Raw genomic sequence first — 69,227 nt, forward strand, 5'->3', positions numbered from 1 at the left:
ATTGTGTGGCGCAGTAATATCTTCACTCTTGCACTTTCAGTTTCACTTTGGAGTGAGGATATTACTGCGCAGAGTCTAAGAGCTCCCAATATTATTCCGCCACACAATATACTGTAGTTATCCCTTTTACCTGCTTAGAAATGCACCACGTTTTATTTTGTCTCACCATACTTGGTCGTGTGACTACTCGTGTAACTGTATTTTAATAGGGAAACCATGGAGGTGTTTGGTCATTTCTAACTTCATCTCTGTTTGGATTAGTGCCCTAATGAATGCATTGGGCTAGCTAAGTGCTATTAAAGACGCGCCGCGCGCCAGAGCCAGTGAGTGCACGCATTGAAACGAGAGGTGTGTATCAACTTAATTAAGCGAATAACATAGTTTAATATGAAAAAAGGGTGAGGTGTTCCTTTAAAGTTAAATATAAAATCATCTTTTGGAAATTGATCAATGCCCTACATGACAAAATGAGGAAACATTCAACCTTTAAGGACATCAATTTTCTTTGTGAATGAATAATGTGTGGTAAATAAATAAATGTTTTCCTTAAAATACAGGGGTCATAAGTATTGCAACGCCCATGTTAAATTCCCATAGAGGATTTTTATTTTTATTTTTATTTTTAAAGGTCAGTTATTTCATGACACTATGCACCCTGATAAAGTCCCCATCAACACAGATTGGCATGATTTTATGTAAGTTATTAGCTGTTAGGTAATTAGCTGGTTTCATTCTCATTGAGCTCAATGCAATTCAAACCAGCTAATGCATGCATAACATCACACTCCACCTCTCACCTTTGGTCAGGGTCCATTTCAATTTTTAACGGCACTTTATATAGTGTGCTGAGCTGGATCTGAGCAGCCACAAAACAAAAATGGGATGCTTCCATCATGCCCCTAGAGCCTGATGAAAGAAGTGACTCAAGGTTAGTCATTAATGTGTCTGATGCTAGAATGTAGAATGTGTGTTTAAGAATTTGTATTTAAAAAAAAGAAAGGAACAGTAATTGTTCATATTTACTCAAGCTTTCTCCCATCATTTTTGCTGTAGTGATCTGTAGATCTTTTGGACACACCGCAGTCAAAACAGAGGCCAGATGAGTGTACCAGTTTTCACCACAACGCTGGAAGAGGAACCATTTGGCATTGTGTAAGAGTCAGAATTATGCTTCTCACACCATACATTCAGAACCAGCACAAATAGAGAATACATACCGTGGCAACATCTGGTATTCTTCCAGACTCTATCTGATATGAAGTCCTCAGGGGATCACCCCCCTCCATAGAATCAGCAAATCTAAGAGTTGAGAATATGGAATATCATTTACAGGTCTGTATACAGTTTTGGAAAAAAAACACTATTCTCCTTTAACCCCCATTGAAACCCCATCAGTTCAGCATGGTCTGACCCCTGCCTCAGCACGGCCTCCATTGCCCTGCTCGTTGTCTCTGTATATAGCGCATGTTCTCCTGGGATGTGTAATTCTGTTCCCTTAATCTAATCAATATTTCACAGTGTAGTTTGGATTTGTGTGGAATTATTTTAATGGTGGAGTCTCATGTAGTGTGTTCAAAGATGCCTACAATTATAATGTATTATAGAAAGGAAACTGATTATATTGAAGTTACAGTTGTATGTTGTACAATAACATATACAGATATGAATATTAATTGGCTTATTTTACAACCCATTTTACATTAATTAAACATTACAGAACCAGTTTAAGAAATGAATTCTTAATTCTGAGGTAATACATTGTGCCCCCCTTAATAATGGTGTCAGGGTTGCAGGGAAAGTGTACATCACAGTTGTGCACATGTGTACATACTGTACATGACATAGAAGTGTACAACATGTAAATATGAAAAAATAAGAATAATGATAATGGAAGTAGTAATGTAGTAATATAATGCATAACTTTTAGTTAATAGCTGTTTATACATACAATGACAAGTAAATAATGCTAAAACAAATAGTAGATCATTTGAGGATCATTTTTCCCACCTTGTCCTTTTAGTGGTAGCCCAATGCTTTAATTTGCTGTCCACGTCTACCAAATCAAAGACAGTTATCTCCTCCTCCTGCCTTAGTTTGGTTGTTTCCTTGCAGAGAAGGAGCTCTGCTATATCGTTGCCCATCACATTCTGTAGAAAACAAATTAAATGTAAGCTATCTATCATTCAGTATATAACAGATGTGTGTGTTCATACAACCTAATGCACCTCTGTCTTCATTACACATTTCTCTGTTTTAGGTAGAAAAGCATGAAGGACACAAGATGTATTCTTATAGCATAGCAACCACTATGATTACCCACTCTAGCAACCATCTCAGTTACCATAGAAATACCCTAGCCTAGCAACCACTAGCAGTATGATAACCTAGCAACTACCATAGCAACCAGAATAGTAACCACTTTATAATCAAGTGAAGGCCCTTTTTATTAATTTAGCACATTTATATAGCACAGTAACCACTCTAGCAACACCCTAGCAACCATCTTAATTACTCTAGCAACACCATCAACTTCAACATAATGTAAACCTCACAACTACCATAGTAACCACTATGATTACGCTAACAGCACCCTAGCAACCATCTCAATTACCCTTGCAACCACTAGCATGATGTCAACCTAGCAACCAGCATAACAACCACCAACTGTACTGACGCAACAACCTGACAACCACCCAAAGATCATTAAGGGCGGAGCAAGATACTTCATGAGAAGCCACTTCCTGGAACCCGAATCGCAAGAGGGGGGGTCAAAATCCCCTTTATGCAGAGCAGAGGCAGCAACTGTTCCACTGAAGTCTATGGACATAGATCAGAATTTCATGTATATGCTAAGATCTTGGTTCTCTAGAGTTAGGAATGTTACATTTGGGCACGGTTTCATGACCCTCAACCCCTTCTGACCACTTCAGGTACATTTTTAGCATTTTTGAGCATTCCAGTCTGGAGAAAATCGACTTTATATCAGGTGTGCCCCTCTTGTTTATACTGCTGATGTTGGCCGGTTGCTACGTACGCTCTACCTTGACAACACAATAGCCCGCCAGCTGAACCAAATCCTGATTTGTGCTAACGACGATCAGACGGCGCTGGGGTAACTTAATGAGAGCAGAGACATATTTCCATTATTCCATTGATGTTTTTATTCAATTCCTTGAAAGTGTACATGCTTTGTGTGTGTTATTTTCCATATTAGAATTAATAAATGTAGAAGGCTTGAAAGAGCAGCCAGATTATTTTGGAACATCATCAAGCAACTGATAGGAATTGCATTGATAATCGAGTGCTTGATTTTATACACCTGTGGAAAGGGACCTGATGAAACCCATGAATACGGCAATGACACGCAATGACACGCCTCTTTATGCAGAGGAAGTGATCCCCATTTTGCGCCCATAGACATGGGGTGCCTCTCATTATGCCTCCTCGATCCTCGATGCTCGATCCTCGAGGGGCGTTCCCACTGATCTATAACTAACACTGGACTAGACTATCCCATTGTTTCCCCCCCATCATTCTTTACGTAGATCAGTGAGGATCGAGGAGCGAGGGAGGACGTATAAACGCTGCATGAAACGCACCCATGAACTACGTCGACGTATCTTGCTCCGCCTTAAGGATCTTTGAACCACCTCAGTTACCCTAGCAACAATCTAACAAATCAAACCACTACCATAGTGTCAATCTAGCAATCACCATAGCATCCACAATTACTATCCTTACAACACCCGAGCAACCACACGAAAATGTGTTATTACAAAAGAATGTGATTTATTACTAGCCTAGAAATCTAGACGCCCCTAGGGGCAGCAAATATAATTTGGCTGGCGGGGCAGTCTAGGCACGATCCATAGAGCTTAGGAGCTGAGAGCTGGAAAATCAAGCGATCCAATCACAGCGTGTATAAAGTCGGTGGGCGGGCTTAGCATAATGGTGACTGACATGCGATCAGAAGTTGCGACGGTAACGCATCCTGCTATTTGAAAACAAGCAGATGATTCGTTCAGCGTTATCCTATTGCGTGGAGAGGGAAGGTTAGGCAGCCTGCTACTTGAAAACAAGAAGATGATTCGTTTAGCATTATCCTATTGCGGAGATGGAATTTGAAAGACAACTGCTTATCCCACCCCTCCGATTGAGCCCTGACTACGGTGAGTTCCCAGACCCTACATCTTGATGTGGGTCTGGCTCGTCAGGCTAATTTATTACATATTGAAGGGAAAATTTGAAGGGAGTATTACATTTTGACAAGTAATAACCGGTAGCTTAATAACATGTTTCTGGCCATGGGTGTATGTCATGTTCTCTGAAACTCACTCCATTCATTTGGCAGAGCAGAGCCGTGAGCTGCCAACAGAGGTATGCTGAACAGTGGTCCTCCACACTGAGGTCACGGAGGCACTCCAAGGACTTCCCTTTTAAGAAGGCCATGACCTCACTTTTAGGAGGGTCATTGCTGTCGTTCATTAACAAAATACAAATTAAACAAGCCATTTCTGTCAATGTAAGTAATAATGTACTGATAAATGCTGTCATAGCCTGGCTATCTATAACAAAATGTGCAAACGTTAACAAATGTGGCCGTATCTTTTCAAATTATTAGAGTGGATGTCTATGAATGTGTATAGAGTTTAAATCATGGCGTCATGGTAGTCTATGTCTGACTTACTTGTCCGGAAGTCCCAGAAAGCCTCTGTATTCTTTGGGGTTCACCTATAGTACAGTACAGTACAGTGAGTGATCCTCATTATGTAAGCAGATGCAGCTGCTCAACCACAAGCACACCAACAACATACTATATGTGATGCCAGATATCCCTTAAGAGGCATCCATGTGTCTTCTGACAATGTTTGTGCCCATAGGAGCTTACCTTGTAGTAACGAGGAGATCCACAGTCGCCCTGATGCCACTGGCCTGGACTGCAACAACTGATTTCCAGTTGTCAGGATATGCAGTGACCTGGCAAGCCATGGTCTAAGGACTAATGTTAGCCCTTTTGGATAGAAATAAAGGATGGAACTCAATATTTCCTGTTATAGTTATATTTTATATTAATTTATATTGCCTGTTGAGCGCTGTTTGACACTGACTGTCTATATTAGCCTATATAGAGTCAGAGGACAAGGTTAGGCCTACTAATATTATAGTTAAATAGCCTTGAGTAGATGAAATGTTCATGAAATTATTTTTCACCATGCTCATGATTTTTCGTTTCCCAATTTATAAGAACATGCAGAACGTGATCTGAAGAAGTAGGACTACTTGGGACAAACAAAATAGCCTAAGCAACTTTTTTTCTTTTCTTTTCTTTCCTACTGTAGGCCTATCTAGATGTAATTTTGTTTAAAGCAACATTTCGAGAAAACAAACATTACATAGCCTAGACACAAAATATGTAGGCCTATGAATAGATATTACCTGATATTACCAGAATTTGTCTGGAATTCGAAAAAAATCGCTGAGGAAAAATAGAAAATGTGTCTGCTTGCTCTTGTCAAACGCTATTATGAACTTTTGCTGCAGTCAGGATAGTTAAGGACGTGTAAGCATGGTGATTGATTGTGACGTAATTTCAGTGTATGCTGACGCCACAGAGCAGAGAAGACAGAAAAAAAATTAGACCGGCACATCCGGGAACTTGACTCGCGACGAACGTTCCCGCCCCTTTTTGGGGGAAACAAACTACGTCTCCCATTAACTCCAATGCAAATTAGGCTCAATAAACGTAATTCGTACTGAAAACGTAGGAGTAAATGATAACAGAAAACACAACGAATCAATAGGACCACTCAATATATTACCACTTTGCCGGTCGTTGACCGTGAAAAATACGTTCAAAAGCTTAATTCAATCAAAGTAAAAACATGTCCCTTCGGTCTCCAAAAAATATCGCCTCCCGAGTAGCCTGCTAGCAGTAGCAGTGGCCAGTGTCATACCCGGACATACTCTTATCTCATTGAATCTCCAGTTAAATAACTAAATTGTTTTCCTGTATTTTTGGCCTCTTATTTTAATTGTAATGTTGTGTAGTTGACTGACAGGCTTGGATGTAAAGTATGTTCGTTAGATAATTCCAACATATGATAATTTCTGTCATAGCCGATAGCCTAGCTGCTAGTGTTAGCCAAGTGTTAGCCTAGATTTCCGTTTTCGTTGGTCTGATTTATTTTTGGTGTAGCCTAATGTTAGGGGTTCTTAGCTTTGTGTTTGGTACACCCAACCACACAGCAACTTCTCGGCATGTCTGTCTACCGCGAACACTGATCTATAAATAATAAGTTATTCGTTATAGATCAGTGGCCGTGAACAACACCCGTTCACTTTGGCTTGTTTCAGGCTTGTTCTGAGGGCTTGTTTCCCCAAAAAAGGGGCGTGGAGCAAACAACCTGCTCTGTGTGACGCGACGCCGGTCGAACGTATAGGCCTACCATTCGAACATTTCGGCCACCGAGGCTGCTGGTTGAAAACAAGAATAGGCTATGATTATTGCTATTTGGCAGAAGCCTTTGTCCAAAGCGACATACCACTAAAACCAATACAATAAACACACAATCATTAATTAATAGTGAACAATTTCAAAACGTTGGTAGACCTACAATAATATTATAGCCTAAACAATAAACAATATAAATTCATGCAATAATAATGCAAATAAACAATGAATTTATAGGAGAATAGAAAATAAACATAAAGTCATTCAATCAATCATATGACAATAACTATGGCATGGTAATTAAGGCTACATTAAGGAGAATAGCAATAAGAAAATAACTGTCAATTCAATCAATGGCCTATTGAAAACAAAAACAATACACACCAAGAAGCGCTAAATAGACTAAGATATTGAACAGATATAAGACCCTTATTGAGAGATCCCGAACTATTGCCGGGCTGGAGTAGGCTACTGATCAACATCACCAACTTGGAACCACTGATAAAAAAAAAAAAAAAAAGTCTTGAGGTAAAAAAAGAGCCTGAAATAATTGCTGTTATTTTGAGCGTAGGCCTACAAGCATTTGCTCCATAGAAGCTACGTGAGTCAGGGTTAACCCCCAACTCATATAGGTTCTGTGTGTCCATTGCATAGGCCTATTAATTCATGTTTGCGCATGATGATCTGCATGAGGTAGAGGCAGAGGCCTGTATTTTTGTAAGACTCACAGCGCGCGTAGGCCATCTTCCTCTAAAGACAGCGGAACACTCCAGCTTAGTTGATTAATCGGGGAAAATACAACGATTTTCGACGTAGCTATTCTAATACACACCACAAGCCACAAACGACAATTCCTACGGAACTATTCACTTATTAATGCACGATTGTTAAGCAGCCAAACAAAACACGGTAATGTCTGGGGGATTTGTTAACAGCGAAACATATTGCATTTGTTAATGTTACTGTAACTTACTGTGGCCTAACGTATAGGCTACATTACAATATATAGGCTACCCTCAGCCTGGAGTCCGTATAGGCCTACTACCCCTTAACACAACGGAAATGACAACGAAGCCTCCCCTTAGGTTTTAGTTTAGTAATAATTAGGCACTCACACACAACAGTAGACTTTTCAGTGGCACCAATCTCAATATCAAAATTTAATAGACAGAAATAATTATTCATAAATCCTATACAGACATGTTCATTATGCAATCCTTCATTTAGACAAATAAATAATAAAGCCTTCCCTTTGATAAATGGCACATTGTCTTTCCATGTATGAAATGACAGAAACTAGCAACATGCTGCATTGCACAATACAATTTGGTTCCTGCGGCTGTACATATATTAAAAGTACTGCTTCCAAAATAACAAAATGCCATCCAGAAAATAATACGTCAATTCAATTCCAGAGAGTAGGCCTACTCCTACTTCTGCAAAAGGCAAAATATGATTGGTTTGTTGATTTTTGAAATCCACGGAAAGAAAACAAAGTGAAACAGAGGCCTTCGGTTTAATTGAGGTTGATTTAGCCATGTCTTCAAGAAAGCCACTTTCACTGTATTGTTCCCAGTAATGCATTCCATGAAGGGAGACTGTTGTAGCACTACGACAAGTTCGACAACTGAAGATAAATGATGGCGTGAAGCAGGGGAAAACAATTAGTAGAACAGAATTAGGTTTCAATAATTGCTATTACTGGTATTTATTATTCATATATTTGTGCCAAAGGATTGGATGACAACAGGGCAATGGTCCTGTAATGTGCATTTACCATACTCACTGTTATGTAAGAAACGGCAGTATTTCGCTCCAGCGATCCATAGTGCATTTGGGCTAACTCCATTTGGGGCTGGAAAATGCATCATTGTTCTTTTGAATTACCAAAACATACTAATGACATCTGCTGTTGAACAACTCTACAGTCCCATCACCATAGAATCTTGTCATCCCGCCAAAGTAACAGCTGGTGTTATTTAGTTACAAGATGTTTCAGAGGTATTGTTAGTATTCATCATTAAGCAGAGGAAATATCTACACTACCAGTACAAATCTTTGGGAGCCCCTACTCATACATTATCTACTCTACTATTTTTAAAGCATGTTTAAATACCGTAGGCCTTTCAAATTTCACAATTTTTGGCATTTTCTCAGCCACAGTCCTGAAGGAGTTCCTATACATGTTGAGCACTTCTCGGCTGATTCCTGTTCATGTTTTTCGAGAAGCATTCCAGATAATCATCTCATGAAGCTGGTTATGATTAGTCATGAAAGTATTGCCTTGCTTTAGTTATTATTATTATTATATATAATTAACTGAGTGACTTATTTGATTGCTATTCTCATTTCACTGTTTTTATTTCTCATTAGGTTAGTGCTTAAAATTATTGTTTTACTGATAATATTACTATTCTCCCTATTGTAATTGTTCACTGTTAATTTAATTTGTACTGTTATTTATTTGTATGTCGCTTTGGACAAAGGCATCTGCTAAATAACCATAACCATAACCATAATTGGAGGCTACTTTGAAGAAATTGATTCATGAAACATACTTTGTTTTATTTCATGCATTACATTCTTCATAATAGCCTCCGCCCCGTCCATGGTCCTTATTGACTGCTTTGCCCACTATCAACGTCATCATAATCAGCTTCATTGAAATTGTCACTTGGAATACATTTCGATTAACATGAGTGAACAGAAAGCATCCAAGAAGAGCTCAACATAACCCTTTCAGGATTTAAAAAAACAAAAAACATTCCCAGTGTCTAACTTGTGGATGGTTATGAGAATGCAAAGAATGTGAAAAGCTGTAGAAATGGTCACATTTAAACAATCTGAGGAAGGGCAGTGTGTCCCGAAATGTCACGTGGTGAATAAAAACAAAAAAAGAATATTGGACCTTTAGTGTGCGGACTTTTCTGTCCTTTTTACTGTTGCTTTTTGAGTCCAGCACCTACTTTTTTAAATATTCAGATGTGCGCACCCGCTTCTAAACATTTAAACCCATAAATAAGTAGGTGTGTCCAAACTTCAAGTGGTCAAGTACCTGTTCTACCACCCAACTGCATTCCAGAGACTAAATATTTTAATTGTCCATTTTCTTCTTTCTTTGCAAGCTGGAATACAATACTGATGTAGCTTGGAAAACTACAATATATTAAAAGTATATGATCTATAGTTTTTCAATGTATCTCTCTTTCCAGGATTGAACATTATTTTAAATCACAACACATATTCAAATAACGAAATAATTTCACTATTTTATAACATATGCTATACCGATCAACAGCATAGATCTTTACAGTATAAACTTGTCTGAAAAGCAAGGGCCATCAAACTTACTGAAGCTATATGAACAAAAGTGCAGATTCTCTGCAGTGCATGCAGAGGAAAGGTAGTCAAAGTGAATGCAGTTTCACAGTCACCCAGTCACCCCTACTGGTCCAAGGCTCCCCCGACCCTCACCCCGGAAACAGAAATGAAGGAGAAAAGAGTGACAGCCAGTGTCCCCACTCCTTAGGGCAACTCTTCATCAGACACTTCATTTTCAGACTGATAGCTGCCGTCGTTTACCCTGATGTATTGTCTGAGGGAGGGGCCAGAGTTCCCACAGGTGCACAGCTGATCTGCAAACAGGGCCTCCATGTCCTCCAGCCGCTGGCCTTTGGTCTCGGGCACGCAGCTGAAGATGAAGAGGAAGCCCAGCAGAGCCAGGCCCGAGTACAGGAAGAAGGCACCTGACGCAGCACATAGAGAACCACTTCAGAACGCACCCCACACAGCACATACTGTACAACACCACCTCAGCACTCCCACCAACACACAACCGCAGAGGGCTACTTCTCTAGCAGAAGAGATGCAACAGGATCCTTTTTTAATTCTATGCCATTAAATGAACCCAACAGACATCACTCTGAACATGATTGTAATCATTTTGTGGTCATATTAGATAAGCAATCCCACCGTAGTAAGTGAGGTACTCTGCCACATGCAGGAATGTCAGAGACACCAAGACGTTGCAGATCCAGTTGACACCAGCTGAACAAGCATTTCCTGTGCTCCTTGCCCACAGAGGATAGATCTCAGAGTTGATAGTCCAGGGCATGGGTCCCATACCTACAGAGGGGTCAACCACCACAGACATTCAGCTGATGCAGTTTTAGAGCAAATGCACAGATATGGAAGGAACATGCCTTCATGAGTTCTTACCAGGAGCAAAGAAGACCAAGTAAAGAATAAGTCCCAGCAGGACAACCCATGAGTAGGGAGTAGGACAATAATTATAAGCCCAGAATATCCCAGAACTTTCCTGAGAGGAATTGGAGCACCTACAAATCAAACAAAAATAATTCATGACATCCAGCTACAGAATTATAGGTCATGTAGACCACAACACGACTTGAAGAGAAGCGAAGATGTGATATGCTGAGGAGATAAAAATGGCCTCTCCCAGTTCCCCACCTGCCCGATGAGGCCTCCTCGGTGTTGGCTTCATTGACAGAGACACATGATGTGTCAAACCAAGACGTGCCATTCTCACGGTAGCAGAAACCACAATCTGGATCAAGCATGCAGGGCTCACAGAATCTTCAACAAAAATGTCAGATTATTACTTTGTTCACTATTCCACTCAAAAATATTTTAAGGGGAAAAAAACTAATGAAATAACAATATAATAATGCAGTCTTAAAGAATACAGTAGTTGATGCCCTATTATGCCCGTCTTCACTGTACATTTTTTGGGGAACTACTTGAGTAGATTTAGATGCTTCAGAATTCTAATAACAGAAAAAAGTACAGGGCCTCTGTAACAAAACACGTGTGTGCTGTCCTGAGTGTGTAGCTGATTAATGTGAGAGGTTGAACACAAGCATTCCTACCTATACTGTGTGCAGGAGGAGTTAAGAACAGGGTCGACGGGATGGAAACTGACTGGGGGAGAAGTCTGAGCGGATAACAGAAACCCAACAGCCAGCACAGCCAAACTCAGAGCTGTACCTGTACACACACACACACACACACACACACACACACGTCTGATGAAAACATATCTGCCTCTACATTAACACTGTAACACCATGTTATGCAGGTTATAAAATATGCCAATTGATTGTTTGGCAAGTCAGCATTTGCCTTACCAACAATACTGGCCAGAGTCAATTTCCGGCGCCCAACCCTTTCCACAAGCCACACCCCCACCAGAGTAAAGAGGAAGTTGGTGGCAGCAGTGCCCGCTGCTAGCCAAATGGCCAATTTGTCATCCCGCACACCTGCCATCTGCAATATGGTCGCACTATAATACCTGAGAAGAGACTAAAGGTGGTTAGTCTCCTTGAGAATTCAATGAACTATAAACCAGCTACTACTTAATCAATAATCTTCCTCAGAGTCAAGGAAGACGCAGTGTGTCGAATCGTCAGTCTTTTGTGCACCACAATAAAAAGTTATTAAGTAATCCGAGTGCTCCGGTCATCTCTGGGTTAGTCTATTTGAAGAAGCCCAGCCAGCGATTCTGATCCTGTGGTCCTGGACTGTGAGCACCGACAAGGCTTGAGCGCAAGTGACACCCTTACTACAACTTACATCACTGTGTTGATCCCAGAGAGCTGTTGGAACATCTGGAGCCCACATCCAACCAGCAGGGCGCGTCGTGCTGGGGCACTGGCCAGCATGCGCCAGATCACTGGACCATCTGCAGGACAGGGGCAGTTCATTTGCGTTACCTGGAAGTAACAGTACTGACTGTCTGACATTTACTGACAATATTGCTGATGCTCAACGCATTTAAAGAACAGTATTTTGAAAAGTGTGTCAAATGTTTTTTGCCACTAATTAACTAAACTGATAAGCCATATGGTGCGTCACTTAATATGTTTGGATTTCCCATTTGCAACAACCGCACGCAAAAAAGTCTACTGAAAAACCCATCCATGAAGGGGTTAAAAGTTTGAAAAGTACATTGGCATTCACTAGGATGTATGCAATGTTAAGAATAATAAATAGACAAATAAATAAGTGCTGCAGCAGTCATACATCTCCTGTCTAGACACACACACACACACACACACACACACACACACACACACACACACACACACACACACACACACACACACACACACAGAACAGAACAGAACAGAACAGAACAGAACAGAGCAGAACAGAGCAGCGGGTGGAAGAACCAGTATTGCTGTAGCCATGTGTATTCTTTTAACAGTCTTACATGATGTTCATTTAACAGTCTAATAGCAGAGGGAATAATTGAGTTTGCATAGTGGTTAGTTTTACGTACTGGCACATGATACCGCTGACCTGACTGCATGATAACCAATCCATGACTTAACACATGATTTGGTTGGCACAATATTCTCTCTGCTTTCTGAACCACCCAGGTTTTCCAGAGAGAACAGAGATCTTCTAGCTGGGTACGAGTGATTTTGAGCATACCTTAACAATGTCGCTCAAGCTCTTTTTGTCTTTCACAGATAGTCCATTAAAGTTAAACCAACATATGAAAGAAAATGTTAATAGACTTTCAATGAAGGCTTGATAGAATGTTCATAGAATTTGTTTACAGACACCAAAGAGTTAAGCTTCCTCATTTAAGACTGCAACTTGGGACACATCTGAATAGAACCTAACATCATGTACCTAAACAGTCCGGTACGAATATGTGGACCTTTACAGCTCTAGTGTTTTCCATCATTCCTCAAGTCGTGAGGCTTTTTCCTTTTTGATGCCAAAAAAGAAAAAAAATCAACATTTTAAAGCAGCATTTTGTAGAGATCTCAGAGATCAAATCCTATTAACTTGACCCATCTTCTGCATGATGGAAGGCCATCGGTGAGAATGTAATACAATCGATACGTCTAGGTGACATTATATAATTCTACAAATGTTTATAGGCCATATGAATGGTGTCATAGATACATATTTGTTTGTTCACCTCCCCTAGAATCCCTCTCGTCTTCAATGCTGGTCTTAATGGCATCATATTCTTCATCCACGTGTGTGGTTCCTCGGATCTTGCTGAGCTCCTGGCGGGCCTTCTGGACGAGTCCCTTCTGGAGGAGCCAGCGTGGACTCTCAGGGAGCCAGAGGAAGCCGAGGAACTGGAGCAGAGCTGGTACCACCGAGAGGCCCAACATGTACCTGGGATGATCACAACACGGCTCCTTAAGACCACTACAACGCCCTTATATATATGTTACAACCAAGAACATTATATCAAGGTTCCTCCCTGAAATGAGGGGAAGAAGGCCTCCACATAACTACTATATGAGAGAAGACATTAGTATGGAGTACAGCCAGTAGCCTATTCAGGGAAGTGTGTATGGCCCAGATGTGGAATATGTTCAAATGACAAGAGATATTGCCCACAAGTTAATGTAGTTTTACCATGATATAGGGCCTACCATGGTATCTGGTATTAATAGACCAGTTCTAAAGATATTCAACTAAAAAGAGATAGTCTTCATACTCTATTGTTGGGTGTTTGCTAACTACTGATTACGTTGGAAATAGCCTACCTCCAGCCATCATGGTGCAGATAGCTGAAAGCTCCATCAACAATACTGGCAATAAATTGGCCACCAGTGATGAACAGGGTGTTGAGGGTGACCAGCTGTCCCCTGACGTGGGGCGGAGAAACCTCGGCAATATAAACAGGCACTGTCATAGAGGCAATACCTGTGAAAACAGAGGCAGCTCATGAACCTCATACAGACCATATGTGTATCACATGTGCAGGAGTGATGCATGTTACTCAGAAAAGTTAAAATCTGAGGAACAGATCAGCAGGGTAAATATAACTATTATTCTTTAATGAGTTTTGTATTAGGCCTAAGATAAGATAAGATAAGATAAGATCACTATAATACATGAATCATCATCAGGCTGTCAGATTCACCATGAGAAACAATGAACAACTCATCAGAAATGAACTTACCTATCCCAAGACCAACTATTAGTCTCCCAAGAAGTAGAACCTCTTTGTTCGGAGCTAAACTTAACGTAAGGCCACCGACAGTGAAAATAGAGCTTGCCAGCAAGATACAAACTCGTCGCCCATACTGTCCATTTAAGTACCCGCCAGCCAGAGCAGATAGCGCCGCAGCGCCCACCGTGCTGGAGACCAGTAACTCCTGCCATAGCGCACTCAAGTTCATCTCCTTCTTGAGCAAGAGCATGGCCCCAGACACCACTCCAGTGTCATATCCGAACAGAAAGCCACCAAGGGCGGAGAAGAATGCCAAGACGTAGACGAACGAATGAGTAGCATCCTTGGAGCCCGCGGCATGTGCAGAGCCTTGGCTTTGGTCGACGGAACTCCTGATGAGACTTTGCTCATCATATGTCTTCCCCTCTGACTCCATGGGCTTGGTCATATTAATCAGCTTGTGTCCATTATTGTCACCTTAAGAAAACACAGGAAGAAGAGTTGTCAGACGGACAACCTAGCCGAACCTAACAGTCTAGCCAGCCAAACACAATCTAGCCTGCCTCGGCTACTTTTCAATGAGAACATGGTTCCCCAGCCAGCCAGAGCGGTAGATAAAACATCTCTCTCTACGGCTCTGTCCCCAGCATGCTGTGAAACATATTGCTACAGACAACGACTGGTCTACAATAAAGCAGCTGTGGCTGACTGATATCATAGACCTAAAAGAAAGACCGATGTCCTTTTTTTCCTCTGTCGTGGTCGCTCGATCGCTTGCCATATGACAGTTCTTACGTCGTGAGGGGCGTGTCTGTTAAGTTACGGAAGTTAATGGAGCAAACCAGCAAAATACATCCAGAGAATTTTTATACATCTCTTAGCCAATTGCCAAATGTCTCCCATATATTCATATGAAATGACAGCGCCTAAGTGATGTTTTTAATGTTGTCATCAAGGACACGAAGTATTTGCATCAACATTTCCAGCAGATCTGCATTATTTCTCTTATTCACTTCTACGCTTGATTAGCCTAAGTCTACTGTAGGTTACTTTGCATGTCAAATTTGAATTGGTTATGAACATGCATAGCTCCGATTCTACCTAACCCAGACTGGTTCGTTCGTTCCCCGTAGACTGATTTAGGTTAAATCAGTAGGAATTTAGCCTAATATGCACCAGCGGTGGATTGCCATACAGGTCTAGTAAAGTGACGTGCCAAAACGCAATTAAATGTAGCTTCATTGACAACAGAACGAATAATAACTTTCTAAAAACGCACCCTGTTGATTGAAGCAGATCTTACCTCCCGGTGTTCCCAAACAGGAAGTTCCGAAGTTACAGGAGTCATATGACTCATTTGGCGAGAGTTGGGCACGCCTGTGGTCCCTTACAGCAGTGATTTTCAAATCGAAAGCCCCTGCGTTCAGGTTTAAGACGCCAACCAGGAACTATGACTTCACAGATTCCGTTAAGTTTTTTCTTACCATAACGTTGTTTACATTTGTAGGGAAGCCCTTCGCTATCTGGAGTAATGGAGCGTGCTGTAGCCAAATGTTGTCGCGTGTTGTGGAATGTTTTCAACATCTGTCTGTCTGTACATTCTGGAACAGTTTAGCATCGCTCCAACATTTTTGCAAAGCCACGTGATTTTAACTCAACACAAGGATTTTATGTATTCAAAAGCAAGATAGCACTAATAACACGAAGAGGAACATGGTGAATAAAGAGGAGTTGGAGGAGCGACTCAAAAAGTTACTCGTGCGACTCAGTAATCTCCAGGAGGGGAAACAATTAAGCACCGTGGTGCAGATCATGGAGGATCTGCTCTCACTGGCACACACGGATGGTTGTGGTAAGACCCTTTTTTGTTTGAACAGTTGTCACATTTTGCATAACATTAATTTCAGTCTATGTGTGCGTCAGGCAGTGCGCCTATGCAAGAAGTAGCCTGTCGTGAAGCCTGGGTTACAGTGGCGCAGCAGAAATATTCCATTTAGATTAAATTGTGATCTATTTTTATCGAAGGAACGTTTGGTGATGTAGCCTATGTACTTATTTTCAGCTGCTGAACTCTTTGAAGGCAAAGATGCACACGTGCCACTGCTTGTTGTGTTGTTATCGTACACCAGCAGTAAAGGAGTGCAGCAGGTAAGCAGTTCAAACTGAACGCAGTTAAAGCAGTTCCTAGTGAAAAGCTACTCTTTGAAAGATTGTGGTTGTCTGTTTTACAGGCAGGGTGGCTACTGCTTTGCAAGCTGGTAGAAATATGTCCTACAACTCTGGAGAAGTTGGCCCAACCTTTGGCTTTATCAAAGGATTGGGAGGCTTTGGGAGTTCACCAGTAAGTAGCCTAATATAAGTGGTACAACGCTTGTTAATGTCTGCGAGTGAGTGAGAGCAGTACTTGTTTCATCCATTTAATATTGCTAACTGTGGTTTGGTTATGAGGAGATATTAAAATATGATAAAATACTGTATTTGAAGGATGTATGTTTCTATGCGGATGAAAGCAACCCACTGTACATATGTGTGTTTCTCTGTGTGTGGACAGACAGATTCTTAAGGTACTAGCCATGCATATCACAGACTGTGGGGTCGTTACGGCAACATTGCGAGCCTTGGCACACCTTCTCAGATCACGTAAGCACCCTATTGTTGCCTTGATGCCCCTAGAACCTCAGAGGAAAGCAGTTCAAAGCTATTCACAACATGCTTCACATGTGGAATCAGTGCAGGAGATCTGGTACTACGTTTTGCCAGATGTGTCATATCAAAACATTTAATTATACTGACTTTTTTAATCAAGGCACATGTCGGGGTATGGACAATGTCTTGAAAATGTTGCTGTTGCTTATGGTGGTTCTTGCAGGTCATTTGCAAAACTACTTGCTTGCATTGTTGTCTAATATTGAGTGTATGGCTGTAAGCCAACATAGGAAGTCCGTAGTAGTCTTATGTAGGTCAGATTGTGATCTAGGATATAATTAATCAACTTAAACTATTAGACGGACTAAACTCACAGGGGATGCATACAGTTCAAGTATTACGTAAAACTGCCCAGCACAAACTGCAGCTATTCACTACACTATTCATTGTACACTTCAGCTGAGCTCTAGACTGACTGTAAAGTGCCATACCACCCAGACAATGAATGAGCTTGAGGACCATCCACACTAGACACTGCATACATGCAGCAGAGAACATTTCGGCCTTTACTAGGATGGTACCAGTGATGTTTTTCTCTTTTGCCAGATGAGATACTGCTGCAGGTTCTGGAAGAAGACGTGGATGTGTTTGACTTGATTGTGGAAGGGATGAAGTCTTTTCCAGGCAGTGAAGAGCTGCAGTTGCAGGGCTGTAGGGCATTGCAAGTGCTTTTTGAAAGAGGTTTGTTTGGCATGCTCTTATATGTTCAGGGTGTCTCTGTGGCTGACAAATGTACTCAGTATTTTCTTCCACTCTCTGTACAAACTAGACATGCACATGCTGCAAAATGACCACTGAGGATTGTGACACCTCTAGCAGAGATGCACGCTCTGTAATATCTGATATGTATACTGTAGTCTGGTGGGAATTGGTGAAATAACATATTTCCTATTCCAAGAACGGTGTTACTTTAAATTAAAACATTTCAGGCAAAAATAGACTAAAACATTTGGTGTACACATCTTATTCTGACTGAAAGTGTAAGGAACTATAGTTGGTGGCAGAAGTGAGTATACACTAATAGAGTGTTGAACAGAACCTGTTCTATTCTAGTGCTATTCTGTGGTTTTACGATAAGTTATGTCTAGTGGACATGAGGAGGTGTTACTAGTAGATATGTTCTTGTGGTTCATTTGCACCTCTTGTGACATGTGAAGGGCAATAGTGGATCTTATGTGTGATTAAATAAATAGTAATGTATTATAAAACCTAAAATGTGCAAGACACATTTACCTGGCCGTCGTCATTCACGTGTTTTGATTTCATTGTGGGATGATGCAACATCTTCCATCCCATGTCCAGTTTCAGATGAGCACCTGGTGGACTTTGTGGACAGACAGGATCACAGTGTGGTGGTGAGAGCAGCTCACGTGTTCCGGGACAATGAGGACCTGCTCCTGCACGCCCTGAGAGTGCTGCTGCCCCTGGCTGACCCCCGTGAGTCGTGCCTCTTCCAGCGCGGGTATCTGCCCCCATCTGTCTCGCCCTCTGTTCTCTGGAGCTCCACTCAAGTTTTTGTTTGTGTGTTTGTTTTGTGCAGCCAGTAATGTGGAGATCCTCATGTCCAAGAAGGAGAGGTGCTACTCCCTCGTCAGTCACGCCATGCTCTCCTTTCCGCACGCTGAAGTCTTGCAGGAGGTCGGCTGCTGCCTGCTTCAAAAGTTCACCTCAGGTGGGCCCCCTCTACTAACATTGCAGGCCACTGAGGGCTCTTTGATAGGTTTTCTCCTGCTGGAATATCACAAGTGTGTGGAGCTTCCAGTATCATTTTCAGTGCCATGGACTTTGAGGTCTGGTCTGACTTAAAGGGAAACTATGCAGGTTTGGCGATTTCATTGCCGGTTTTGCTTTCGCTTTTCACTTTTGCTCGTTTCACGCTTGCAGATTTTTCTGCAGAGCTTCCCCTACAGCTTTAGTGTGCATATTTTACAACACTCCTCATTCGGTCAGTCTGCCTTTTCATGAGAATGATCGCGAGGCTGGAGACTTTCTGCACAAACTTGCATGCGTGGTTTTTCCGCTCAGAGGTGGTAGGGGGGAGCGAGACAGCTGTCATTCAACCCGAAATAAGTCAAAATATCCATTCCAATGACTCCGAAGCTGATTAGTTAAGGCAAATTAAGCTGAAACAACTTGCATAGTTCACCTTTAAAAACTGTCAGGTTAGGTCGGTCAGGATTTGCTTATGATGTGAGGTCATTGTATAATTGTACTTCTCTTGCTGTGTGGAATTCACAGAGAGCTACTTCAACATACTGGTGCTGAATGGAATACATGGAGTCACAGTGAAAGCCTGCCTCACTTACCCAGAAAATGCAACGCTACAAGCATCTGCCCTAACCTGCCTGGCTGCCCTCAGTGAGTTCTCACACCTGCACCACCCATGCCCATCTATTCAGACTCTCAGGCTCACCTCCACCCACACACATGCAGACACATGTTTTCACACCCAAAACAACACAGAGTCTCTCCCCGATATCAGCATATCAATGGTACTGTCATTTCCCCACTATTATTATACATTGATTTAGCTAAATTTCTTCAGCTATGAGGTTAATACACGGGGGCAGTTAATATGGCATTAATATGGTTTTGTTTCTTTTAACTTGCAGCCTGTGGCTTATACACAATATGGCTAATACACAGGAAATTACTATATGCAAGTCCAAATTGAGTTGCAGTGTTGGTGACTCCTGTGTTTTCTCCTAGCAAAAACCATTGTGCTGAACAAAGGGCTTGAGAATGTGAAGAGCGAGGATGAAGAAGAGGGTGAGGCGGAGAGGCATCAGATGAAGAACGAAGAGGGTGGAGGCCTGTGCTGGATGGAGGCGAGCTGCAGAGCTCTGGAGCTTCACACGGCAGATGCTGCAGTACAGGTGAGCTTCACACGGCAGATGCTGCAGTACAGGTGAGCTTCACACGGCAGATGCTGCAGTACAGGTGAGCTTCACACGGCAGATGCTGCAGTACAGGTGAGCTTCACTCAGCAGATGCTGCAGTACAGGTGAGCTTCACACGGCAGATGCTGCAGTACAGGTGAGCTTCACTCGGCAGATGCTGCAGTACAGGTGAGCTTCACACGGCAGATGCTGCAGTACAGGTGAGCTTCACTCGGCAGATGCTGCAGTACAGGTGAGCTTCACACGGCAGATGCTGCAGTACAGGTGAGCTTCACTCGGCAGATGCTGCAGTACAGGTGAGCTTCACACGGCAGATGCTGCAGTACAGGTGAGCTTCACACGGCAGATGCTGCAGTACAGGTGAGCTTCACACGGCAGATGCTGCAGTACAGGTGAGCTTCACTCAGCAGATGCTGCAGTACAGGTGAGCTTCACACGGCAGATGCTGCAGTACAGGTGAGCTTCACACGACAGATGCTGCAGTACGGGTGAGCTTCACACGGCAGATGCTGCAGTACAGGTGAGCTTCACACGACAGATGCTGCAGTACAGGTGAGCTTCACACGGCAGATGCTGCAGTACAGGTGAGCTTCACATAGGTGAGCTTCACTCGGCAGATGCTGCAGTACAGGTGAGCTTCACACGGCAGATGCTGCTGTACAGATGAGCTTCACTCGGCAGATGCTGCAGTACAGGTGAGCTTCACACGGCAGATGCTGCAGATGAGCTTCACTCGGCAGATGCTGCAGTACAGGTGAGCTTGTAGAATGGCGCTCACTCTTTCACCTTTTCCTGCCCTTACAGAAAAGACCCTGTCATGACGTTTAATGTAGCACCGTACGGAGAAAATCGCTCTTCGTGTTCTTCCAAAAACGGGTTCTTGATTACACCTGTATTACGTGTCAAGAATAGTGTTTGAGTAGAGATGTATAATAAACTAAAAGGATTCATCTCCAGAGCTGAATTGAGGATGATGAACTAACAGTTGGTGTTATTGTGATTCTGTAGCGGGCAGCATGCTTGGCACTGAACAGCCTTCTGTTACATGGCAGTGGACTCATGTGGAATCATGTGTGTGAGGAGCAGGAGGGGAGGTATGTTTGCTGAACAGAATCAACACACACACACACACACACACACACACACACACACTCTCTCTCTCTTACTCTTCTCCTGTATGTGTGTGTCAGGAGTCCAGTGCACAGGAAGATCATGGCGGCTATGCTGCTGCACTCCAACTGTGTGGGAGTGTTCCAGGCTGCTGCTGCTACTCTCTGCACCCTCATCCAGCGTAATGGTGAGTTGACCCGTTCACTGGCCTTATCCAGCGTAATGGTGAGTTGACCCGCTCACTGGCCTTATGCAGCGTAATGGTGAGTTGACCCGTTCACTGGCCTTATCCAGCGTAATGGTGAGTTGGCCTGGTCACTGCCCTTATCCAGCGTAATGGTGAATTGACCTGGTCACTGGCCTTATGCAGCGTAATGGTGAGTTGGCCTGGTCACTGGCCTTATCCAGCGTAATGGTGAGCTGGCCTGGTCACTGCCCTTATGCATCGTAATGGTGAGTTGGCCTGGTCACTGGCCTTATCCAGCGTAATGGTGAATTGGTCACTGGCTGATTTACTGGCCCAACTCCACAGGAGCTGCTTAGAAACAGGTGCACCCACTCAATATCCTCTCACCGGCCACTTTATTAGACAATAAAATCCTGCAGTAACCCACTTTGAAGCAAACTTGAAGCAGATGGACTACAGCAGCAGAAGACCCCACCGGGTGCCACTCCTGACAGCTTTGTGCAGGAAACTGTGGCTACAATTTGCACTAAGTCCTTTTTTGCAAACACTGCGCTCTCCCGTTTGTGGGTGCGTTAGCCAGGGAACTTGCAGAAAAATAAGTCACACTCCAAAAGGTTTTCTTTTTTTTTTCGCTGATTTTTTTTTTCACTAGCAACAGGACTTCAGTAACAAACGTTTTGGCCTTGTGGCCTTCATCAGTGTGTTTGCAATTTGCTTACGGAAACTGGACAACAGAGACAAGATTGGAAAAATGTTGCCTGGTGTGCTCTCGACTTCTGCTGTGACATTCAGATGATAGAGTCACAATTTGGCATAAACAACATGAAAGCATGGATATATCCTGCCTTGGATCAATGGTGATAATGGGGGATATTTTCTTGGAACATTTAGGGTTCACCATAATTGCACAGCCTACCTGAGTATGGTTGCTGACAATGTCCATCCCTTTATGACCACAGTGGATGTTCTGATGGCTGCTTCCAGCAGGATAATGCAACATCTTACAAAGCTTGTGTCTCAAACTGATTTCTTAAAGGGATATTCCGCCATTTTTGGAAATACGCTCATTTTCCACCTCCCCTCGAGCAAAACAATCGATATTTACCTTGTTCTCGTTCATCCAGCCATTCTGTGAGTCTGGCGATACAACTTTTAGCTTCAGCCTAGCATAGATCATTGAATCGGATTAGACCATTAGCTTCTCGCCTGCTAGCTTCATGTTTAAAAGTGACTAAGATTTCTGGTAATTTTCCCATTTAAAACGTGTCTCCTCTCAAGTTAGAAAGTGCAATAAGACCAACTGAAAATGAAACCTGGCGTTTTTCTAGGCTGATTTGACATGGAACTACACTCTCATCTGGCGTAAGAATCGAGGCAACTTGCAAACGTACCATAGGCGTAGTGATATCGTACGCAGCATCTGAAAATAGTCCCCATAGACAACAAGCAGTAGTAGTGCCAGTAGTGTGCAAGTTGCCTTGATTATTACGCCAGATGAGAGTGTAGTTCCATGTCAAATCAGCCTAGAAAAACGCCAGGTTTCATTTTCAGTTGGTCTTATTGCACTTTCTAACTTGAGAGGAGACACGTTTTAAATGAGAAAATTACCAGAAATCTTAGTCACTTTTAAACATGAAGCTAGCAGGCGAGAAGCTAATGGTCTAATCCGATTCAATGATCTATGCTAGGCTGAAGCTAAAAGTTGTATCGCCAGACTCACAGAATGGCTGGATGAACGGGAACAAGGTAAATATCGATTGTTTTGCTCGAGGGGAGGTGGAAAATGAGCGTATTTCCAAAAATGGCGGAATATCCCTTTAAACATGACAGAGACCACTGTACTCAAATGGTCTCCACATTCACCAGATCTCAATCCAATAGAGAACCTTAGGGATGTCAAGGAAGGGGAGATCATAGATCATAGATGTGCAGCTGACCAATGTGCAGCAAATGTAATGCAGATGTGATCATGTCAATATGGACCAACATCTCCAGCACCTTGTTGAATTCATGCCACAAAGAATTAAGGCAGTTATGAAGGCAAAGGGTGCCCAACCCGATACAAGCACGGTGTACGTGTACAATACAATGTTTGGTCAGTGTAGTCGACAAGCTGGCTAATCTTGCTTAACTTATACAACATTACACATACAGTACAGGCCAAAAGTTTGGACACACCTTCTCATTCAATGAGTTTCCTTTATTTTCATGACTATTGACATTGTAGATTCACACTGAAGGCATCAAACTATGAATTAACACATGTGGAAAACAAAAAAGTGTAAAACAACTGAAAATATGCCTTATAATCTAGTTTCTTCAAAGTAGCCACCTTTGCTCTGATTACTGCTTTGCACACACTCTGCATTCTCTGGATGAGCTTCAAGAGGTAGTCACCTGAAATGGTTTTCACTTCACATGTGTGCCCTGTCAGGTTTAATAAGTGTGATTTATTGCCTTATAAATGGGGTTGGGAATCAGTTGTGTTGTGCAGAAGTCAGGGGTGATACACAGCTGATAGTCCTACTGAATAGACTGTTAGAATTTGTATTATGGCAAGAAAAAAAGCAGCTAAGTAAAGAAAAACGAGTGGCCATCATTACTTTAAGAAATGAAGGCCAGTCAGTCCAAAAAATTGGGAAAACTTTGAAAGTGTCCCCAAGTGCAGTCGCAAAAACCATCAAGCGCTACAAAGAAACTGGCCGTCCCAGGAAAGGAAGACCAAGAGTCACCTCTGCTGCGGAGGATAAGTTCATCCGAGTCACCAGCCTCAGAAATCGCACGTTAACAGCAGCTCAGATTAGAGACCAGGTCAATGCCACACAGTTCTAGCAGCAGACACATCTCTAGAACAACTGTTAAGACGAGACTGCCTGAATCAGGCCTTCATGGTAGAATAGCTGCTAGGAAACCACTGCTAAAGACAGGCAACAAGCAGAAGAGACTTGTTTGGGCTAAAGAACGCAAGGAATGGACATTAGACCAGTGGAAATCTGTGCTTTGGTCTGATGAGTCAAAATCGGAGACCTTTGGTTCCAACCACCGTGTGGACTGCAGAGTGAAGGCAAAAGGGCCAACAAGTGCTAAGCATCTCTGGGAACTCCTTCAAGACTGTTGGAAGACCATTTCAGGTGACTCTTGAAGCTCATCAAGAGAATGCCAAGAGTGTGCGAAGCAGTATTAAAAGCAAAAGGTGGCTACTTTGAAGAACCTAAAATATAAGACATATTTTCAGTTGTTTCACACTTTTTCTTTATGTATATAATTCCACATGTGTTAATTCATAATTCTAATGCCTTCGGTATGAATCTACAATTTTCATAGTCATATAGTATGAAAATAAAGAAGGGGTGTCCGAATGAGAAGGTGTGTCCAAACTTTTGGCCTGTACTGTATCTGCAAATGAATGGAGTGTTAATTATGTTTCATTCAGGTAAAATCCGAGGACAGCTGCTGTCCCATGGCATCCATTTCAACATTGTGGAGATTATGAAGCGGCACATCCATTCTACTCGAGTGTCCAGCAGTGGCTGTCGACTGCTCCAGCAGCTCTTTCAGGGCTGGTAAGGAAGCACCATTTTCACATCCCAAAAATGCCTCCAGTTTCTTAAAAACATAATTCTTTTTGCACCATTTGTGGAATGTGAACTCATCTTAATGTCAATGAAAATACCAACAACTGTCTTAGTTACACTTGCTGTGGTATACAGCTACTGTAGGAAGAGATCTGGAAACCATGGGTAACCCAAATGCTTATTACTGTGTTCTGTAACAGGAGGGCAAGTTTGGATGAGTCCACCATGGCTATGAATCTGATCTTAAAAGCTATGGTGAAGCATAACTTTCAAGTTCAAGTTCAGTTAGATGGTCTACAAGCCAGCCTAACCTTCCTAAGCCCAGGTAAGGACTATGGTTTTTATGTATTTCCATATGCAATCTAACCTACAAAATAAGTAAGGGTGCTTTCATACCCATTTTGTTTCTGAACTGCTCTCTGATAAAGGAAGTGTTATTCAAGTCAGTGTCTCACTTGAGCGTATTTAGATATTGTCATTATAAATGTGTACTACCCAAAGGAGTCCAAGGTGTATGTACAGTACGATGTTGTGCCTGTGCTTGCTGAGCAGACAGGAGTTTGCAGGAGCACGGCATGTCTGTGGCGGATCCGGACGCAGAGGACGTGTCTGTGAGGGTTCTGAAGAACCAGTGTGTGCTGGAGGGAGCTCACACAGTCTACCTGGAGGCTCTCAACAGAGTAAGAGCTAAACCTCTGTCCGTGGTATCTCAATCCACAGTTGCAGTTGCACATTTTCAGTCGCAACATTAAGTGGTCAACAAATCAGACATAAACACTAAAATGTGATTTTGGGTAAAACCGCTGCCAGCCAGTGTCTTTTTCTTGACATTGCATATCTGAATGGACTGTTGGTGGGTTGAATGTGTTGATGAGATGGTGTTTTATATCTTCTACGTCTTCAGTTCATCAGCAACAAAGACATTCAGGAGTTCGGCCTCCGTGTCCTCTCTGAGCTGGCCGGCAGCTCGGGGGCCGTTGACCTCATGTGCCAACAAGGGGCCATAGATACAGTTCTACATACACTACAGATGTTCCCAAGGAATCGTGGTGAGTCTGGGGACACCTTTGACAAATCTTAATGCAATCACTAGTGAGTCAACTTCAGGGAAGAAGAATGTTCCGGTACTGTATATGAGCTATGGTTTGTAGTTTATGTCAACAGCGCAGCTAGGGCGCTAGAACTCTCTGCAGCATTCTGAAGAGCCGTATAATAAGAAATGTTAATGACCTGATTTCCTCCTCCTTTTCAGAAATCCACTACTGGGGGCTGAGCCTCCTGGTCTACCTCATCAGCAAAAAGAAGCTCTCTCGCACAATCGTCCCTGTCCTGGCCTCTGTGCTCGTGCAGTCTATGCGGCAGTACACTGAGGATGGGGAGATGCGGATGAAGGTGGCTAACATTGTCACTTCATGACACTCATTGGTTCTCTGCTTTTGTTTAGTTTACTCTGTTGCTATAATGCTGACATCCTTCCTGTCTAGGGTTTCATGGTGGCATGGAAAATGATGGACACCTGTTCTGCTGCAGCGGCTGCGCTGGAGAGTGAAGACTTGGCCCGGGAGATCTTTGATCAGTTGAGGCAACACTCCTCAGAACAACGGAGCGATTCTGTAAGCATGAGCTGGAGATGGAACAACTGTGTCAGGAGGAGTTCCATTTGCATTTCATTCCCATTGCAGGGAAACGCAGACTGAGGAACTCTGCCCTCTGCTTGATGATATGTAAAAGTTTGCTATTTGACTTGCAGTGTGTGTGTGTGTGTGTGTGTGTGTGTGTGTGTGTGTGTGTGTGTGTGTGTGTGTGTGTGTGTGTGTGTGTGTGTGTGTGTGTGTGTGTGTGTGTGTGTGTGTGTGTGTGTGTGTGTGTGTGTGTGTGTGTGTGTGTGTGTGTGTGTGTGTGTGTGTGTGTGGCAGCTGCACAGGTTGAGCTGCCTGTGCTTGTCTAAGATGGTGGCTGATGGGGAGATCAAGTACACGGTGCTGGAGAAGGCCTGTGAGGAGGGCGATCTGCTCATGGCTGAATGCCTCATACTGCTGGGAGCCGACATCAACAAGAAAACCAAGACTGAGTCCCTCATATACCAGGCAAGACAGATGTTGCACAATGATCGATCTGTTCCGTGTGATTACGTGTTTATGTGTTTGTGTGTGTGTGTGTGTGTGTGTGTATGTGAATGTATGTGTGTGTGTGTCACAGCTCTACATCGTCTAGGGGTTAAACTAAACTAAAGCGTCTGCAACGTACGAGTAAACTAAACAATGAAAGATCCTTACTTCTCGCTACACGCTAGCCCTATGTGTGGTGCACAACTGGGTAGTATCTAGCCATATATGAGTGCATGTGTGTGTGTTCGTTTGGCTGGAGCCTCAGAGAGTGGTCAACATACTGTACCTGACCTGTTGGCACTCCCTGCCCGGTACTCTTCCATTTAGCTGGGCCAGCCCAAGTCTTTTTTGGAAGCTTTAGTAAGCAGTTCTAATAACTTCTTTATGCGTTTCCTGTAAAGTCGGGTCGTCCGAGTTTATGGCCGGCATGAAGGCAATATAAGTCAACATGGTCTTTCCCCACCATGTGATCTAACCTATCCTAACACACTGTTGCTATCGCTAACCCGGTTAATGTGTGGTGAGAAGATTGGCCCTGACAGAGAAATGACCCTGACTGCTCATGAAGTGCTCCTGATGTTCACTCTTCCCACTCTCCCTCTGTGTCCCCTCTCAGGTGTGTGAGCGGGGCGCGCCCCTGGCGCTGGTGGAGCTGCTGTTGAGTGCAGGTGTGCATGAGCAGCACTTGAGGGGTGCTCTGGGCGCGTGCGTCAGGCGAGGGGACGGCCCTGTGGTCATCCTGCTGCTGGGCCGCCTGGGCCTGGACCTCAACAACAGCGCCCTCTGCCTGGGGGGCTTCAGGCTGGGCCGTCTGGACGCCGCCTGGCTCAGCCCGCTCCTGTCCGAGCGCAGAGTACCCCCCAGTGGCCACAAGAGGAACTGTAAGTGCCTCAGCGCGTCCTCATAGTCACACTGTTGGAGCCATATGAAGGGTGCTGACCCATTTGTGTGTGTGTGTGTGTGTGTGTGTGTGTGTGTGTGTGTAGGTAAAGGCCAAAATCTAGCTCGACAGATCCAGGCACTCCAAAAGAAGAGAGGGGCGGTGGGCTCACCAGGGATGCTGAATGACCTGTGCGGTCACTTCTCAGGGGAAGAGAGTGATGACTCCAGTCACATGTCTTTTGAAGACAGCCTTGTCTTTACCTTTGAGGACATAGAGAGCGATGGTGGGTCTCGCTCTGTTTTCAACTGTTTTGACTTTATGTAACAGCAATATAATATTGACATATTTCAGGAGGGAAATAATGTATCTATGGTCAGGTCAAGTCAACTTTATTTCTGTAGCCCAATAAAAAACAACAGCAGATAAAAACCAGTGTACTTTGCAATCAGACAGATAATAAAACAGACAAGACCAAATTGGAGATCTGACCCCATATCATTTGCTTTGGACAGGAAGTGAAGGAGCCCAGAGTGTTCTGAAGCTCTGTTGGGATTCGCCAGAGGAGCAGAGGCCCAGGTCAACACCAAGACAAAATGGCCGACGCAGACACAACAGCTCTGAGGTAATGTGTGGATTCATGACATCCGTTAGCCAATGCTAAGACGGCCTCATTTGATGCCTTACTTTACCCTGTACTCTCGTCCTCTCACAGGGGGGCCAAGTAGACTCGGACTCGCAAGAGTCTTTACACAAGAGGCGCAACAGACATGTGCAGAATCACAGAGGTAAGAATATATATAGTGGAAAATATTCTCAACAGTGAGCTTTTTATTTGAGACCCTAATCAGGTCATATTGATTTTATAATATAAGGTATATGTTTGTAGCCGAGGTCACCTGCTGTGGTTCACTTTAAGGAGTTGTTTTGAATTGAGTCTGAATTGAGTCTGTGTTGTGCCTCTGTGTTGTCTCTGCTGTGCTGGTCAGTTCTTAGCCCTGGCGAGAGCCCCTCTCCCTCCCTGTCCGGTGGAGACCGAGAGCACATCCGTTTGCTGGACCTGTCCGGGAATGAGCTGGACAGCCTGAGCTGTCTGATGGACAGCCTCACCGTCCAGAACCAGCTGGAGTATCTGCACCGCCTGGACCTGAGTCAGAACGCCCTGACCAAGTTCCCCAGCTCCCTGTGCGAGGTATGCACTGCACGCTCAAATAGTGGGTTAAATAGTTCAGTTAGTTCCAATAGTGGGTTAAATAGTTCTATTAGTTCCAATAGTGGGTTAAATAGTTCAGTTAGTTCAAATAGTGGATTAAACTCTGTTCCATCTGTGTCTGTGTGATGTGTCTCAGTGTCTCAGGAGACTGACTCGTTTGGATCTCCAAGGCAACCAGCTCCAGTCCCTGCCCGCCCAACTGCTGGGCCTGCCGGCTCTGAGTGTGCTCAACGTGTCACGCAACTGTGTGGGCCCAGTGTTGACCTTTGACCCTGCCGTCTGCTGTCCCACTTTGCGACAGCTGAATCTGTCCTTCAACCACATCACCACCTTCCCCAGCCAGCTCGGCTGCGTCATGGAACGACTGGAGGAGTTCTTTCTGGAGGGGTGAGTTGACTGCTGGGAAATGGAGTTGTCTTGGACCGCACAGGTCACATATTTACATCCTTCCCCTGACTAAAGCTCTCAACACTTCTCTCAGGAACCAGATCAGTGCTCTCTCTGGTCCCCTCTGTCTGCCTGAGCTGAAAGTTCTGGATGTGAGTAAGAACAGTATTGAACTTGTCTCCAGTGACTGCCTGTCCGAGTGTCCCAGACTGGAGACTCTGAACGCCTCAGTGAACAAACTCAGTAAGTTAAAGAAATCAGTTCACAGTTATTTGTGCCCTTCATCAGAGGACCTTTGTGTTTTTGAACTATTGCGCTTTATTGTAATTATGGAAGTGGAAATAATTTCACTTCTGACATTCTGATATTTCTTTTTCTAAAGAATTCAATATTGTCATGATGTACTCTGTTTCTAGGTTCTTTGTCACACCTTCCCACAAAACTAGCTACTCTAAAGCTGTCAAACAATGACTTCACAGTTGTACCTGATGTCATTGTGGATTTGCCAAAGTAAGTAGATCTTATGCACAGAAGAAATATGATGGCATTCATTTGATATGCTTGATTGTGATTATGATTATGATTGTGATTATGATCATGTATTTTATTATTTTTTGGCCATTGAAAGGAAAGAGATTGTATTTCATTTGCTGGAAAAGTAAAATACTTAAGGCAGCTTCAAAGACTTCATAACTCCTCTCTCCCTTCAGTTTACAATCTGTGGACATGAAGAACAATCAGATCTCCATCTTGCCTGGACCATCTGCATGGGCTTCTGTGAACCTGCGAGAGATCATGTTCAGTCACAATCAGATCGCCGCACTGGACCTGAGTGGAACGGCCTACAAATGGGCTCGGTTGGAGAAGCTGCACCTGTGTAATAACAAGCTTACTGAGGTATTCAGCCCTCCATCAGTCCTGTGTGGTGTGTGCTGCAGTGGTGCTACTGAAAGAGTTCCCCTTGATGATCTCATACTGAGCCATTTGTCTGTGCTCACAGATTCCTCCACAGATTGGCATGCTGGAGGAGCTCACGTCTCTAGATGTAAGCCGGAATAGTGGCCTGCGCTTCTTCCCGGATGAGATGGGAAAACTGGGGCGGCTGTGGGACCTGCCCCTGGATGGGCTGAAACTCCAGCTGGACCTGAAACACATCGGGACCAAAACCAAAGACATAGTCAGGTTCATATTGCCATGGCTTTTAAAGTTACACGTTTACTAAATGCTGTTTTTAATTCGCAAGTAATCACCTTGTTTAAAACTGTAGTTGATGAACTGTCCCCTTATTTGTGCAGATTTCTGCAGCAGCGGCTGAAGAAGGCCGTGCCCTATCACCGCATGAAGCTGATCGTGGTGGGCAATGCCCTGAGTGGCAAGACCTCGCTCATCCAGCAGCTGATGAGGCTGAAGAGGGTGCAGTGGCACCAGGGCAAGAGCCCCACCGGCATCGACGTCCGGGACTGGAGCATCCGGGAGCGCGACAAAAAGAACATGGTGCTCAACGTGTGGGACTTCTCAGGTGAGTGTGTGACACGACACAAGGACCGCAACAACTCCACTGACCGGAATACAAACTAGTCAGCGCTCTGCTGTTTAGAACAGGCTTGACCTCTCCAACTTGTGTTGAACAGGGGGAGAGGAGTTCAGCGAGTCCAATCCTCATTTCATGGGTCCGCGTGCACTCTACCTCGTGGTGTACGATGTCAGCAAGGGTGTGAGTGAGGTGGATGCCATCAAGCCCTGGCTCTTCAACATCAAAGTACGCTCAGTGCACATGCTCATCTGCCCTCCCAAATGATGCCTTCATCATGCCTTCACTCACTGCGTACTGATGAGGGTGATCTGGAGTGGTCAGCTGATGCCCTTTGTGTGCTGTTGCCCTGTGTAGGCTGTGGCCCCGCTGTCCCCCGTGATTCTGGTGGGCACTCACATGGACGAGTGTGAGGAGCGGCAGAAGGACGAGTGTTTTCAGAAGGTGCGGGAGGAGTTGGTTGGACAGCCTGGGTTCCCAGTCATCCGGGATTATCACGTGGTGTCCATCTTTGATGACGCAGACTCTGTCAACAGACTCCGCAAAGCCATCGTCAGGGAGGTGGTGGGCTTTAAGGTAATCTAAATGAGTTGCACTATTGTCAGGGAGGTGGTGGGCTTTAAGGTAATCTAAATGTGTTGCACTTGATTTGCATATCCATATTTGCTGTTCTTGCTCTCTCATGAACAAAATGTTTTTAAACTTTTATACTGTTCTGGCATGAAATGACATGGAAATCAGGATTATGTGACTGAAAGATGGATTATCCAGGTTTAGGATATTGTGTTTCTGTGTGCCATGGTTTTGTGAGGCCCATGTTGTTGGTGTGCGGTGTGTGTGGCGGTCAGATCCAGGGTCAGCCGGTGATGGGCCAGCTGGTGCCGGACTCGTATGTGGAGCTGGAGCGCAGGCTGCTGCGGGAGCGTGAGCTGGTGCCGCCGGAGTTCCCCGTGCTCACGCACCGCCACCTGCTGCAGATGGTCCAGGAGAGCCAGCTGCAGCTGGAGGAGGGGGAGCTGCCGCACGCCATCAGCTTCCTCAGCGAGACCGGTGAGACTCAGGGCAGGGCCCCAGCACCACAGAGGACAGTACTCCGTCTCAACCACAACATACGCTTCATATCAGCTAAGAACATTTTGCTTATAAATGGTGCCTATTAGTGCTGTATAGATGTGCTCATTTCAAATGTCTGCTTGTTTAAATGAGCTCTTTTGGCATTGCCCAAACCACTAGAACATATTGTTTCCAGTAATATAAAGTACAATATCATTTGAGAGAAATCTTCAGTATAAACATAGGTGAACACACTGTGTTCTATTCTAACTGTAGTAGGAATATATTATAATGAATCCAGCATGGCATAGTGACTAGATATGTAAAATGTATGAACAACAATGCTCAAGATTTTAAAGTTAAAGTTTACAAGAGCCTGACTAGCCATGTTTTTCCCATATTAAACAATATATCCACAGGGTAAATAAGCATATCTCAACTCATTCCATGCCTGCAGTACATTTTCCCCCAGTACAGTCCAGTGCAGCCGTAGGGCTCCTTGGCAGTATTCCCAGAAGTAATTCTCTGTGTACAGGCGGCCATTTTCTCTTGTAAATAGGTGCTGTTGCTGTTTATATTTGATTGCTGTTTATATTAAATTGCACCTGTGGCAACACCGAAGGCATTCAGTAATTTTTGTTTGTACTTCCTGTAACATTTTGACAAAGGCATAGATGTCCAAGTGGCCCAATGTGTATTACAGGCTGCAACTTGAAGCTGTGCTCTGTGTTCCCCATGTTAGGGATCCTCCTGCATTTTGATGACCCTGCCCTGCAGCTTGGGGAGCTCTACTTCATAGACCCTCAATGGCTCTGCAATATCATCTCACAGGTAGGCACACTCACACAAGGGTCACCATAGAGGGCCAGAAGACTGTGAATGTTTGATCTTCTTCCTCTCACATCCATATCTAATCCTCTGTGCATCCAGCCAGTCATGATTAACTCAGTGTCAATTCAAATATCAATGGCAACTTCTCCCCACACACAAATCACCGGCATGTCCACAAGCATGCCTGTGTTCCAGTTCTAACGGCCTGTTGGCGTCCTGCAGACCCTGGGCCTGCAGATCTGTAGTGGCGGGGAGCATCTGAGGGGCGTGGTGCAGCGCTGTGTCATGGAGGTGTTTCTGACGGAGAGCCGCAGCTTCCCCAAGAGCCTCCTGACTCAGTACCTCAAGCTGCTGGAGAAGTTCCAGATCGCTCTCCCTCTGGGTCAGGACCAGTTCCTGGTGCCTAACAGGTAGCCTTTTCTATTGCTAGCAAACCGTTGGTGGTGGTGGTGCTATTCATAGTATTAATTGTGTATGTGTAGAAAAAATAGACTGTACTAATATAATAATAATAATAATAATAATAATGATAATAATAATAATAATAATAATAATAATACATTTAATTTGTATAGAGCTTTTCAAAACCCTGACGCTTTAAGTCTGGCTGAACTATTCCTTGTGTTTGCTACTCAAGTCTATATGAGGAGAAGCCCATCTTTGATCTGCCTCACTGTGAGAACTCGGAGGTCATCATCCGACTGTACGAGATGCCCTACTTTCCCATGGGCTACTGGTCCAGACAGATCAACCGGCTCATGGAGGTCTCTCCATTCATGCTGTGTGGACGAGGTATTGCCATTTAACAGCAGAACTCAACACTAGTGATATGTATCATATATGTATCATATATGTACTGTACATATACATGATATGTATTGCATAACCAGTTAAAAAGAAACATTGAACTATCTTGGTGGTTTACTGTTCCTTTGTCATGTGTTTGTACTGTGTTTGTGTTGAACAGAGAAGGCTCTGAAACCCAACCGATTGTACTGGAGGAGGGGCATCTACCTGAGTTGGTCCCCAGAGGCCTACTGCCTAGTGGAGGCTGATGCAGTGGAGAATGGCCCAGCCAATGCCATCAAGATCACTGTTCCCTGCTCTCGCAAAGGTAACTGCTCTAAGCAAGGGCTTTCTGTCCTAAAGATGCAATTATTCTTAGTTTCATTGCAAGAGATGCTTTTCTAGTGCAACAGGATCATCCTGGGGAAAAAAGAAACAGTAAAACTATCTGTAAGAGCCAATTGTTGGTTTGTATTTGTATTGCAATGTTTTTGTGCAACACTGGGTGGCGCCTGTCTAATTTGGCAGCAGGTATATAGGTAGCAAGTGCAATGTTGGTGGCAGGTGTTTGACCCGGAAGGGCAAAGGGTTTTTGACCGCTTGCGCACGGCTCTTGTGTATTGCTAGTGCGAATGGAGCCTTTATGGGAATGACGGTGTATTCAAATAAATGGACTACTTTGTAATTCAACGTCAACTTTGGTCTACAAGACATTTGTTTAGTGCAGGGCAACCAAGTGAACGTTAGTTTGTAATATCAAGCGCGTCGGCCAGGCCTACCCCGGGCTTAAACATCTCAGTAGTTCGGTATTAGACCGAACTCCTTTAACACTATCATATTTGCATCAAGAGTTTTCTATGCTGCCTTGACAAAATTCTTTGAGTATATTGGTGTATCTTCAATCTATCATTGCTCCAAACACACCTAGCTTACATCAGTGAAGGTATCGATCAGCCAAATAAGATGCCATTGAGCGCATTACTAACAGTAGCTGATAACTGGCACCTCAGTTGACTGTTTCTTCCTGTAGGTCGTGTTTTACTGGGGCAGGTGGTGGACCACATTGACTCCTTGTTGGAGGAGTGGTTCCCTGGGCTTCTCACCACAGACATCCATGGAAATGGAGAGACCCTGCTGAAGAAGTGGGCTTTGTACAGCTTCGATGATGGACAGGAGTGCAACAGGATGCTGCTTGAGGAAGTGCTCAACCACATAGATGAAGGTCTGTTCTAGTGTGTAACCATGCAACAAGCTTGCATATTAATGCCATGATGTAAATGCGTGGGTGCCTCAGGTTGTCTATGACCCAGACATTGGTATCCATATTTTGGTGACCTGTTATTCCAAAGGGCTGAAAGGGGTCATGTGGAACTGTTGTGTTTCAGACTGCCTGCTGGTGAACCCAGAGGACCCCCGCTGCACTGTGCCCATCGCCCAGATCTCCCCGGACCTCATCCTGTGTGACCAGCCGGCCAGCACCATGCTCAACAGTGAGGAGCTCGAGATGGACTGTTCCAAAGAGTACCTTCTGGGTAAGGAGCTATTCTGTAACATTAGTATGAATCTCCCTTTTACTTAGAAGGTGTGTAGACATGCATGAAACACAAGACACAACATCTCTGAAGATCAGATCTGGAGAGAGATCTGGAGAGAGACAGACAGATCTGGAGAGAGACACGGACCTGATTGGATAGATAGATATCATTGTTCAGTCTTACCTGACCTCGGAGGCGTAAAAGATCAGGAAATTGAGCAGACAGCAGCTCAGATCAAATCTGATGATGTGTTTGGGCAGGCACATCCACATGCCACAGCAGACTAAATGGGTCTATCCTTGACTTCTTTTCTCAACACGCTGTTAACTTTACACAATGAAGTATTGCAACTCTATACTTTCTTTTTGATGGTTAATGCTCCATGACTCTCTTCAACGTATTCTTCAATTGTACATACATTGTGTTTTGTGTGGATGCATGTATACCTGAAGGAGATGGAGGCTTTGGCTCAGTTTATAGAGCCATTTACAAGAACGAAGATGTGGCGGTCAAGATCTTCAACAAGCATGCATCAGAGCTCTACATCCACCGACTGGTCAGACAGGTTAGCTATTCACTCAGCCATGCTAGTGCTTGTAGTGATTCCACAGATTCATTCTGTCGTGTCATGTTTGTCTTGTATCAGTGGCATTTTTTGCTCAGCCTGTACATGCTATTTCAGACACCGATGAGTCATCAGGTAACAGGCCTGGCTCATTAGCAGAATCTGGTTTTCCTTGTTCCCATATGAACTGTTATGTCAATCATGGCTGAACAAGGGTGGCATCCATTCCCAGCATTTATCTGGAAAAGTGTTGGGAATAGTGCCGTGTGTGCTATGACTTCATTCATGAGAACAGCTTTTGAGGTGGTCATGCAGCGTCTCTCTCCCCGTAGGAGCTGGCAGTGCTGGGCCGCCTGCACCACCCCAGTCTGGTGGCTCTGCTGGCCGCCGGGACCCTCCCCCGCCACGTGCTGGTCATGGAGCTGGCCCCGCTCGGCTCGCTGGACTCACTCTTCGAGCACGAAAACTGCAGCCTGAACCGCAAGCTCCAGCACAGGATCGCCTTACAGGTGGCCGATGGCCTGAGGTAGTTTACACACACTACAAAGCCCTGCTCACCAAAGACTACTTTTACACACTCTACACAACAACACTCACCAAAGACTACTTTTACACACGCTACACAACAACACTCACCAAAGACTGTTTTTACACTCACTACACAACAACACTCACCAAAGACTACTTTTACACACACTACACAACAACACTCACCAAAGACTCTTTAGCTCAGCATGTTTTTGACACCCAACGGTAGTTCAGTTTATATCCAGCGTAGTGAGCATTTTTTATGTCTTTAACAGAGTGTTGTCATGTAGGCTACAGCATGACACTCTTCAATACTAAAGAACAATAAAACATCCCACAATGATATTCACATAAAGACGTCATTCAATTCCCATGTCTTTTAATGAATTCTGCTTTTTGCTTTCTGCGTTTTCATATGTTTTTAAAACGGTTGATAGAAATTCTAACTGTAGATCCTAAACAGCCGTTGTTCTCCCCCACCCTCTCTCTCTCTCTCTCTGTGTGAGGGTAGATACCTGCACTCCTCCATGGTCATCTACCGAGACCTGAAGCCCCATAATGTGCTGCTGTTCAACCTGAAGACAGACTCGGAGATCATTGCCAAGATCACGGACTATGGCATCTCCCAGTACTGCTGCAGCATGGGCGTCAGAAGCTCTGAGGGAACTCCAGGTAGGCCCTCTACACACACTGCAAGGAGCAGCTTTATCAGTGGGCTTTACTTAATCCATACATTACATACATTCACTTACATCCATACATTCATGAATGTCATCATCTACAAGGCAACTATTTCTCTATGTATATCAGATCTGTGAAAAAGTATAGTATAGTATCATGAGCAGTGTTCTGTGTCTTCCATCTCTCCCTCAGGTTTCCGTGCACCTGAAGTGGCCCGTGGTGGCGTGATCTATAACCTGCAGGCAGATGTGTTCTCCTTCGGTCTGCTGCTCTATGACCTCCTGACCTGCGGGGAGCGCATCGCTGACGGCATGAAGTTCCCCAGCGAGTTTGATGAGATAGCAGTACAGGGCAAACTACCAGGTAAACGTGCTAGCACAGTAGTGCTGTCAGGTTAACACTGTGGTCTGGTTAACCCAGCATGGAAACAGAGGCTTTTTAGAGAGTGACTGATTGTTCCGCTTCCTTTCAAGACCCGGTGAAGTACTACGGCTGCTCCCCTTGGCCAGGCTTCCAGATTCTGATGAAGGACTGCCTGAAGGAGAGCCCACAGGACAGGCCCACCTCAGCACAGGTCAGTCCAGCTGCAGTGGACCCTGTCCGGGTAGAACTGCCCACCAATGACTTTTCCATCTACAGAATATATGAGTGAGCTGTAGAGCAGTGGTTCTCATAGTCTGGGGCAGGCCCCGCTAGTGGGGAAAAGAGACATGGCAGGTGCGCAATGAATGTGAAGAAATTATTTTTTTGTGCCCGTCTTTAATCATTTAAAATCTGAGGAAGGGCTGCAAAAGCCCGAAACGTTACTTAATAAAATATATATATTTATTTGGGAGCTCCTCGCTGTGCGGATCTTTACCTTACCTTTCATCTTTAATAATGCCTTTCTTTTTTGACAAGGAAGGAATGTCATAGATTCAAAACAAAATAGTCACACACAAACAAGTCATAAACAGACCGACATATGAATTAAAATAACAACTGATCCAGCAGACTGAGACAGGAAATGCAACATTGGCCTAGTGACGTTACTATTTTGCCGGGTTGATGGGGTCATGTGGGGCTTGAAAATTCCCCAGCTTCAAAGTGGGGAATGACAGAAAAGGTTTGAGAATCACTGGTGTAGAGCATGAATGTCGGTGGTGTGTAACCTGTGGACAGCACGTCTTCAGCAAATCCCCTGTATTGCTTGATTGGAGTTTAGGTGTTTGACAGGCTGAACTCAGGTGAGATGCTGTGTCTGATGACCGAGGTGACCGTGTACGGGATGCCCTCGGAGTGCTTCACTCTCTCCGGAGAGCAGGGCTCGCGGGTGTGGCTGGGCGGAGGGAGCTGCACCCAGAGACTCGGCTGCATCTCCTCCGTGGATCTGAAGTCGGAGAAGTCCTCTTGTCAGGTACCCACACCTTCTACAGCTACGGCCTTCAATCACTATGTAGTAGAACATTTGTATAGCGTACCGTGTCAGAAGTGGGACCTACAAACTTGCTTGTTACAAACAAGCTTGTTGAGCTTACACACAGAGATGCTGCATACATGTCTGTTCTCTGTGTGATGTGACCTTGCAGGAGGTGGACAGTAGCCCAGTGCTGTGTGTGGTGAATGTGCAAGTCCCTGGAGAGGCCTGCGACTGGCTCGTGGCAGGAACACAGGCTGGCTCACTTATCGTCATGGACACGAGTAACCCCTCTAGTTTTCATCACCTCCAGAAGGTGTCAGATGCTGTGACGTCATTGTTTTTTCACACACACACACCACGCAGGTGAGAGATCTCTTCGCCCGGACCAGGAAGTAATATTCTAGGAAACCCTTTTTCTGTTAAATGAACTCACATTCACATCTAATGTGATCAATATGATCATTTTCTTGCCAGGCTACACCAGATACACATCAGTCATACCAGACACAAGAGTGGCGCACACATTAATGAGACCAGTCAGTTGTGCACCTAGTGTAGCCTGGTGGCTAAAATTACTTATCACCTGGAGAGAAGAAATATTCTTTTCTGATTGGCTAGTGGGGTGGCTATTAATTCTGAACAGGACACCTAAGTAGATCTGGTAAAAAATGAGGTGAGGTAAAATAACTATAACAACCATAGTAGGATGAAAGGACAGAAAGTTGTACGTCAGCTGCTTTTCAAACGGAACCGCTTGTTTCCTTTGCGTGCTATAAAGTCATGACTATGGTCTATATTGGCAACTGGGTGATAAGGGGGATGATAGCACTCGAGGTGTCCTGTTATACGGATTTAATGGCTTCCACTGGGTGTATTGGAGCCTCCCCCTCATCCATTCATTCTGTATCACAGAACACCCCGGTGGCCATTACCCCTTACTTAAATGCGATATCTACTGTTGGAATGCAGGAAAGTGTATTGTGGGCTTTGTGTCAATTTAAGTATATCACTGCCAATTCAATTGATTGCCATTTATTCATGGAGGTTCTTTTTTTTCTATTATTCACAAGCGGTTTGAAGAATTACCTGTTGATTGGGACTGCAGATGGAACGCTGGTTATATATGAAGATTCAGTGTTGAAGGTACAGGGATCACTATTGTTTACTGTTGAGTGTTTTCTGAATTTATGTCCTCTCTTGCAGTGGAAATTCAAAAGTATTTGGTTCACTCCTACTGTTAGCCATTTCCTAGGATATACCTTCACATGGCCATGCACCCTCATCACAGATTTGATGTTATAAAAAGTGGCTGTGCAGAACTGCTGTGGATTTCTGTGTCTTGTGTTGTTATGGTAAGCACACCTGTGTCCTAGTAGGTCTCTGTACTCTTTTGCTCACAGCACAAGAATGGAGCACCCGTGAAGACGGTCCAGGTGGGGAATGTCAACACCCCACTGGTCAGTCTGTGCCAGTCCACTCACCTGCAGGACAGGAGCACCGTCTGGGCAGGCTGTGGCACCAGGGTGCTCTCCCTCACCACCGACTACGACGTCTGGAAAACGATAGACACAAAACACAGACAACTGACTCAGTAAGTACAGGTTACACAAGGAGACATGAGAAATGAAATAGTTTCATAACTCGGTAATGATCACAAGATGTCAAAGGCACTTTGGTATCTTTAGATTTACAAGTTTTTGTAATTTTGTGATCAGTGTGTTTATGTCATTTTCATCACATAAAGTGTGTGTGTGTGTGTGTGTGTGTGTGTGTGTGTGTGTGTGTGTGTGTGTGTGTGTGTGTGTGTGTGTGTGTGTGTGTGTGTGTGTGTGTGTGTGTGTGTGTGTGTGTGTGTGTGTGTGTGTGTGTGTGTGTGTGTGTGTGCGCACATATACTCTCAGGAAGCAACATTGTGGAGTAAACAGTGACACAAATGTATCGCGACTGGTGGTGGACAAGCATGTGTTCCTGAGTAAAGTGGGAGGCCAGGTGGTGGAGGTCTGGGACAAGAAGAGTGACAAGACCATTGATCTCATCGACTGTGCTCAGTTACTTCGGTGGGTTCATGACCGCATCACACATGTATATAAGTGGCTTTTTGCAGGCAAGGCTTTATCATAAAATACAGTAGGCGTGCTGCAATGTCAAATGTGTTGGTAACAACAGTTTCATTATGCTTTGCTGTTGTTGAAGAGGTGAAGTAATTGTCGTAAGTGTTGACTGAGATTGCTGAAGAAAGTCTGAAGAAGGGCAGTAGCCCAAATAATTACTTTGTGATTAAAGAACAGTTAACGTGGAGCTCAGTGTGTGGATTCAGCTTTGTTTACTCTTTATTGTGAATGCTACCAGACCGAACGCCTGCCGTAAGCCTCGAAGAGCCAGCTCGGACGTGTTTGGGGAGATGGAGCCGTCTTGGGCCACTGTGAAAGCTCTGTTGGTGCAGCACAGCAGCACGCTGTGGATCGGGACCAGAGCTGGACACATCCTGCTGGTGGAACTGACCAACAGGCAACTGCTGCAGGCCATCAGTCTCCACTGCCACTCTGTCCGGAGCATGGCATCTGTGCTGATCGGTACGGAAAAATTTAGCTCTCTTTCACTGTTCAAATTATTGTAAAATGATTATAACTACTGTAGAACTTGAAGATATAGTCTATATTTAGGATGTTTACACCATCCACACAAACATAAAGCTGAAAATTAGACTCATGGTGTCCTTTTTAAACATGTTTTAATTTCAACTCCATATATTGGTCTTGTTTAACCAGATAAACTTCTTGTGGAGTAAATGTATTTTTTTCCTCTGTAAACCTAGAAACACTCAACAGGAAAAGTGTCATCATGGTATTGGGAAAACGGCAACGACTGGCCCAAGATCAAGTTAGGAATCAGTGTGGTAGGGAGAATACTTTCGTTAGCTTTCTCATAACTCCTGCTATGTCAGACACAGCAGTGAGCTGTATGTGTTGATGTGTGTTAATCTATACATTTGTTTCCTCCAGATGAAGACTCTGTTTTGATGGTTTGGAACAGCACCCTCCCACTTGAAGTGAAAGACTTAAGTAGACATTGTGAGCTAAGGGAGGAAATCAGAGTCAAGATGAGAGAACAGCTCTTTGAATGAACCTGCATTGCACTTACCCCCCAACTTCAGAAGCCTAAAATATTACGACACTATCATCATCAGGGACGGCTGTAGCCTATTCTGTTACCTTATTTTTCACCAAAGCATTGGGGGGAAAGGGACTATGAATAATCTGAACATAATCAAGGGAAACCACTCTATATCTTTTTTTGCATGTATGCCAATGCCAAACAAACTTTATTTTACTGCATGGGGACAGATTCTGGAGTGTCTTCAGTTAGCCTATACGTTCTCTTGTGCACATTGGTTGTGTGAATGTATCACTTGGTGTTTATTTTTTTGTTTTTTTTCATCACATGACCATTCAAAAGGGATGACAGAGTAACTGATTATTTATGCTGGATTCTCCTAGCACTTGCAATCGAACTGGAAACCCCTTTTGATATTTTTTATATTAACGATTTTATTTAATTTATTGAAGTGTCTTGTCCAACATGCTAGGCCTACGGATACAGATTGTAATGTGAGAGGCATGTAATGTATTCGACTCCGATCTGTTTGTATTAAAATTGCAGTGTTGTGCTATGCTTGTCTGTGACGTGTTGGTATGAAATTATCGCATACAGCGGGGGTCAGCCGCTACGGTAGGCGGCACCATCAACTCTGTATCGTGTTTGGTATCTGCAGAAGAACACCTTGCCCTCCCCTTCTGTACCATGTGATGCAAACAGTCATCAAGGGACCCGTCTACGCAACTTAAAACTAGACGCTTTGATAACTGGCCCTAGGTCTAGGGTTCGGCCGACCTAGTTCACCACAGCAGAGGTTACATCACAAAAGTCGGCCCTTGACAGTGAGGTAACTGAGGGAGAGAGAGTGAGAGACTCATGCGATCTGCATACTGTGACATTGGCATGACACATTTCATGTCCGTGTTGTTCTATCCGTGATATCCACACAGTGACTCGACGAAATAATCTAGCTAACGTTATTTGCTAGCTAGCGAGCTAACGAAGTGCTGGTGGAAATCCTGCCATATACTTATTTGGTCCTATCTCGGACAAACCAGTAAGTGACGATACTTGTAAAACTATTAGAATCAAACCTCATTATCAAGGTTTGCACAATCCTCTGTTTGCAATGCTACATTTTAATGTTTAACTTGGGAAACGATGCATGTTATGGGATGTTGTGTTTTTTAACCTAGCTAGCTTGCCTCTGACTGCTAATGTTAACCTAGCTGTTTCTATGGTTAGCCAGTGGTTTTCCACTCGGCTCGTATGAATTTCCTTCTCTTTCTATAGGCATGGGCCTATAGGATTACCAAAGCCAGTAGCAGATCTTGTTGAGTTTGGGCATGGTGTAGTGTTTGTGATTTTGTGTGCATCAACGCACCAATCTCAAGCGTCATAATGTGCCTCTAAATGTTCCCAGACCCTGACAGAAATATGTCCTGCTGCACATGCACGTCTGCTGCGAGGGTACTTCTTAATACAGCACAGAAAGGTAAGTTTATACGTTTCAGCAAATTGTGTAAGAGTTGACATGAACGTTGTTCATTCATTTCGGTTGTAGGCTACGTAACGTTAATGATTAGACAGGCATGGAGTTATTCTTGTCCGCTTCAGTCTGATGAAGTTTCTATAACTTGTTACGTCACATTTGTGACAAATTCCTGGTAAGTTTGACAAGTTACATTGTTACCCCCGTACAGTCTGTTGGAAGGTGGTATGAACAAAATATATTCCAATTTAGTGTCAAAAGTGTTGTTGTTTCAATAATTATGTAAACACGTTCCTCTGTGCGACGTAATAGGCAGAGGGTTGTGAAACGGTTGAGGAGGGCTTCATGTAACACCTCCTGAAGCGACACCCCCATAAACAGGGCTGTAGTGGAGGTTGGACGCAGTTTATCCACTTCTGAAATTTCATAAATAGACTTTATCCACCTCTCGAAAGAGTTTTTTCACCAATTGCAACTTTTAACATACATTTGGAAATTCCACTGTATTATCCAAATTCACAATATGTAGGCCTACACTCAACTCCTGGAACCATTTATACCACTACTATTGTTATAAACGTTGGACATCCACCACCAAACTCCATTAAATATCAAAAATTTTCTGAATGCCTGTTATTCTTATTTTACTACTACACCCCTGCCCATAAATATCAGCAATGTTGATGAGAGGGGCAAAGGCTACTGATTTTGAATGCTGTCTTAGAACTTGAGAGGAACATTAAGTATTATTTATCCGAGTGTGGACAATACTTCTAAATAAGCCAAATCACTGTTGCCTGCAATTACACAATCATTGAAAAGCGGTTTTCAGAATGCCCCTAGACAAATGTTTCTTGCCATCAGCATTAGTATATGGTTAAAAATGTATATACTATCTATACAGTTACTTATTGAATCTTGTGTTAACCTCCCATAGATCTACAGTTAAGTAAGTTGTCTGCGAATTTGTATAGCAAAGTATTGCATAGGCATTTCGATTGGACATCATAGTATTGGATAGAAAGCTCTTTTGGATGAGTTACCAACGATTTTGCACTGTTGAATCGATCATTTCTTATTATTTTTATATTGTATATTTGTTTTGTTGGTATTCTGTTGCAAAGATGGATACCTGAGGTAATTTGTCTTCTAAATTCAAACTGTTCAGCTAGTTTACAGGCTGATGTCAAATGTTGTAGTTGATTTATATTTGGTTTATATAGGCTCACCCCGGTCATCATTGTCCAGGTATTTGTCTGATTGTAGTGAACAGGTATCGTTGTTTGTGCTGTCTGGTGTGACTTGAATGTTCTATCCACCTACAGCAGGATTCTCCAGTCCACGGGTTCAGCTGTTTGCCTTATGCAGACCAGTATCTCGTGACACCCACCTACCTCCATCAGTGCGTGTCAGGTCATTCTCAGAAACAGTTGTGTGTTTCGCCTCAAAAGATGGGACCACTAAGGAAGGCTCAGGTGATGGAGGAAAGGTATGCCTTTTTCGTAATTTTTGTTGGAAGTATATTATGTGTGTGCTCAAGTTTGGTGTTTCGCTCAAGAAGACAAATATATTTCTCGGATACTGTAATTCAGCTTGACGTTTTGTTCTGCAGAAAAGTATGACTGAAGGAGGAAAGAGGCTGTCAGGCTCTGGTGGTACTGGAAAGGGAGGCGGTCAGCTCCGATGCCCTAAGTGTGGAGATCCCTGCACTCACGTGGAGACCTTCGTCTGTAAGTGACACTCGTATGGAAGATTTGTGTAGATATCCTTCTGTGAGGACTATGGCAAAGTTTTGGTGATTATTAAGCTGTACCTGCAGTTGTTTAAGAGATGTAATGAGTGTGTACATTTGAAGCAGCAAATTTTTCTGCAACAGTGTGTTTCTTGCCTAAATATTTGTTTTTGTGTGTTGTCAGCTTCAACACGGTTTGTGAAATGTGAAAAATGTCACCACTTTTTCGTGGTGCTGTCAGAGACTGACTCCAAGAAAGGTCTGAATAAGGAGGCTGAATCTGCTGCTGAAGCAGTCAAACTGGCCTTTGCACAGAAGCCACCTCCTCCCCCTAAGAAGGTAAGCTTTGGTTCCAGACAATACATCTTCTCAAATGTACACAGATTTGAACTGTGCCTCTGATCTATTTATGACCGAAGTGGGGGGAAAAGCTAATCAATAGATCTAATTTTTCATTTATTTTACCGTATATTTTTTTCAGTTCAGCTATCTATCATAATTTATCTTTTCTTTTTCTTCATTGATTTATTTTTTCAAACAGATCTATGCCTACCTCGATAAGTATGTTGTTGGCCAGTCCTATGCCAAGAAGGTGTTGGCAGTAGCTGTGTATAACCATTACAAGAGAATCTACAACAACATCCCTGCAGGAGGCCGACAGCAGGTCGAGGTGGAGAAGCAGAACTCCCTCACTCCACGGGGTGGGTAGAGCTCTCGCATGTAGGCACAGACTTGCCGCTCTGCTGTCAGCTGACTGTGTTAATGCACCGGTCATTGTAGCTAGACCTGTAAAAGCTCCCCAGGTCCATGTTGAAGTGTGCTTGTCTGTATGGTTTGGCATTTGTCCAATGGGTAATGACCGATGGAAGGCAGCAGCGAAGGGCTTTTACCTTCATGGGAAGGAACGCGATCCGTCCTCATGGATTCGGAGCTTTTTGTAACGGTTTTTGATGTACAGTTGTAGTCACAGTAGCCACGGGAAGATAACTGTCCCCCTCTCTCTGTAGAACTAGAGATCAGAAGACGGGAGGATGAATACAGATTTACAAGTAAGTGTTCTGCTAATTGCACCTCACATAATGTCTAGTCCTTGTCCAATAGTCTGCCCCCACACATTTCAGTCACTACAATTGACATCAATCACCCATTTTTTTTGTCCTTATTTCTATTTACTTTGTTTTATTTTTTTGTGGTTGTACAAATGCCAAATATTACAGACATGTCTGTATGCATGTGCCGTCACACACTCAGGAGGAATTAAAGGTGATTTATGCTCCTGTCAGAATGAACAACAGATGGGTTTAGATATCTTGAGTGGCCCTGCCATTTGGACTGCTAAATAAAACTCATTGAATAGAGTGAATAGAGTGTGGTCACTCACCATTGGGATTCTTTTCCAACACTGGGCACCAACTTTAAAATAATTTTTCCAGCCTAAACAATTCCTTCTTCGCCTAAACTTCACAAACTGACACTAAACAGCACTGGCAGTCAGGAAAAACTATAGCATCATCATTTCTAAACTATAGCATCATCCCCTCTGATGGCTGATTGATGATTGATGGAAACATTAGTGAACTATGGTGTTCCAGACTAGGGTCTCCCTGAAAGGAGATCAGTAGGCATGGCCTGGCTAGCCCGCCAGGGGTGCTTCTGAATAAAGGGTCTGAAAAGACATGCTCCAAATCATACCTGGAAATGAGTGGTATTGGTATTCTCTCTGTTCTATGTGTTTGCTGAAAACGAAACTTGATAAGGTAACTAAGTAGAAATGAACTTGTTTATTTTTCCATTTGTTTTTGGGCAACATCAGCCCTTCCAGACATTTTTAATGTAAGGAAGGTCAGAACTCACAGGTGTGTGTGCTTGTAAGCCTGCCATAACTATAGTGCTGATGCAACATCCATGCCCAACTTGTGTAGATCTAGGACAGATGAGATCTGTTAATATGTTCTGAGCATAAACTAGGCCTAGGATGTGAAAGGTAAAGATGCCGGCTCAGGTTGTGACCTATGTAAGGAAACCTACTGTGTTCCTGTGACCTAGTTTACCAGTCTGGGGAGCCACGGTCTGTCACCAGGCCTTCATTCAGTAGCTCCTCCTGGACCCTCTCCAGGTGGTTATATTTAAAACTTGGACTTTGCTCCACTGGAATGACATTTTAGCGCCTAGGCAGCTGGGCTTAGAAATGAGGTTGGTCTTATGACATAATAACAGTGTCATTAGTGAGAGTGGCATTGCATTAATTGCACTAATGAGAATCCCCAGATCCAGTCAGTGATGTTTGCTGCATCGATGATATGCTGTTATTTGTACAGTAGTGCACTTGTGGACAAAACAGCATACATTTCTAACTGTGTGTATGCATGCATGTGAATGTGTTTGTGATTTTGCAATGTTGAGGTGTATCAGTGCAGCTGGGTTACTGGGAAGATAGCCAGATGATTACTGTATTTTATCAGCTGTGCTATAATGTTGGCCTGACCTACTTCGAGTATGTCTATAGGCCCTGCACTGGGGCCAACCGTATCAATGGCATGTTTACCCTATAACATAGACACCCTATGCAACGCTATATAGCTATTTTTAGAAGGGTATGCTAAGCTAAATGGAGCTAACTGCCATTTGCCATTAGTAGCTCTTTTAATGCTAAATATTTTGTTGGTAACTTTTAATGTGGAAAATGTTTGGCTATGTCTCATATTCACATATTCATAGACACAACTTGAAAAGGATAGACATTTCTAGATTGTCTTAGTATATAGCACCTAGCTCATTTAGAAGCTCACACATTTTGTAACGCTGCAAAAATGCCCTCATGCGGAGTAGGCCTACTGTGTTTGGGGCCCACATGCAGAGTGCTGCAGTCCTACAGCACATCTCTTTGTTTCTGTAAAACTATACTACGCTGTGTCCCACAGCTCACAGTGGTAAAGTATTCTCTAAACCTGAATAGGATTGAAATGTCCAATCTATTCTGCCTACATTTCTGTGAAAATTCAAATGGTCAGAATTATTAGCTACCTATGACATTTAAGCAGCAGTGATTTTACTCTGATTCAGCCATTGGCCCTCTACAACTAAACATACAGAGCTAAAACGCAGACGCAGACAAAATTTATCAATTAATTCTGACTTGATGGTATAGACAGTATACCCTTACACTGAGTATTTATTTTTTTGTTTTCACCATTAGCATTTTATTATTATTATTATTATTATTATTGTAATTATTTATTGTCTCTTGATAATTGATTATAGTTGTGTATACTGTTATGTTTGCTGATCTTCTTTTTTTTTTTTAATGTTCAGCACTTTGGTTAACTGCCATTGTTTTAAATGCTTAAAGCTTCGCTGTTGAGGGCATATTTATTAGCTGAAGCCCAGACCACAACTTTACCTGATGCAAAACCCCCAAAACACTAACCTACACACTGGCCCTACAAGATGTAAAGATGTGGAAGTAGAATCGAGCATATGTGAGTGCAATGTGTAGCTCTCCATGCACCTCACGAATAGCCCAAGCGCTGTTTCTGTTGAGAAGTTCAGTTTGGTTGTGTTTTGGTTTAAAATCCAAAACAAACAGTAAATAGGCAAACACTCTCAAAGAGGAAACACAGGACGCCAGTCTTTCTGAAAGGCCCCCAAGCTTATTGTGGGCCAAAGACTCAGGACAGGTGTTCATTTACCAATCAGCCACACATAGTCACATCACTGACGCTCCGCCTATAAGTCAGTGCTTACCCCATAATGTGACCCTAACCTGTCCTAACAATATGTAAATATATTTTGAATTTTTATTTCTCTCTAGAGCTGCTTCAGATTGCGGGCATCAGTCCCCATGGCAATGCTCTGGGTGCGTCCGTGCAGCAGCAGGCCACTCAGCAGAGCCCGCAGGAGAAAAGGGGCGGGGAGGTGCTAGACTCCACCCAGAGTGACATCAGACTGGAGAAGAGCAACATTGTGCTGCTGGGACCAACTGGGTCAGGTCGGTGTTGGCTTCGCACTGAGAATATACGCTGAGGATTGTTATGCAGAAACGGGGAGTAGTTGAGTTGGATAAGACTGGCATGAAAAAAAACAACCTAATCTTTTATGTAGATTGAGGTTGACCTCGATTTCTGTTGAAATAAGTCACTGATAAACAATATTGTCCAATGAGAACATGTTAGACATGCCACTTGTATGACTCATCAGTGAACCTGACCCTAATGTTTGCAATATCTTATCGGCAGGTAAAACTCTTTTGGCGCAGACCTTGGCCAAATGCCTGGATGTACCCTTTGCCATCTGTGACTGTACCACCCTGACTCAGGCAGGCTATGTTGGGGAAGACATTGAGTCAGTCATAGCCAAGCTACTGCAGGATGCCAACTACTCGGTAGATAAAGCCCAGCAAGGTAAAACATAACAAAGAGCTTTGCAGTTGCACTTCCTCAAGTCCTGTGGATTGGCTGTGTCAACAGCTCACCTTTACAAAATATATCTTACGCTCTCATCAGGAAGTTAAAGGGATAATCCGGAGTGAAATGCACTTTAGATCAATTTTTCGGACTATTGGGAGTACATACGTTGAGTTGACACCAAAATCATGTCATTCGGATGTATTTTGAGAAAGTTCGAGTTCACCGTTTTCAGCCAAAACTCGTAAGCCTGTAAGTGACCGGGGCAGGTCCTTTCGCCACTACAAAACGCTATTTTTATACCTCTTCTACTGTTCCAAACAACACTACACTTACGTGGTAGTGAGTAGAGGGTCCCTAAAGCCAAACCAAAGTATCCTCACGTCTTTATGTGGTCGGATAGAGAGTCCAGAATGAATTTAATCGAGTCAGTACCTTCCGGAAATGTCGCTGCGGCAGCTGCGCAACGCTTCAACAACACTTTACTAACATTTCCGGAAAGGTACTGACTTGATTAAATTCATTCTGGACTCTCTATCCGACCACATAAAGACGTGAGGATACTTCGGTTTGGCTTTAGGAACCCTCTACTCACTACCACGTAAGTGTAGTGTTGTTTGGAACAGTAGAAGAGGTGTAAAAATAGCGTTTTGTAGTGGTGAAAGGACTTGCCCCGGTCACTTCCAGGCTAACGAGTTTTGGCTAAAAACGGTGAACTCGAACTTTCTCAAAATACATCCGAATGACATGATTTTGGTGTCAACTCAACGTATGTACTCCCAATAGTCCGAAAAATTGATCTAAAGTGCATTTCACTCCGGATTATCCCTTTAATGGATCCAACAAAATGTTGTTCTCTCTTATGACTTATTATTTTATTATACGTCAGTCGTATAGGGATCATACACCAGTATCCAGATGGTGATGATGAGTCTCCTTGCTTTGCAGGCATAGTGTTCTTGGATGAGGTGGACAAAATTGGCAGTGTTCCTGGAATCCATCAGCTGAGAGATGTGGGGGGAGAAGGAGTTCAACAGGTTGGTGTGCCACTCGCTCTACTCTGAAATTGATGACTCACTGCCATTCCAGATGATGTCTGCTTAAGGCCGCCCCTGTGCACTTTGATCGGGTGGCCCATTCTTGGAAAAGATTTGATGAACAGCGTTCTCTCTCTCTCTGTAGGGTTTGTTAAAACTGCTGGAGGGCACAATTGTGAATGTCCCTGAGAAGAACTCTAGGAAGTTACGGGGAGAGACCGTGCAAGTGGACACCACCAACATTCTGTTTGTGGCATCAGGGGCCTTCAACGGCCTGGACAGGATCATCAGCAGAAGGAAGAATGAGAAGGTGAGCTAAAGAAGGCCCCCACATTCACATACAGTCTCGTCAGTGTTCTCAGGTATCTGTGGAAGTGATCTCTTGCACCCGTGACATACCGATGTTCCCTTGCAGTACCTGGGATTTGGAACACCGTCTAACCTGGGGAAAGGGCGGCGGGCGGCGGCCCAGGCGGACCTGGCCAACACCACGGGCGGGGAGGTGGACGCGGTGGCCGAGATGGAGGAGAAGGACCGCCTGCTACGGATCGTGGAGGCCCGGGACCTAATCGAGTTTGGGATGATCCCTGAGTTTGTGGGCCGCCTGCCTGTGGTGGTGCCCCTGCACAGCCTGGATGAGGAGACGCTGGTTCGCATTCTCACGGAGCCCCGCAATGCCGTGGTGCCCCAGTACCAGGCCCTGTTCAGCATGGACAAGGTACTATTTATCCATCCATCCATCCATCCATCGTCCCTCCCTTTTTCTGTTTGTTTGCCACATGTACATGTAGTTGCTTATTTAAAGAGGTATTCAAGATATCTGAACAGTTGTGATATCACGCATTGAACTAAATTGTATATTTCCCTCCACTTTTCCCTAGTGTGACCTGAATGTATCTACAGGCGCCCTAAGGGCCATAGCCCGACTTGCTCTGGAAAGGAAGACTGGAGCCCGAGGGTTGAGGTCGATCATGGTAAAGACATGTTCACCTCTTTACAGTACTTACCACATGACCCATGCACAATACCATTTTGGTGCTTCAATCAGTAGGAATGCACCTTGTGTAGAGAATCCTTCTATTTATTTTATCCTAATTTCCTGATATATACTGCATATTTTAATGTTAAATGTTTTATTCTGTGTGTCTGAAGTCTCGGTGCTCTTGAATGTCTTTGACAGGAAAAACTTCTACTGGAACCCATGTTTGAGGTGCCCCATTCTGACATAGTTGCTGTAGAGCTGAACCAAGAAGTTGTTCAAGGAAAGATGGATCCTCTGTATATCAGGCAAGTGGAGCCTCTGAAATAACTCCCCATAATTAGAACCATCTGACTTGCACAGAGGTTTGACTGAAGCTATTGCTCTAAAATCCTGTGGTTTCCTCACCAGAGCGCCGGCCAAGGACAGCGCCGAGGAGGAGTACGACTCTGGAGTCGAGGAGGAGAACTGGCCGCGGCAGGCAGACGCTGCCAAAAACTGATTGTCCACCCGTCGGTGATTTCACAAATTGTCAAATTAAACAATGAGTTGTAGTACACGGTCATGGAGCTGAGATCTGGATCCACTCCTGATCTGCTCTTGCTGATCCTTGCAGGTAGACTGAGGAAGATGTTAGCTAATGCAAGGGACCTTCTCTTTGAGTAATCACGAACAACCCTCCCCATCTTCTTTGGTTCTACGTATCGGATTATTGGACTCATTAGGAAAAGGATGCATATTGACTATATTCTGTTCAATCTCTGGGGATTGTTAACATTTTTATCTGTGTAAAGATAATTTTCGTTGTGGGTATTTGCTCCTTTCCTCAAGTGTGTCACGACAACAGTAAGGGAAAGAATTGCCCTGAATGGGATCATATGATACATTTGAAGGCATAGGGTAGGAAAGGAATGTTTGAATTTTAGTCTTTTCATGTTAGATAGTACATACTACTACCATGCCCCTTTTTACTGGGGCATACTATTCCAGAAACACATCATAACTGTGATGTTATTTTCCCCACCATTTTAAAAATGGTACATGGAATCTAAAGCTATTCTGCTCAGTAGAGTTGCTAATGTCCAGGCTGTCTTTATACTAAAAGAACATATCACACCAAAACCAGCACGGATAGAAATAATGACTTGTTTTTGAAATGGCTAAGAAATTATCTTTTCCTTTTGAAATGTCTCCTCTGGAGTCTCTGTCCCAACGGCAGTAGTCCTCTACAGGCTGAGGAATGGCTGGTGGTGTGAGCTCCTAGGCTGTGATGGCTCTCCTCACCATTAACTCACACTGTCTCACATTGTTAAAAGTGTCATCCAAAAAGAACCACATTACCATTTCTGTGATTTTAAAGTGCAGTACATTATGAGATTCATTTTATTTTCTTTTTTGATTCATTTAGTTGTTTAGGATCCTGCTGCTCTTTTTCTCTCCCTCAGAGGTCAACACAACAACCTATATGCCCTTAAGTTTGGAAAAGCAAAGAATTTATAATAGATCTGATTGTTTAAATACGTAAATAAAATGTATATCTGTAACAGTTGTCTTCATTGGATGTTCAATGAATTGATTCTAGGATTTGAAGGGATCCTCCTTATCGCTGTAATAGCACGCACGCATGATGTGGGTGAACCATGTGCACCAACATTTGTCTTCTGGCTTTGATGAATGCATTTTGTAAAGATGATCTGAATGTAAAGTTGAATTACAACTTCAATATAACATTATGTTTCCTCTAGCCAATTCCATTTATAGTAGGGGAGATTATGTGAAAAATCGTTACGCGGCGGATAGAAGCATGACATTTGGTAGATATGTTCCTTGGGTGATCCTAAGACATCCTAGAAGGGGTGCCCAAAAATATCTCAAACAGGAAGTGAGATTTTGGAGAAATTCAAAATGGCCGCCAATATTGATAGCTGATTCAAAAACGACCTATACAACCTCCTAAAAGCTTGAAATTTGGTGTATATGTTCATTGGGTGATCCTAAGTCATCCTGGAAGATTTCACCAAAATTCTCAAACAGGAAGTGAGGTTTTTGAAAAAGACTAAAAAATACTGCGCTTCCTGCCACAAAATTGGCGGCTACTTCAAAGACTGCCTAAACAACCTCTAAAAAGCTTGACATTTGGTATACATGGTCATTGGGTGATCCTAAGACATCCCAGAAGGGGTGCCCAAAAATATCTCAAACAGGAAGTGAGATTTTGGAGAAATTCAAAATGGCCGCCAATACAATTGAAAGCTGATTCAAAAACTACCTATACAACCTCCTAAAAGCTTGAAATTTGGTTTATATGTTCATTGGGTGATCCTAAGTCATCCTGGAAGATTTCACCAAAATTCTCAAACAGGAAGTGAGGTTTTTGAAAAAAACTAAAAAATACTGCGCTTCCTGCCACAAAATTGGCAGGTAATTCAAAGACTGCCTAAACAACCTCTAAAAAGCTTGAAATTTGGTATACATGTTCCTTGGGTGATCCTAAGACACACCAGAAGGGGTGCCCAAAAATATCTCAAACAGGAAGTGAGATTTGAGGAAATTAAAAATGGCCACCAATACAATTGATGCAGATTCAAAAACTATTGGAAAAGGCTGTACTGCCCGCCACAAAATTGGCAGCTAGTTCAAAGACCATCTAAACAACCCCTAAAAAGCCTGAAAGTTGGTATATGTTCATTGGGTGATCCTAAGACATCCTAGAAGGAGTGTCCAATATGTCTCTAACAGGAAGTGAGTTTTAAAAGAAATTGAAAAAGGCAGTGCTGCTCGCCACAAAATTGTCAGCTATTTCAAAGGCCACCTAATTAACCTGTAATAAACTTGAAATTTGGTGTTCCTTGGGTGATCCTACAGGCTCTTCTCATTCATCTTTTTATATCATCCCTTCCTTCCTTCCTAGATAAAGAATGATGGGGCAGCAACATTGGGATAGTCTATCTAGTGTTCTTTAGATCGGTGGGAACAAGCCGGAGAACCGAAGAAGGAAGGAAGGATAGATAAAAAGACAAAATAACCCTAAGACATCCTAGAAGGGGTGGCCAAAACTATCTCTAACAGGTAGTGAGTTTTTAAAGAAATTGAAAAAGGTTGCGCTAAGGTCGTGCCCGCCACATAATTGGCAGCTAATTCAAAGACCATCTAAACAACCTCTATGAATCTAAATAACCTCTAAATAACCTCTCTTGGGTATGTTCCTTGGGTGATCCTAAGACATCCTAGAAGGAATGCCCCAAATATCTAGGGCTATCTAGGGTAAGAAGAACTGTCTTAAAAGAAAATAAATTATGAAAAGAAATACACTATGGCTACCTATATATCCACTAACTATCTCAAGGATACTGTAAACACGGCCCCAGTCGTGGCGCGACTGGCTGGGGCACCTGCATCGCATGCCGGCGACCCGGGTTCGATTCCCGCCCCGTGGTCCTTTCCGGATCCCACCCTACTCTCTCTCCTACTCGTTTCCTGTCACCCTACACTGTCCTGTCCAATTAAAGGCATAAAAGCCCAAAAAAATATCTTAAAAAAAAAAAAAAAAAAGGATACTGTAAACACAGAGAAGCACCTCAGGCAGATCTCATAAAATCATAAAATGATGCACACATGTGCCCTGTAACTTTGTAAGATTACAGTAGTACATTAGTCATAGCCTACATACTGCATATTTTCATCTATTCACATGCTTCAGCACATTGGCATAATGCTGTGCAAGGCAACCCAGCATCCTGGCATCGGCACTCGGCAGAGAGGCTCAGCTTTGCTGTCACATTAAGAAGTTCTCTACATACTTTCGCTGCCTCTGGTAAAAGTGTCCATAAAGGTGTCCAATAATCATCTAATTTAGTCCATCCATATTTTTCAGGAGAAAGCACTGACTGGATAGCTTGCAGACCTTTGGACCAAATGCTAGCTTGGTACACTGCACTATTTGAATGCTGGATCAGTGCAGCCTGTGTGGTAGGGGTATTTTCCATTGAGAGACATTTTTGAGAAAACAAATCCTTCCTGAGATTCATTGAATTTTTCAAGATTGGTTGTCTTATCGTAAAGAACACAAGTGTACCTCTCCAGCAATGCAAATATGTTTGTTTCCTGGCTAAGTAATTGAAAAAGATTTAATGTCATAGCAGTGAAGGCACCTGTTACTTCTGGAAATTATTTCCATGCAGCCCATGCTGACTTTTTGCCCTTAAGGTTGTATCACAACCTGAAAAAGAGAGAAAACCTGGGAGAGCCGAACTTGCTCTTTTCCTCAAGGTTTTGAAAACACTATTGATGTGTATTTCCTGAAAGTTTTGCCCTATACCAAAAGCAACCTAAGTACTGTACACTAATTGCCAAAAGTATTTGGTCACCTGCCTTGACTCACATATGAATTTCAGTCACATCCCATTCTTAATCCATAGGGTTTAATATGATGTCGGTCCACCCTTTGCAGCTATAACAGCTTCAGGGAAGACTTTCCACAGTGTGTTTATCGGTTTTGTTTTACCATTCTTTCAGAAGCACATTTGTGAGGTCACACACTGATGTTGGATGAGTAGACTGCCCCTCAGTCCATCTAATTCATCCCAAAGGTGTTCTATTGGGTTGAGGTCAGGACCCTGTGCAGGCCAGTCAAGTTCATCCACACCAATCTCTGTCATCAATGCCTTTATGGACCTTGCTTTGTGCGCTGGTGCACAGGGCTTGGTCCCTTAGTTCAAGTGAAAGGAACTTTGAATGCTTCATCATTTAACCAAGAGATTTTAGAATGTTTCATGCTCCCACCTTTGTGGGAAGTTTGGGGAAGGCCCCTTTTGGGACAGTACTAACCATCAAAAGTGAGCACTACAGCAGTAAGTGGTCAGTGCACATTAGCAGTGTACTGACGGAAGTAAGTGTAATGAGACACAGCCTTACTCAATGTACATTTTACACACCTTAGTAGCTGGCAACCATTACTGTAGTACAAATCTAGATTTCATAGTTCCTATAACATTATGCCCAAAAGAATACGACAATACCCCCCAGGAAGATCCAAGGGGCACAAATACGCAAAAAAAGACCCCAAGTGATCACAAGGACACAATTAGCCTAGGAATACCTTTGTTTGCCCAGCTTTAACTCAACTCAGCTGGTGGGTCTACATTGGCTAATGCTAATGCTAACGCTAGCATAACATGAGTTGTGTTCCTATTTAGGGCTAGATCTCTGCTCATGTGGACAATTAAACAATAAGCTGTCTTTTGAAAATGATTAAGTGATTCTTCCAAAAGTTTTTAAGAATATTAATGTTATGCATAAATGAATAATTAACTACTCAGGTGAGGATTCACTGGGGGAGTCATGCCATTCTGACCGTTTAAAGCCTGTTTTTTCCACTTTAAAGTTGTATAATAGACATGTAAGATTGTTTACATGGGTTATCTTGCATATATTATTTGTTAACCATCTCTATATATTAAATGTGAAATTATAAAGTAGCAGAATAAATCAAGATGCCCACACTATGCAATGTTTTATTATCCTAAGGCCGTTTCTGGCAGCCATCTTGGATTTTCCCTTAAAAAATGACCTTAATGAACCAGAATTCTGGGGCACCCCTTCTGATATGATGAGATACATCATAAAGAGTGTCTGTACCAATTTTGGTGCTTCTATCCGACGCGTAACGATTAGGCCCTTTTTTGTTGATAATCCCCCCTACTATTAGTAATTTTGTGGCTAAGATCCATTTGGGATAATCCCATGAAAGAAAAAAACTCAAATCCTCTACAACTCTGATGTAGACCAGTGACAGACCACATCTCATCCTCCTGTCATGGTGAAAGGGAGCATCGTAGTTGTACAAGCAAGAAATGGCCATCAGTTATTGCAGTCATTACAATCATTTGTAAAATGCATGCGGAGAATCCCGAATAGCCAATGCACTGTGCAAATCCAACCGGTTCCTAGAAGAGCTGCATTTGTAAACAAGTTGTATTAATCATGCGTGACTCAAAATGCGTAAGCCATGTGTTAAGCCATAAGAGCTTTACACGTACAGGCTGTGCCACACTGGAACACTGCCTCGAGTGCAGACCATTCAACAGGCTGCTTCTGACCACTGCGTTACACCCACAAGTGTAGGCTACTCTCCTGTTTCTTCACTTTATTGGGATTTGTCGATTCTGCATTTGTAAGTATTTTGTGTGTAGTGTGTTGTTGAGTACTGGCAATCTAGACTAATATATTTCACTTGTATGTCTAGATATCAAGAAATGATTTTGAACTTCCAATGCATTTTGGGCTTTTGAGTGTAAATGTAACATTAGATTTTTTCCCCCTAAATAGTGAAATTGTTTTATGTTAGCATTTAGATAGACCTATTTCTAGAACAGACTCGTACAAAGATATGAAGACGTATACATGTGTATTGGACACGTGAAAGATAAGCAGTGCCTAATTAAAGTAGGATAATGCCACTACGCATGGTATTATACAGGACCACAGGATGAACGTAAACATCAGGAACAACAACAGATATGTCATCTCATGTTATGAGCACAGTGTTCCTCCAGATCCACCTCAGTAGATGAGTATATAATTGAATGATGTGTTTGAACAGCATGAGTAGCTTTGAGGACGTCCCCTTTAAGATACCCATGGGTGCCCTAGATGAGCCACTGGAAGAGATTCGAGAGGTAACAGCTCCAGACATCAACGTTCCAGACCGCCTTCAAATACTCCAAGATACAAAGGTGGGAGCCACTGATATTTACCATACTTAAGAATTGTGGAGGCTACATTTCAGCCATCAGTTGGCCACAGTACCGAATCAACTGTTATTGCAACATTTTACATAATATATTGACATAATTTAGAGTTCTGATGTGTACTGCAGTTTAGACACTTGGTTCTTACATAATGTGTATGTTTATTCTCTCCAGTATGACTTCAGTGTGGAAAATTGGGTTCTAAGTAGTCTTCAAGGTTCCTGTGGTTCTCAGTCAGGCACGCATCCCTCCTGCCCTCCTCACTGGATGATGAGCAGCCCTCCGGAAGGGCGCATGTCCCGACGCAGAAGCAGTGAAAGCTGGGACTCCAAGCGACGCCCGCGTAGCCTCAGTCTAGGCGCAGCCGACATGGGCTACCCCCAACAGCACCGCGCGGTCAAGTTCCTTGTCGAGTCCGAGTGTGACGCCGGTGGATACTCTGAAGATGATGAGGGTTCGTCCACAGAGGACAGCGCCCACTGCCAATCCTGCCAGTGTGGGGACAGGCCCCGCAGCTCAGGGGCCAAGCGCCAGGGCTCCAGGCGGATCGAGATCCAGCAGAACACCTCTCCTCGCCAGTCCGGACAGTCCTCCCCACGGACCATGTCACGTCCCAGGAGATCCATGTCCACTGGCCAGGACATTCAGCTGGCACCACAGTGGCTGGGCAGCCCGCCGTGCCAAGGCCAGTGGACGTCCAAGAGGCGCAACACTCCTGCTCCCAGTGGTCGGAGGCGTCCACTGAGCAACACTCCGGCCACACCGAGTCCAGCCACAATCACGCTCTCCTCCACGCCGATACAGACCAGGCCATCCTCAGCTGGACACATCTCTACATCCAGAAATCACAAACCTGTTGCACAGGTATGGCCATTTAAATGACCCGTATAAGATAAGATAAACCTTTAATTGTCTACCAAAGGAGAAATTGCAGTATAAACCACTCAACAAACGTACAAACATTTTGATTGAGGTGGAAAAGTACATGTACTGTATTCACACAATTCCCTTAGTTGTTAGAAGCTATTGTATCACAGTTAAAACTAACACAAGGATGATCCTTTTCCTTTACTGGTATGGATTTAACTTTACCTACTAACATGATCTGTTTAATTATTAGAACAATGCAATGGAACTGTCTATTTTGTGAATCTCCAGAGGACTCAGCGATGCAAGACCTCACATGGACGACCATCAGGACAAGATTCTGCAACAGAGCTGTTCTCTGCCCTTAGTCAGGACGAGAAGGAGCTGCTGGATGTCATAACTGAGCGAGGTTATTCTCTCCGCACAGCCATCATCGCATTGCAGAGGACCGGCCTTCGCAAACCAGAACAGGTCTGACACTCCGTAATAAAGCTCCTGATCAGTTTTACAGTGCTGTTAATCAACCAATACTCTGGAGAACTTTGAGTATTACTGTAGTTTACACTGAGTAATAGTCTTTTTACATTGATCTCGATGACCTAAGACTCTTCTTTCACAGGTCCTGAGTTACCTGGTGGCCTGCAAAAGATTACGTGGTTTGGGCTATGACCAAGTCCAGGTGGAAGAGGCTTTGGAAATGTTCCATTACAGCGAAAGCAAGGTGACTGCTTCCTCAAGGCTTTAGAGAACCGATCATGTGTGCAGAGCTAATTGTCTTGACATACTGGGAAACAGTCCAAGGTGGAGTAGAGTGGGAATGTCAGTTATGACATGACAACTGCCCAGAATGTCTCTGACTGTGACCATGTCTTTGTTTCCCCCTCAGGCTTCAGAGTTCTTGCGCCTCCTGACTCAGTTCAATGAGATGGGCTTCAAGGAGAATGCCATCAAAGAGGTGCTGCTGGTGCATGGCAACCACCGGGAGAGGGCCTTAGAGGAGCTCATGATGAACACATTGTGAACACCCTTTAGCATTTAGCTCAACACACATGCTTTTGATTAGCCGGTACACACAAAAACAGTCCTTTTAGGAATTGTTTCAGAGAATTATGCATAACCGGTAAATACTGTATGCCTGCACATAGAAGCATTAAATCATGACATGTTACTAGGCTGAAATGATAACTGATGTGATCACATGGAGGAATGATACAAATACAGTAGACATAAACCCAATGGTGTTGTTTTTTCCCCCATCAGATGGTTAACCATGTGGTGTACTGTAAATTATGTTTTGTACACAGGATTAGGGGTGTGCCAATATCTGATGCAGTCACGATTACAATATCATAACAGTGAATCGGCAAAACTGAATACTTTGATAGAAAATCTGTGATTCATCACAATATCTGTATAACTGATGTAAACAAATACTCCAAAAATTTAAACAAAAAATCTGTTTAAATAGGTGGAAAGTGTGTATTTGATGTTCAACAAAGTGCACAAGAGTTAATTTTCTCCCTGTTAGTTTCTTCTTTGATATGCACCACATGTCATGAAGTGACGAGAACATCTGATTGGTTTGGTCAATTAGGTTAAGCATGTAGTGTGCTCGCATGTTTCAGTAAACATATTGATATTTTACACTAGTATATCGACAACGTATTACAAGCATCTGTTGATATCTTGTGATATTAAACATTTTGTCTCACCCCTACTGAGGGGTGTGTTTCCGAAAAAAAAAAACAGTTAGTTGGTTGGCAATGGGAAATTGCATTGCAATCAACAAAGTTGCTAACAGGTTAGCAAGGTACCCCAGCATGGTAGTAAAAGTCAGAGGCAAATGGTCAGAATTAAAGACAGTAACTCATGTAGAAAAAAGAACAGCAACAGGACCAAACATAGGAATGCTAAAACATTTATTGCAAGTTGCTCATCCCTGTGTTGACAAGCTCAACCTGAGTTCTATGGCCATAGTAAGATAACCATTATACCACACTCACTCTGATACTGTATGGAGCGTGAAGGCCTTTGGTATTGATTTAACATCACAAACTCTTTTGGCCATTCTATGTGCACTAAGTCAAAAGTAATAGAACACATTCCTTTGGAGTTGATTCATGGCTTTCATGGCAGGGGCATTGCCACTGCTAATGTAATTTATACAGTGAGAATCTTCAAAGATCATTACATTTCCGGTGGAGCACAAAAATACAAATATACAAAATACTGTGCAGAAGCCACCTGCATAATTCCCATCCTAAAAAGACGGACAATCTACTGTGTACAGCGCTAAAATAAGATTAAAATAATAGATAGAGTTCAGACAGAGGTGATCAGCAATAAGTGTGGTCAAAAAAGTTTGACCGATTAGAAATACAAGTGTAGAGTTCTGAACAAAGGTGCCAAGTAAAACACTGTTACACACACACCCCAAATTTTCAAGTATATTTACATTCAGCAGAATCCTGCAGAGAGCTTACATTTTCCTTCAATGGCATGTAGATCATTAAAATGGCAAGCAGAGAGGAGTCTCTTCAGCTGTCAGTGTGTAATGGTAGAGTTCAGTGATCCTTTCTTTCCTTTTGACTTTGAGGCACTGGAGAGCTCACGCTGGAAGATGAGAGGGAGCACAATTAGAACCACTGGGTACATACAAGCAGAACATACCTTCCATAATGCAAAGTAAATACAGAACGTGTACGTTAGTACACACATTTCAGGTACCGTCCTGAAATACAGAAGGGTCATGACTAGATGCACTGATACAGTAAACCAAGAATGAGTGCTCCATACTAAATGTACAAATCTAAGTATACAGGTACTTACTTAGGTAGTGTTACCATCATAACACAGTGAATTTGAAGACAGGTTTTGTTTTCATCAGATGGATGAAAAGAAAACATTTATGTGTAACTGGAGGCCATCTCCAACCAAAAATACACACTTCAAAAATAAAGTAATGTTGGCATAAACTGTTAACGGTGCATGGTATCAGAATTTCTTACAAGTCCAAGTGTATGAGCAGCACCCAATACCTGATAACAGTACCGTATCAGTGCATCCTTAGTCATAACTAGAACCCAAATTTCTTCTGTCTTTTATAATCAACAACTGCCCTTTTTCAAGTCATTTTTCTAGTCCTGACTGGCATATATAACAGGTCTTCAGTTGTCAACCCTGGGGGAGGACCTACTCACAGGATATACGTATACCATTTGGAGAGACAAAGCAGGTAGAAAGAGAGAACAAAACTAAAATGCCAACAGTAAGCAGAGGGATAAAAGCCTAGTTCAGGGTGAAATCAGCGTTAGAGAAGACCTTCCAGAACACGGTCAATACAAACACCAAAAAGCAGCCAACCATATTATTTGAGGGTCATGTCAGTGTCGACTATCTCAGTAGTCAGCCATAGTTAAATAAAAAGGAGTTCAAAGGGAACAGAACTCAAGTGGTGGGGAGTTAGAGGGATCTCTTGGTGACGTTAGTACTGAACATGCATACAAACCTTACGATGGTAGACTCAAGGTTGATACAATCCCTCTAAAAACAAAATGTAAACCAACACTCAATGTCTTCCCATACAAAGGCTGGTAAACAACCAAAGCATGGGATGGGGTCATACTTCATAATCAGCATTCAACTTCATCCAACTCCTACGTAACTGACTTAGTGGAGACACAGGGGTTTCCATCCGGAGCCATATTAATACTGGTAAAGATAACACTCAGCTGACTGACAAATGTCCTCCATGTATCTTTTTGGCATAGGTGCTTGCGCAAGATGCTATTGCAAGTGAATACTTAAATTAGGATACTGACAGTGTAACATGGACATGGCTAACTTGAACATGAATGAGGTCCATTTGAAACCCCATAAATGACCATGATGGGAACAGTTACTACTTCACCCTCTTACATGACACCCACCCAGGCAGCGAGCTACTCTGGACCACCAGTGCCCTCTGCTGACAAGGAGATGAACACAAATGGAACAGCAAATAGTTCCACATGGACTTTCAATGCCATGACTAAGCTATAATCACACTGCAAGAATGACCACCAAAAGTTGAAGAGTTGTGTGGAATTTGACCCTGCTGCCCCCCCTCCCTAATTACTTATCTGTCCAGCCCTCTTGCCAACTATATATTCAGCTTTGGCGTGTGCCGGTCGTGAACATCCAGACTACTCCTTCAAAGGAACACCTCTGGTGTAAACAAGGCCCAGAGCTTCCCTGTTTGGACAACATGTTGCAAAAGCAGGATGAGAACGTGAAAACCGAAAAGTGAAATTACCGCAAATTCAGAGTAGGTGCTGGCAACCGAGTTAATGCTGTAGTTCTTCTGGGGACTGACAGCCACGCTCCTCAGAGAGCCTCCCACATGAGAGATGTTCTCCTTGTTCCTCTCCGGCCCAAGGGGAGTCCTGCCACGCCCGGGTGTGCGCAGCCCAAGGCCAACCTGGGGTTCACAGATTAATGCCACATGCCTCAGTCTTAGAGTACAGATAAAACCTACTGCCATGGCTGGACAGAATAAAGATAGTTGCAAAGCAAGGCATTATCAGTTTCATGGTAGGACAATAGGCTTCTGCTGTATTCATGATTACAGTAAGTCGCTGCTGCCAATGTAGTGAGCGTTACCCTGCTTGCAGACAGATGTGGTCTCAGGACTGGAGAGTGGAAGGTGGAGCGCAGTGTAGTGTTTGGAGTGGACAAGATGGAAGTAGTGTTCATCTGCAGAGAGAGGGCAAGAGAGACAGACACATCATCATCAAATTTACTTACTTTACAATTCAAGATGGGGGTCTTGGGATTTCTATTTGTATTAATATGGAAGTCTCCACTCCGACTTGGAGAGGGCTAACTGCTACTCTGATCTGAAAGAGCACATCAAGAGTGTACATACTTTGCGAGTTTTTCCTGGTGTGGGAGTCCCTGCCAATCTTCTTTTGGAGGGCGTTCTCATTGCTGTTCCATAAAGCATATCCTCCTCAATCTGCTTGCTCTTCTTCAATTGCTTTATTGTGACAGGAAGGGAGGGAAAAAAGTGTCACAGGTCAGGAAACTTGTGGGTAAGCAGAAGATGAAAGGCTGGAGTGCATTTGGGACTCCTACCCGCTCCTGCTTCTCCCGCTCCTTCTCGGTGTGATACTGCTCCCACTGCTCCTGCACAAACTCCAGGAACTTCTGCCCGTTCACCAGGAAGGACCGCCCTTGCTCCTGCTCCCACTGGTCAATCTGTGCTTTCAGGCTTTTCTCCAACTGAGTAAGAGTACAGGATTTAAGAACTCAAAGGGGCTTTAAAACAATATAAAAATGTGTAGTCTATAAAATTCTCTCATCATTATTACATCTCAAAGTATACTCAAAATGGTAGCTATAGGAAGTAACTGCTGCTCTAGTGTATGTTAAGGTACTATAGTGTCGGCTACTGTGCAAGTGTGCATGTCATAAATCATTTACTAGGGAGGTCCGGGGGCAAGTCCCCCCGAGGGAAATCTTTGAAAAATAACCCCTTAAATGATGACATCTGATGACTTTTATGAGAACTATTGATAAACTATGATACAATTTCAAACATTATAACATATTACAATATAGTCTATAAGGCCTAAAGAAAACTCATTTATAAAAAAGTAACCTAGGCCTAGTCAAGACTATACCAGATATAGCTGAAATATGTAGGCTATCATGATCATTTTGCCAACAATGTAGAACCATGGATTTTCTCTTTTTGTTTTAACTTAAACCAACATAAAGTGATCATTTTGACTACATAATTTAGTATAGGCCTACTTGATAACATATAACCTGCCCCCTTACATACAGTCCTCTTGTCCTGTACAATACAGTGAACCATAGGCCTATTGATATTGATGCTGACTGAAGAGGTTGCTTGAAGGTTGTGATATTTAAGTTCCAAAGAAAATCAAATTGCACCACTCCCTCTCCTTCCAAAGTAACATGTCCTACACCTCTCCTCCTAAAATAAATGGCAGGCCCTACTGTTATAGGCTACATCACTAGTTGTCCAAGTGCACTCACTAAATGGAGAGCTAGGATTAAAATTCAGACTGTGCCTTTAAATAGGCAACTTTTTTCATCTATCAGCACAATGCTACAGTAGGCCATTTCAACTAAAATTTCAGCTCAATATTATGTGCAAGACTGATGTTTACCAAGCATGCCAAGGTGTTAATATCTTAGCACTATCGTCATTCGTTTTCTCATAGTGACATGGCTATCCCGAAATATGTTTTGAAGGACATGGGGCGCACAGAGGTGAACGGCTGGACAAACGCGAAATGACAAGGTGTTAACTAAACAATTTAGTAGACCTAAGGTAGACAGGCTTTGTGGTTAAAACAATGAAAACCAGTTGGCTAGTCTGTCACAGCTCAATTCATGCACAGTAGCCTAGACTAGTAGATGAATCTGTTGATTACTTTCTAGATTAATTGATTAGTCACATTTAGTTTACCGTCATAAGAGTAAGAACTTGCAGATCGGCAGATTTTGGTGCATTTTCCTTTAAAAATGGCCAAAACCAAATAGCAAAACATTTGATGATTACTATAATAGTTGACAACTGTTGCAGCCCTAAGTGATGCTGCTGGATATCCAGTATGTCTGGTGCTACAGTACCTTGGGCAGACTCCTCTGTAGATCTGCTCTCTGCTTCTCCTCTTTCAGAAGATTTCCCCCTCGATTGTTGAATCTGGATGGGTCAGTGGCCTTTTTCTGTGGGAGAAATGAGTCCAGATTAGTGCAATATTAATGTTTACATCAACCCACAGGCCCTGTAATGTCAACAACTATTAGGGCTAACATTGCTTTTGATTTCCTGAGTGAACGCCAGTTCTGAGTTTGATTAGTAAGCTCAGTACTTGGTAGTCCTTATAAAACAACACACAGCATCAGTTATTTTGGCAAATCTTTACAGTATGCCAGATGAGCAGACAGTCCTAACCTCCAGTTCCAGGAACAAAGTCCAGTTCTGTTCCCACTGGTTGACTCCAGTGAAGAGCTCCTTGTGATCCTCATGGTACTTCTTCAGGTTTTCCATCTCTGCCTCATGCAGACCCAGAAGCTCCTCAGTGAAGTCCTCTGCCAAAAGAGAGACAGGCTTTTTCACACGTCAGGTCAATACGCTATGTGTTCTATTCGTTCATATGTGATAATAGGAACAAAAAGAATAAAGGATAATAGGAACATGAAAGTCAAAGTGCCAGTGTTGTACCACAGCATGGCATGTTTGAGAGCTCTCTTGTATATGAACAACTTATTGTTTATCTCCTTCAAACAACCTTTTCTACAATCAAAAAGTTGAGCTTCACTTAAAAAGGAGAGGACCTTGAATCTATACAATTAATTAATTACAAACCCCTTGTATAACAGTAGACCTTGCTATGAGCTTTTTCAACCACCTTATTGCAATCATAACAAAATGCATTATCCCATAATTAACTAAGATGATAATACACTTCACAAAACCAGCAGCACACAAGATGTGTACCCTAATTAAACCCTGAAAAAAATGCTATTTGCAGTGAGCCAATTCATTAGCTGGGCCCCCTGGGAGCAACGTGCATTGAGCATCAAGTTCAGTTCGTTATCTTACCACTGTAGTATGGGGTGAAGGCTTGTCTCTGCTCCTCGCTGTAGAAGCAGATGTTCCAGTATTGGCCAATTTCCTCACGGATAGACTGAACAAAGTTCTGCAAGTTTTGGATTTTCAGCACCTCCAAACGCTGGACCTCTGCTGATAACTAAAGTAGGAGTGACATAAAAGAACGAATGAATGGATGGATGAATGGATGAATCACTAAGGACATTAAAATGAAAAAGAACCCACACTGACACGGATTTGCAATGGCAGGTTCAGGAGTTGAACACAGGCTGACCAATGGTCAAGCGGTCGGTGACGTTACTGCTTCTCAGACATACTAGCACAGCTCAATACCGATAAGCACATCCAGACATACTAGGACAAGGACAGCTCAATACTGATGAGCACATCCAGACATACTAGGACTAGGACAGCTCAATACTGATGAGCACATACAGACATACTAGGACTAGGACAGCTCAATACCGATGAGCACATGACATGTGGCCTCACCGCTTCTCTGTTCCTCTTCCTGCATGCAGTCATGTGCTCAGTGAGGCCCTCCCTCTCCTCAGCGGGGGTCTGCAGTCGGTCCCACAGCTCCTGGATGCGCGCACGGTAGGAGGCGCACAGAGCCTCATTCTCAGCCTTGCGGCCCTCTAGCTGCACATAGAGACAGGATAGCAACACACCAGTGGGTTTACAAAGGGCGCTTCAGCTGCTGTTCTCAAAGCAAAACGAAACAAAATTGAAAAACCTCCAGCAGTTGTTCTCATTGCCTTTGAACAGAATAGTATTTCCTTGAACCACAATTGGCCAAGAGTGCAAGGAGAATAAACAAAACAACAACTCCTGAACACTGACTCACAACTTGAACCACGGGGGTATTCCATCAACCTCGCTAAACAAGGCGGCGCTCAACAGAAACAGCCTGGCTTGAACTAGTGTAGACTTCCACTTGAAGCTAAAGCCGTTCCATTAACTCAAGTTAGCTGCATCTTGCCCTCGTTTATTCAAACGAGGCTAAAATCAGCTTCATGTCTGCTCGTGCACGAGGTAGAAAAGTAGACCAAAACCATAGATTGACGAAAAGAGGATGCATGTCGTAAAATTAAGGCAAACTAGAAGATTTCAGTTCGATTTACAAGCGCCATCTACAGGATTTTCATCGGAAGTAATCAAATTGAACACGAGAGAAAAAAATACAGTAGTTGCCTAAAAAGGAGAATAACGAAATCGTAAGCCTACTGTAAATCGCTAAACAGTAATTATGATGGTTTGAATTGGGACTTTGATTGTCTTCACTCTGAACAAAACGAGTGAATAAGCAGGCTATTTAAACTCAAAACAACTTTGGCATAGGCTATTCAACAATAAAGATAACCTACGTTTGTAAATTAAAAGGGTTCACTCTGAAATATTTTTTCGGTGGTCATAAAATAAATTGGTAGCCTATATATTGTCCTGGGAGTATTGGGAGAAAACCTAGCCTATTGTCTCCCATAAGCATATAGTTCTGCCAAAGTGTTTGTGAAATATAATTAGCCTATCTGAAATGCAATATTGGCTTTCAATATGTCATTTCATATTTAATTTCTGTAATACAGTTGGTTTGATATCCGAACTACATGCATAATTAATTAGACTATAGCGGTTTTAATTATTAGGCCTATAGCCTTTACAGAAGGCTGGCTTGCCCTGCATCGTATAGCACACTGACAGCCTGCCTACTGTCACTGAAGCTACTGTATATGACCCTTAATAATGATGCCTTTCATTAAAGAGTAGCCTATAACTAAACATGGCAATATTAATGTGTTAACATAGTCTATGTAAATTCATCGCATGGGAACCGAACCCGAGAACACGCAAAAATTCCTCGATTGTTCTCCTGTCACGCTGCGCATGACGCCACGAAAGACGTACGTTGCGCAGAGCCGCAAGATTCCTTGGACCACACACATATCAAGTTCAAACAATGTAAGTTGCATAATTTTCAGAAATTCATTTAAACTAGCGGATAGGTAGCCTTAATCAATGCTTGCAACACTGTCGGAAAAAAGTTTCTCCTTCTATTTTTTAAGTTGTAGGCTACAGGTGACGAAAGCACAGGTTGACGGAACCAACGGTTTGGGACTCGTTTTCCGACTGGTGTTTTTTATTTGCAACACAGATAAATTTAGCTCGGCAGTTAGCCTGCCACCGACCAGGTTAGTTCAGAAGCATATGTTACCCCAGCAACTCAGCTGAGATTCCTGTTAGCGGGAGTAATGGAACTGAACTCTCTCTAAAATTAGCGAGGCTTATCAAAGTTAGCCGCGATTTACGGTTAGCTGCGTTGATGGAATACCCCCCCGGAAAGCTCGGCTTGTCAAATAAAACATGTTGATTTTGGTGGGTGTGGTTGGACTGGGTTGTCTGACTTCGCAGAGAGTCTGGCCTAGATCCATTGGCAAGCGTTTATTTCCTGGTTGGTGGATGCTTGTCTGAAGTTTGAAATCATTGGAGTTCAATCACTAACGTTTGGTAATGACGTATGTAAACCACGGGGGGCACAACGATAGGCTTGCAAGTTGCAACTTAAACGTAATCGCTCACAGGAACGCCCTCTATTCGCTGGTTAGCTTCCAGAAGCTATTCCAGACGGAGTACTGAAGGGGAAAGAAATTGAGCAGAAGTACGTAGACAGGCGGAGTCAGGCTAACTGGGTTGCTGGGATCATCAGGAACTTTCACTCCAGATAGTGCACAGAGCCCTCACCAACTCATTGTGTTCACTGTAAACAGAGGCAAGCTCTTGACTGTTAGTGTGAATGTAGGACATGTGAGAGTGGTACTGCATGACCAGTCCTACCTGACTGAGCAGCAACTGGAGAGCAGCGATGTTGTC

The 69,227-nt window shown here is 43.3% G+C and overlaps 5 protein-coding genes across 14 annotated transcripts in view; 3 read left to right on the forward strand and 2 right to left on the reverse strand.

Annotated features, from left to right (window-relative positions):
- Positions 1–7,598: 7,598 nt before the first annotated feature.
- Positions 7,599–15,771, reverse strand: slc2a13b (solute carrier family 2 member 13b). Of its 3 annotated transcripts, none has more exons than XM_062546548.1 (12): positions 15,679–15,771; positions 14,409–14,876; positions 13,990–14,149; positions 13,407–13,612; positions 12,044–12,152; positions 11,599–11,762; positions 11,341–11,458; positions 10,922–11,047; positions 10,670–10,788; positions 10,424–10,576; positions 10,034–10,197; positions 7,599–8,306 (listed from the first exon to the last, which is right to left on the reverse strand). In XM_062546548.1, the coding sequence occupies exons 2-12, from the start codon at positions 14,845–14,847 to the stop codon at positions 8,163–8,165; spliced, it is 1,902 nt and encodes a 633-aa protein (XP_062402532.1). In that variant the 5' UTR covers positions 14,848–14,876; positions 15,679–15,771; the 3' UTR covers positions 7,599–8,162. The 3 variants fall into 3 exon arrangements, with proteins under 3 accessions (XP_062402532.1, XP_062402534.1, XP_062402535.1); XM_062546550.1 differs by having other exon boundaries at positions 15,703–15,756; XM_062546551.1 differs by lacking the exon at positions 15,679–15,771 and having other exon boundaries at positions 7,599–8,078; positions 8,238–8,306; positions 14,409–15,146.
- Positions 15,772–15,812: 41 nt separating this feature from the next.
- Positions 15,813–42,044, forward strand: lrrk2 (leucine-rich repeat kinase 2). Of its 5 annotated transcripts, none has more exons than XM_062546543.1 (51): positions 15,813–16,251; positions 16,462–16,547; positions 16,631–16,740; positions 16,951–17,039; positions 17,652–17,786; positions 18,408–18,542; positions 18,646–18,777; positions 19,344–19,463; positions 19,815–19,981; positions 21,014–21,099; positions 21,196–21,302; positions 24,736–24,865; positions 25,078–25,202; positions 25,430–25,557; positions 25,782–25,926; positions 26,130–26,269; positions 26,362–26,490; positions 26,794–26,964; positions 27,602–27,866; positions 27,972–28,151; positions 28,381–28,490; positions 28,581–28,653; positions 28,855–29,057; positions 29,215–29,465; positions 29,560–29,708; positions 29,882–29,975; positions 30,176–30,362; positions 30,466–30,647; positions 30,761–30,984; positions 31,097–31,224; positions 31,354–31,572; positions 31,845–32,046; positions 32,792–32,880; positions 33,103–33,290; positions 33,518–33,672; positions 33,848–33,994; positions 34,697–34,888; positions 35,052–35,198; positions 35,654–35,766; positions 36,099–36,292; positions 36,806–36,966; positions 37,168–37,338; positions 37,449–37,549; positions 38,180–38,371; positions 38,544–38,737; positions 39,445–39,517; positions 39,775–39,965; positions 40,276–40,431; positions 40,724–40,947; positions 41,190–41,270; positions 41,377–42,044. In XM_062546543.1, the coding sequence occupies exons 1-51, from the start codon at positions 16,113–16,115 to the stop codon at positions 41,496–41,498; spliced, it is 7,632 nt and encodes a 2,543-aa protein (XP_062402527.1). In that variant the 5' UTR covers positions 15,813–16,112; the 3' UTR covers positions 41,499–42,044. The 5 variants fall into 5 exon arrangements, with proteins under 5 accessions (XP_062402527.1, XP_062402528.1, XP_062402530.1 ...); XM_062546544.1 differs by having other exon boundaries at positions 16,197–16,251; positions 16,955–17,039; XM_062546546.1 differs by lacking the exons at positions 15,813–16,251; positions 16,462–16,547; positions 16,631–16,740; ... (3 more) ...; positions 18,646–18,777; positions 19,344–19,463 and having other exon boundaries at positions 19,857–19,981; positions 21,204–21,302.
- A 145-nt stretch (positions 42,045–42,189) lies between these two features.
- clpxb (caseinolytic mitochondrial matrix peptidase chaperone subunit Xb) lies at positions 42,190–52,657 on the forward strand. 3 transcript variants are annotated; one of them, XM_062546839.1, is made up of 15 exons: positions 42,190–42,527; positions 42,894–42,965; positions 44,288–44,451; positions 44,575–44,692; positions 44,879–45,033; positions 45,236–45,395; positions 45,702–45,743; positions 48,506–48,682; positions 48,930–49,094; positions 50,046–50,134; positions 50,280–50,444; positions 50,550–50,852; positions 51,016–51,108; positions 51,315–51,421; positions 51,525–52,657. In XM_062546839.1, the coding sequence occupies exons 2-15, from the start codon at positions 42,908–42,910 to the stop codon at positions 51,613–51,615; spliced, it is 1,887 nt and encodes a 628-aa protein (XP_062402823.1). In that variant the 5' UTR covers positions 42,190–42,527; positions 42,894–42,907; the 3' UTR covers positions 51,616–52,657. The 3 variants fall into 3 exon arrangements, with proteins under 3 accessions (XP_062402823.1, XP_062402825.1, XP_062402824.1); XM_062546840.1 differs by having other exon boundaries at positions 42,191–42,317; XM_062546841.1 differs by lacking the exon at positions 45,702–45,743.
- A 4,870-nt stretch (positions 52,658–57,527) lies between these two features.
- On the forward strand, positions 57,528–59,955 carry LOC134094584 (ubiquitin-associated protein 1-like). The gene is made up of 5 exons (XM_062548170.1): positions 57,528–57,847; positions 58,037–58,726; positions 59,021–59,200; positions 59,349–59,450; positions 59,616–59,955. Exons 1-5 carry the CDS (start codon positions 57,698–57,700, stop codon positions 59,748–59,750), a joined length of 1,257 nt encoding a protein of 418 aa, XP_062404154.1. The 5' UTR covers positions 57,528–57,697; the 3' UTR covers positions 59,751–59,955.
- A 676-nt stretch (positions 59,956–60,631) lies between these two features.
- Positions 60,632–69,227, reverse strand: part of LOC134094614 (protein regulator of cytokinesis 1-like) — a 10,977-nt gene continuing 2,381 nt past the window's right edge. The window contains exons 5-15 of one of the 2 annotated variants that reach the window (XM_062548208.1): positions 69,192–69,227; positions 66,852–67,001; positions 66,351–66,498; positions 65,700–65,836; positions 65,375–65,470; positions 63,845–63,991; positions 63,636–63,746; positions 63,371–63,463; positions 63,024–63,188; positions 62,238–62,272; positions 60,632–61,342 (exon numbers count right to left, since the gene is read on the reverse strand). The exon at positions 69,192–69,227 is cut by the window's right edge and continues 135 nt beyond it. In XM_062548208.1, coding sequence (XP_062404192.1) covers positions 61,294–61,342; positions 62,238–62,272; positions 63,024–63,188; positions 63,371–63,463; positions 63,636–63,746; positions 63,845–63,991; positions 65,375–65,470; positions 65,700–65,836; positions 66,351–66,498; positions 66,852–67,001; positions 69,192–69,227 — 1,167 coding nt within the window. In that variant the 3' untranslated portion in view covers positions 60,632–61,293. The remainder of the gene's footprint in view (positions 61,343–62,237; positions 62,273–63,023; positions 63,189–63,370; positions 63,464–63,635; positions 63,747–63,844; positions 63,992–65,374; positions 65,471–65,699; positions 65,837–66,350; positions 66,499–66,851; positions 67,002–69,191) is intronic. The other variant, XM_062548209.1, reaches the window with a different exon arrangement.

This window comes from Sardina pilchardus, chromosome 10 (genome assembly GCF_963854185.1).
Source record: "Sardina pilchardus chromosome 10, fSarPil1.1, whole genome shotgun sequence".
Classification (NCBI taxonomy): Eukaryota; Metazoa; Chordata; class Actinopteri; order Clupeiformes; family Clupeidae; genus Sardina; species Sardina pilchardus.

Coding starts and splice junctions, on each gene's coding strand:
- slc2a13b (XM_062546548.1), bottom strand. CDS start 14,847: ATGACCAAGCCCATGGAGTCAGAGGGGAAGACATATGATGAGCAAAGT. Junction 10,577..10,669: donor CTTGGTCTTCTTTGCTCCTG/GTAAGAACTCAT, acceptor ACCCCTCTGTAG/GTATGGGACCCATGCCCTGG. Junction 8,307..10,033: donor CCCTCAGACAATACATCAGG/GTAAACGACGGC, acceptor TGCATTTTCCAG/CCCCAAATGGAGTTAGCCCA.
- clpxb (XM_062546839.1), top strand. CDS start 42,908: ATGTCCTGCTGCACATGCACGTCTGCTGCGAGGGTACTTCTTAATACA. Junction 48,683..48,929: donor GCTGGGACCAACTGGGTCAG/GTCGGTGTTGGC, acceptor TCTTATCGGCAG/GTAAAACTCTTTTGGCGCAG. Junction 50,853..51,015: donor CCCTGTTCAGCATGGACAAG/GTACTATTTATC, acceptor ACTTTTCCCTAG/TGTGACCTGAATGTATCTAC.
- LOC134094584 (XM_062548170.1), top strand. CDS start 57,698: ATGATGTGTTTGAACAGCATGAGTAGCTTTGAGGACGTCCCCTTTAAG. Junction 58,727..59,020: donor ATCACAAACCTGTTGCACAG/GTATGGCCATTT, acceptor GTGAATCTCCAG/AGGACTCAGCGATGCAAGAC. Junction 59,201..59,348: donor GCCTTCGCAAACCAGAACAG/GTCTGACACTCC, acceptor CTTCTTTCACAG/GTCCTGAGTTACCTGGTGGC.
- lrrk2 (XM_062546543.1), top strand. CDS start 16,113: ATGGTGAATAAAGAGGAGTTGGAGGAGCGACTCAAAAAGTTACTCGTG. Junction 24,866..25,077: donor CAGCAGCTCTTTCAGGGCTG/GTAAGGAAGCAC, acceptor GTTCTGTAACAG/GAGGGCAAGTTTGGATGAGT. Junction 27,867..27,971: donor CAGTGGCCACAAGAGGAACT/GTAAGTGCCTCA, acceptor GTGTGTGTGTAG/GTAAAGGCCAAAATCTAGCT.